Here is a 72089-nt window from a genome sequence, read left to right as displayed (position 1 = left end):
TATAGTATGATAAGACCTTAATATATGTTTATATATTTATATATATGGCTATATCTACATATCTATATCTATATTTCTATATCAATATGTACATATAAAACAATAATAATGTGAAATAGTTCTGACAATGCTAATTTGGTAGCTTTGGCTGCTCAGGGATGTAACACTAAATACCCTACAGAAGAGGACTGGCCATGACCTTAAAGTCAGTGGTCAACTTTGTGAGATTGTATACAATGGAAAAAGGAGGAAGGGAGGAAATTGGTGATTTTTACAGGGTTTGCTGATACTGTGATGCAGAGTGCTTTGTCTGTTGCTGTGAAAAATACTGTGATTTTGCCTGCAGGGTTTTTCATGTACCAGACTATCCACAAGCTGCCGGATTGGTTTCATGGGTGAAGGGGTTGTTAAAAGAGCAGTTGAAAAAATGAGGAGATGGGAACCACGGAGAACCCATCTGCCAGATGTGCTCCATGCCCTTCACAATGGCCCACGGGGGAAATGGAAACCCCCTGGCTGTGCACGGCTGCCCCCAATTTGCAAATCCAACCATTGGCAGTGAGACTTGGGCTGCCTGGGAAATTGTTCTGGCTGTGATGGCCCCTGGCAGGGCCAGCCCAGAGGCTGCAGGGCTGGGCCTTCATGCATTGGAATTAATGAGGATAAATTCAAAGCAAATGAGAGCTATCAGTACTGAAACAGGAATTCAGATTCCTCCAGGACACTTTGCTTTGGTAACTGCTCCCTTGGAGCTTGGCCTTGCAAAGTGTTCCTGTCATGGCAGGAGGAATTGATGCAGAATATCAAGGAGAAATTACAGTAATTGTGTTAAACAATAGTGACCAGGATTGGATTATTCAACCCCATGACAGGGTAGCACGATTATCGATATTGCAGTTTTAAGAACAATTGTGAAAAAAGGAGATCCAGCTCCAGTCACCACCATTTGTGGAGATAAAGGGTTTGGATCCAGCAGCCCTAATAATGGAGCCAGAGTGTGGGTCCAGAGGCCAAATGGCCCTCCCGAGGCAGCTGAAGGAGCAGCTCCTAGGAAAGACAACTCTGAGTCCTGAACCCTGGGCAGGAACAATGGGAATGTGTCCCTGCAGCCAAGGATTCTGTGTGAGAACAAGGACATCTGCCAGGATATTGTTTTACACATCCTGCCAAACCAGATCTCCCTGTTTGCCCCAAGGGACCCTTTGGGAAATGCTCTGATCCATGGGGCTCCCTGTGAAGGCTGCTGTGACACTGAGGGACTTGCACAGGAATTCCATCCAGGAGGCTGGGTGCCCCTCAGGGACTGGGACCCAGCCCCTTCCAGCCAGAGGGGAAAGGGCCCCCCAAGCCTTGTTAGACACAGACAGCATGGTAAAGCTGAACAGCAAAGGGCCTGGGGGCATTATTCTGGAATTAAAAAGGTGCCAGCTCCATGGGCAACAGAATTCTTGTTCCTAACTCGAATGAGATTGAGAAAAAAGAATGAAGAACGGTGTCACTAAAGTACTGCTGATGTCTGTAAGGTGTACCTTGATAGTCAGCCAGAATCTTTGTCTGCCACAAACACCTCTGGTGTTTCACCAATGGATTGGTCATCAAAATGTAATGATGGCTTATGATGGATTGCTGAGCTTCTTTTGTAATTCATTGCTAATGATGATGTGCTTTGTTGAGCTTATCCTTTTGTAAATCTTTGCATCTGTGGATGATATAAATGACACAATTCCTTCAGTTGGTGTCTGTGTCTTTGGTCGTGACCCTGCCCACTGGTGAAACAGGGCTCCCTCTTGCCTGTGTTCCCTGGAAAGGCAAAAGCCCTCACTCCCAAATTCCCCCCTTCCTCCCTGTTCCCCCCTTCATACCCTGAGCATGATGTGCTCTGGTCTGGGTACCCCGGGGTCAGTTGGGCTCCCCTGTCCTGGCTGTGTCCCTGCCCAGCTCCCCCGCAGCCCCAGCCCCTCCCCAGCGTGGCTGGACGAGGGGCAGGACAGGCCTTGGCTGTGCTGCAGCTCAGCAAGAACAAAACCATCTCTGCGTGCTCAGCGCTGTGCTCAGCACCCGGCCCAGCAGTGTCTCAGTGCCAGGGGCTGTGCCCTCAGTCCCTGCCAGGGGTTTCCATGGCAACTGCCAGGCCAGGTGACCCAGGTGTCCCCCCCAGTGCCAGTTGCCATGGCAACAGTGCCCAGCCCCGCCCCTTTCTGTCTGGCTGAGCTGGCCTTTGTCCCTGGCAGTGCGGTCGGCACAGGGCAGGTGGCCATGGCACAGCCCCCAGCAAGGGATCCCCTCTGGCTCTGGGCACTGACACCAGCCCTGAGCAAGGGGTCAGGGCAGCTTTCCATGGCCACCAACATCACAACGGCTCCAGGCATCGGCTGCTACGGCACCAAACCAAGGAACGGGTCCCCGTGGCCATTGCCATGGCACCTGGTGGCACCAATGAGCGTCACTGCAATTGTACCTGGAACAGCCCTGGCACCGCTTTGTCCCAGGGTTGCCATGGCAGCCGAGGACAGCAACAGCTCTGCAGGCAAGGGGCCATGGAACCTGGCTTCAAAAATGGCTCCTTGGGCTGGTTTCCAAGGAAACCTGAACTGATGGGGGTTGCCATGGCACCCAAACCCAGCAGTGGGGGTCATTGCAGTGTCCATGGCAACAGTCCCTTGCAATGGCACCACTGCATGTTGGGATGATGATCCACCCTCACAGCTGGCCCAGGGCAGGTCTGGAGTGCTCCTGGTGGCAGCTTGGGCTTGGCACACACTTTAGGAGGATGTCTGTTTGCAATGGGGAAACTCAGGAGTTTTAGATTGCTTCAAAAATCAAAGAAGGAAAATCCCTCTTTGGCTGTGTGCAGCCACTTCTCCAAGCAAAGCAGGTTCCAGGTGAGTGAGGAGAGACACGATGGGCTTGGGGAATGTGGAGCAAGGTTGTCTACACTGGCTCAGAGCTCAAGGCACAGCTTCTCTGAGCAGGCCAGGGCTCCTTAGGAGAGTCCCTGGATCAATATCAGTCACTGAATGCTGCAATCATCTCTTGTGTAATAGGAACAGCAATAAAAGACACCCTTTAAAATAGGACTACATATTTCCTGGAAGGTCTTGGAACTATTTCTCCATAACTGTCAAAGGAAAACCTCCTAATGAACTACACTGGAGCAGAGGGAAATCAAGGCAGAGCCAGGGTTTGTCAGGACTTGCTTGATCCTCATGAGCCTCACTGTGCATTTGGAGCTGAGCCCTTGAACCTCAGGGCCTGGGAGGAGATTGCACAAACCTTGCCAGGAGTCAAAGGCAGAGGAAACACCCCAAGTGTCTCCAGGCATTCATGGCTCCCACTGAGGTCCCTCTCCAACACAGGCTCCTCATGGACTCCTTGGAGGACAAAATTGGTGGCCAGGATGGCACAAAACCCTCTCAGACAGTGTGGAAAGGAAAACCCAAAGTACCTTCAACACCTTGAGTCTCAAAGCAATAATGAGCCCCTATTCGTGTCAGTACAAAGCTCTCCAGGGACTAATTAACACAGATAATTGGGGCCATGATTTCACAAACCTCTCCCAGAGTCTGTATCCAAAGGGAAACACCAAGTACCTTAAAAGAACTGAAGTACCTTGAAGCATTAATGTGCCCCACTGAGTGGTGTTACTGAGAAAGCCTCTGCAGGGACTAATTACAACACATAATTGGAGGCCATGACTGCACAAAGCTCTCAGAGACGCCAAGGCAAAAGCAAAACCCAAAGTCCTTTGAAACACCTGCAGTCCCTGCAGGGAGCATTCAGGAGCCCCCAGGGCCATTGCTGAGCAAGGCTCCCCAGGGACTCCTTCCAGCAGATCCTTGAGGCCACTGGGATGTGGGCTAGGGGGGGATGCTGAGGGCAGGACAAGGGGCTGACAGTGACCAGCCTGGCTGGGGCTGTGCCAGGAGGCCCCAAGGCCTCAGGACAAGGTGTCTCCTCACAGCCCTTGGTGGCACAGACCCTGCTGTGCTCCAGGGCACCAAGACTTGGCTTCTCTTTGTCCGCAGCTGCCATCAGTGCCTGCAGTTCTCTGCTCTGCCTGGGGCCTGGGGACACTTTCTCAGTCATGTCCCTCAGTGGGATCTCTTCAAAGTACAAGAAACTTCAGTGTTTCAATAGAACTGAGTTCTTAAGGGTTCTGTGACATCACAGAGCTGGCCGTGACATCACAGAGCAGGGTGTGAGGCCATAGAGCAGTGTCTGCCATCATAGAGGGTGGCTCTGAGGCATCAGAGAGTGGGTTGTGACATCACCTGGTGGCTGTGTAACATCATAGAGGAGGCTATGACATCACAGACCAGATTGTGACATCACAGGGTGACTTTGTGACATCAGTCTTCTGCGATGTCACAGCACTGCTCTATGAAATCACAGGTTGACATAGAGTTGGCTCTGTGACATCACAGGGTCAGTGTGATATCACAGGGTCAGTGTGACTTTAGAGGGGCTGAGTGACATCACAGGTGGCTGTGTGACATCACGGGGGCTGTGTGACATCACAGGGGCTGTGTGAGGTCACTGGGAAGGTCACTCTGCCCCGGCCCCCCTCACAGCTCCCCCCAGAGCAGTTCAACCCTGCTCATGCACAGCAGGGTCCCCTGTCCCCCCAGGTCCCCCCGCCCCCGGCCCTGCAGCCTCCCCCAGAGGATGTTCCACGAGATCGACCCCAGAGCCTGACACGGGGATGGGGGCCGGGGCCCTGGGGGTGGGACAGGGGGACAGGGACCCCCTGGCAGCATCCCCGTGTCCCCTAGGGCCAGAGCCTGGGCCAGGGCTCCTTCACCCTGTTACGAACGAGGGCTTGAGAGCACTGAAAAGTGCTCTCCAGTAAGGGATCGGCAAAAACCAGATTGAATATAAAGGGACAGCAGCACAAAGTTCCTTGGCAAGAGTCACTTTGCTCTTGACTGGGCACTTCAGGCACACCAAGGAAACAAAGCAACAACAAAACCAAACAGAATCCAGGCAATCAAACCAGAAATGAACCTAGAACTGTCCCTCTGTGTGTGTGTGTGACACAAGGACAGCAAGGGCAAGGATAAAAGGAACATGGCCTGAAAGCTTAACAGAGCTCAAACTTAACAGGACTTTACTAATACATTAACCTTAACTGATACTTTCAACCTCACAGTTTAGCAAAAGAGCAGAGTATAACAGCATGTAACCTAACTTAAACCTATGACTACGCAATTTAACAGAGGAATAACACTTAACAATACTGAACTTAACATATAACTTATACTAAAGGTAACCGCTTAGCAAAAGAAAACCTCTCAGCAGCATTTAACTTCATTTAGGCCTTGTGATTTAACCTTCCCTACAGGCCTGACTGACTCAGCTATCCAAGGCACAACAACCCCTCAGACAGCAGCATTTCTGCCACATTTCCCCAGCACAGGCACTCCTGTGTGCACACAGACACCAAGAGTCAGTGCAAGGCACCTGTGAGAAATTCCCCTGAGGGCAGGAAATGCTCACTGTGGATCCTTTGGCACCTCCCCAGTGGGTGAAGGGTTGAGCCTGGAGGAGTGGGGGGATCGGCCCAGGCTCCATTATTGTTTGAGATCCCCGAGTGCAGCAAACGGGAGAGTTCCCGGCTGGGAGAGGCCCCACTCAGAGGGAGTCGCTGGCTCAGGAGAGCTCCAAGGGCTCCTTTTGTAGCACTGTTTGTAGGGCCCCAAGAGAGGGGCTTCAGTCCCAGCAATGGTTCATCCTGGCCACACTTGGCATCAACAGCTTTCTTTGGCAGTGTGAGAACAGGGATGTTGTGTCGCTGAGGGAACAAAAACAGCTCCCAGGGCTGCTCCTACAGGAACCAGGAGCTGGTTGGGCAGCAGCAGTGCCTGGAGCAGACAGTGTTTGTGATGAGCTGCAGAGGAGCTGAGCCCAGGGGCTGTTGGCCAAGGCCCAGGCCCAAGGAGCATTTCTCAGCTGGCAGGGCGGCCTGAGAAGGGGAGGGGGGAATGCAGCAGTACAGGGCCCATGGAACCAAGGGACAACTGTGACACTGTGGGGCCTTGTGAGACCAAGGGACCACTGTGACACTGTGGGACCTCATGCAATCATGGAGACCACTGTGACATTGCTGAGCCTCATGGAACCAAGGGGACTGTCCTGACACTGTGTGGCTCCATGAAATGTAGGGATCATTGTGACACTGAGAGGCGCCATCAAACCAAGGGTGCATTGTGACACTGCCAGGAGTCCTCAAACTGTGGAGACCATTATGACACTTTGGGGAGTCATGGAACCAAGGGGCCATTGTGACACTGCAAGACTCCATGGAGCCAAGGGTCCAAACTGTGACATTGCAGGGCCTCATCGAACTGTGGAGAGACCATTAGGACACTTCACAGCCTCATGGAATGAAGGAGACCATTGTGACACTGAGGGGCACCATGGAATCATGGAGACCATTGTGACATTACGAGGCCCCATGGAATAACCAAAGCATTATGTCACTGTGAGGCCTCATGGAACCAGTGAGACCACTGGGACCCTGGAGGTCCCCACAGAAACCAAGAGGACCATTGTGATACTGTAAGGCCTCGTGAAACCAAGAGGCCTTTGTGACATTGCAGGGCTGCCTGGAACCAAAGGTCCAGTGTGACATTGCAGGCCCTCATGTCATCAATGGTCCATTGTGACACTGTGGAGCCAAAGGAGACCATTGTGGCACGGCAAACCCTCAGGGTCCTAAGGTCCATTGTGACATTGCAGACCTCGTGGAACAGAGGAGTCACGTGACATTGTGGGGCCTGGGGAACCATGGAGACCACTGTGACACTGCAAGGCCTCATGGAATCAGTGGGACCATTGTGAGACTTCAGGGCCTTGTGGAGCCGAGGGGACATTGTGACACTGCTGGACCCCATGGAAACAAGACACCAATATGTCACTGATATTTTTTCATAAAAATCCTTTCTTTGGGATTTTTCCTCTTCTGGGAAGCTGAGGCCCCAGAAGAAGAATGTAAACAATTGTTATCTGCTGCTGTGGAATGTAGCAGGTGCACCTATGATTGGCCCATTATCCATGTTTACAATTAAGGGCCAATCAGGACCAAGCTCTCTGGGACAGGTTCACAGAGAGCTCTCTTGTTTATTGCTATTCCTATTCTTTTCTTAGCTTAGCAGCTTCTGAAGTTTTCTCTCTATTCCTTTTAGTATAGTCATAATGTATTATATATAATGAATTAATAAATCCAGCCTTCTGATCATGAAGCCAAGATTCTCATCTATCTCTTTACCCCTGAGGAACCCTTGCAAAGCCATGTAACACCATTATGGCACTGTGGGGCCTTATGGATCCAAGGCACCATTGTGACACTATGGGGCCCCACAAAACCAAGGGAAGATGGAACAGGTCTTGCTGGTTTGGCCTCCCAGGGGCCACCTGACTGGTCCAGCTGACCTTGGAACATTAAGACTCTCTTGTCATCTGCTTCTGAAACACTGGTCCTCTGTGCTTTCCTTCCCAATGGAAAAGAACTGTTCTTTTCCGCCAGGCACCCATGGCCAGAATTGGGATTTCACCTCCAAATTTCCCTATATCCAGAGATTGTTCCAGTAGGAATATTGCCAGGACAAGTCTAGTTGCCAGTGGTTTCATGAGGGTCACTTCCCATCTGTCCCCAAAATACTGGGGAAGGCTCCATGCTTTCCTTCCTGTGGAAAGAACTGTCCTGCTTTTCCAGGTGCCCATGGCCAAGACTGGCCTTCCACCTCCAAAATTCCTTCAGTTCAAAAATGCTCCCAGACAAAATCTGCCCTTATTGACAAGTCTGCCAGGCCTTGGCCTTGTGAGGCTCTCAGCTGCCTTCCAAACACTGGAGCCCTGTGTTTTCCTTCCTGTGGAATAGAACTGTCCTTCTCCTCCAGGCACCCATGGACAGAATTGGGATTTCACCTCCAACATTCCCTGTTGTGAGAGACTGGAGGAGATTGTTGGCTCAAAACATTTTTGCACAGGGGAGGAAGGGGCAGGTCCAGCCTTGCCCTGCCCTGGAACTCCAATGCTGCTGTGCCCTGGAACCCCAATCCCCCCAGAGCCTCTCTCCCAGCCCAGCAGTGTCTGCCAGTCCCTGGCACAGCACAGGCAATGCTCCACAGCCACCTCCACAGCCCCCAGCCCAGCTCCTGAGGGACCAAATGAGCCCAAGTCCCACCTGGGGGAAGGGCCCAGGGAAACCAAGCTGACCACAAGGCAAGCACACATCTTGACCCTACCTCCACTTGGAATTTCCATCTGAACACTCCTGGAATCCAGGACTTGGTAGCTGTGTGGGTGCTTCTGTACATGTTTTTTGTTTTTCTCTTTCTGTGTATATTTCTTCCATTTCTCTTCTCTTGCAAATCTTGAGTAACTTAAAACTGCACAGGCTTAGAGTTTGTGAAGGTGAGTGGTCCAATTTAAAGCTTTGATAAGTGGGGTTTTTTATTTCATTGAATGTCATATTAAACCATTTGCCAAGTTTCCATAATTTTCTAATATAACTAGTAAAAGCTGTCTTGTTCTTTCGAGCTCCTGATGATCTCTTGTCAGAATTTCTGCACTGCGTCCAACTCAGAGGAAACAAACAATTGTAATTTCTTTTAAATCTCTCATTGAGAAAGTTTTTTAGTGGATGGGAGTCAGGGCTTGTCTGTCCTGCTGGGCACAGCCCAGGCAGGGCTTTCCCAGCCACATTCCACACTCCATTTCCCAGCTGGAGCCCCTGGTGCCTCTGAGTTGTGCTGCCCCAGCCCCAGGGACGCTCTCCTTGTCTGCCCATTCCCCCACGGTCTCTGGGCAGGGATGGCCTCAGTGGGGGCTGCTGACATCCTCAGCAACTTGGAGGCTGCTGCTGAATTTTCCTGTTCCAGAGGCTTGTTCAGCCTTGAGCTCTTCAGTGCAGGAATTCAGTGTCCCAGGGCTCATTGACATTGAGAACACCTTAACAAGCCAAGCCTCAGGGAATAATTTGATTTCAGTTTTCAAATCATCTGTGGTTAACTTGACCGATTTCAGTAGTGTGTTCAAACGGAATATATTCTATTTACAAAGATAATGAGAAAACTTTTTTTAGGTCCTTCTTCAGTTTTTTCCTGTTCATAAATCAGTCTGTGCAGTCTCCAATTGACATTGAATCCAAGTACCTCCTCATGCAATTTGAATAAAGATGAAAATCAAGACCCTTCATGGCTGACAATCAATCAGACTCTGTCACTACCCCCACCCCACCATTTCCCCCATCCAAGCCCTGGCACTCAGAGCAGCCTTGTGCAAATCTGAGCTCCCTCCAGCCCAGGCTGCACCTGCAGCTTTCAGCTCCTTGGCTCCAACTCCCACCTGCTTTTCTCGGAGAAGGAGCTGCCTGAGACACAGAGGGATGTTCATTTCTTGTCAGCCAACAAAGCCAAGGGAAGGCACAGCTCCATCAAATGCAAAAGTCATTCCTCTGCTGGATATTGAATCCACTTTCCACAGCAGACAGTCTCAGAGCAATGGAAAACACCTTCTGTGCACAGCACAGATCTCAACAGATCCTCCCGTGCAAACCCTCCATACTCTGATTCTGCCCAGATTTGCTCTTTGCACACAGCAGTCATACACTGAAGTCAGGAGCTCCCTCCATGACCAGAGGGAGGAACATAGGGAAAGGGGATGAAGAGCTCTCCTGTGCAGAGCCAAGGTCCAAGTGCAGCCCCTGCAGTGGGAACCACAACTCATCAGGTTTGTGTCCTTTGTGGTCAGGGACTGGTGGCATCCAGAGGCACAGAAAGGTTTCTTGCCAACAAACACAAGTTGAACATTTGAACAGGTTAAGAACCATCACAGCTCTTCCCTCAGCTCTCTGGGATGTCCCAGAAGCATCTGACATACCCCCAATCCCCAAGGGATTTCTGTACAGGAAGAATTCTAAAAAAAGGACATAAGAAAACACAATACTGTGATAAATATAAACAGAAATGAGATGATGTTTAATTATATATTTATTTGAACTTCAGAAATATTGGGCAAATTCTTGCAGATCAAAGTATGAAATCAGTCCTTTGAGAGGTACTTCAATGACCAGAGAGGACCTAGAGGAGTAAATCTGGGGGCAGCAGGAAGTACATAGATCCACCTGCTTTAAAAGAAGAGATGTCCTTAGACATGGCCATTTAACCAGGAGGGCTGGAAACACCTGATGGAAAAGAAAGATTAAATCATAGAATGAATATTGCGGACACAAGCAGAGGGGAAGATCAGTATTTTTTCTCCTTCTGCCATCAATATGCTTCCAGGAAATCCCTGTTTTTGATGGGAAAACTTTGCTATAACTTCAAAGTACTCAGATTACCCAGATAATAAAGATTTGTTTGTATATTAGAAACTAACAAGTATTTAAACCTGTGCCCCTATCCAGGCAGACATCAGTTGTGTGCCCATGAACAGGCAGTGCCACTTGTGCCCTGAGGTGCCCAGCTGGGATTGGATCTCTCTGAGAGCACCTGAGAGAGAGTAGGGCACCTTGCAAGCTGCAGGTCCCTGACAGCCCCACAGGGCTCCTGGCCCATCAACATCTGCTCTGCTCCAGTCTGAAACAGGGCCCAGCATGGTGCCAGGATCATCAGAGAGCTGAGGTGTGTGCTGGAATTCAATGCCCTCCCCATCCCTCAGCAGCCCTGCATTTCCCTCCTGCAGCCTTGGTCTCCAGCACAGCCATGGAGGCTCTTTGGGCTCTGCACTGTTCCTGCAGCCCCAAGGGCAGCTGAGCTCTGCCTTTGGCACAGTCAGGCCTGGCCAGCGCAGGCCATGCTCAGCAATTGCTTGTGTGTGCCTGGCCTTGCTGTCAGCCCTGGCAGCGGCTGCGTGGCCCCTTTGTGGCCCTGTGCCGGCCCAGCCATGGTGGCCCAGCCCCTGTGCAGGCCCAGCCCAGGCCAGGAGCATTGCGACTGGGAACGGCCCCTGTGCCGTGGTGCCCACAGCAGCCTTGGGGCTCTGTGCCCCATGGCCTCCCTGCTGGGCAGCCTCTGCCAGCTCCTGCAGAGCCCCTGGCACCTGTGAGGCTGCACAGAGAGCCCTGCCCCGGGCTCTGCCGGCCTCTGGGCCAGCAGAGAGGCAGCCAGGGCTGGCCATGGCTGTGAATAGGCCCTGAGCCCCGCAGGAGGATGGAGCTGGGCCACAGCCAAACTCAGCCCAGGCCAAAGCTGGCCTCAGCAGCCAGGGCTGCCAACACACGGGCACAGAGGCTGGCACTGACAAATGTCCTGGGCCCCCTCCCTGCTCTGTCCATGCCACCAAGGGCACAGAGCAGCCTCCTCTCTGGGCCACTTGCCTGTTTGCAATGCCTTGCACAGGCGCTGGCCCTTCCCCACAAGGCCTGGCCAGAGTCCTGTCCCTGCATGCTCAGCCAGGCTGAGGTGGACACTGATGGTTTCTGGGCCAGGCTGTCTGAGCCCAGCCCAGCTCCCTGCAAGCTCTGCCAGCTGCCCTGAGCTCTGGGCAGCACCAAGGGCCTCTCCCCAGCCCAGCCCAGCCGGCTCTGGCCCCACAGCTCTGCTCAAGCCAGGCTGCTCTGGGCACTGCCCCACGGCCTCAGCCCCTGGCAAGGGCACAGCAGCAGCTGCAGCTGCCACAGGACTCAGCCCCAGCCATGGGGGGAAGGTGCTTGGCCAAGGCCAAAGGAGGCTCCCTGGCTTCCCTGCTCCCCTTGGGCTGAGGTGCTGAGAGCTCTGCAGCCCCTGCTGCCATCCCATCTGCCCAGGGCAGCACAAGAGCCCCAGCCTTGGGGCCCTCAAGAGTTGCTCCTGCTCCAGGCCCAGGGCCCATGCCAAAGCTGGGGCAGCCACAAAGCTGTGCCCATTTCTGTTCATTGTTGCTCTGATGGGGATGGATCTGCTGGCACTTGGAGGTTGCTGATGAATTTTACTACTCCAGAGGCCTCTTCTTTCTTGAGCTCTTCAGTTCAGGAATTCACTGGAAAAGGCTGTTAAACATTTCTTCAAATCACCCAAACAAGACAAGCCCTTGGGAATAATATAAGTTTTCAGTTCTTCTGTGATTAATTACACACATTTCAGAAATGTATTCAAAGTGAATATACTGTACTGAAAAAAATGCAGAGAGAACTGTTTTGTCCTATTTTTTTCCTGTTTATAGATTGATATCAGCAATGCAGTGTCCAGTTGATATTGACCCCCAGCAGCTCCTAATGCAGCATGAATACGTATGAAAATCAAGACCCTTTATGGCTGACAATCAATCAATCAATCACAATTTCTCCCCACCATTTCCCTTATCCAACCCCTGGCACTCCTATGGATCAGGAATTGTGTGCCCAGCAGGAGCAGGGCAGTGATTCTTCCCCTGTGCTCAGTACTGGTTGGGCAGCACACTGTTAGGTCACAGGAACTGGCTGCCCAGGGCAGTGGGTGAGTCACTGTCCCTGGAAATGTTTATGGAAAGACTGGATGTGGCACTCAGTGCATGGTCTGGGTGACAAGGTGGTGTTGGGTTCCAGGTTGGACCTGATGCTCTCCAAGGTCTTTTCCAGCCTGGTTGATTCTCTGATGACTGTGACACTGCAGGGCCCTGGGGAAGCAAGGGGCCATTGTGACACTGCGGGGCCTGGTGACACTAAGAGAACCATGGTGACATTGTGTACGACATGGCAGCACAGAGCCAAGAGGCCATTGTGACACTGTGGGACTGAATGGAAGCAAGGGGTCCATTGTAACAGTCTGGGTCCTGGTGGAACCACAGAGGTCACTGTGACACTGCAGGACCTTGTGGAACCAAGGGGCCATTGTGCCATTGCAGAACCAAGGAGACCGTTGGGAGAGCATGGGCACAATGGAATCAAGGGGCCATTGCTCCATTGCAAGGACTCTGGGAACTGAGGGAACAATTGTGACCCTGTGGTGCCCCATGGAACCAAGGGTCCCTGGTGACACTGCAGGATCTTGTGTCACCAGGGCTCCATTGTGACACTGCAGCACCAAGGAATTCATGGTGGCCCTCTGAGGCCTCAGGGAACCAAGAGGCCACTGTGACCCTGCAGGGCCTTGTGGAACCATGCAGGGCATTGTGACAGAGCAGGACCTGGTGTCATGATGGGGCCATTGTGACACTGCAGGGCCCCATGGAACCAAGGGGACAGTGCTGCTCCTCAGTGTCACATATTTTATGTGGACATATTTTATGAAAAATCCTTTTGCTAGGTATTTTTCTCCTGAGAAGCAGAGACGCCTCAGAAATGAAATGTAAGCAATAATTATCTGCTGCTTTGGAATGCAAAGGGGGACCTTGATTGGTCTCATGTGGTGGTTTTTAATGTCCAATCACAGTTTGGCTTTCTCGGACTCTCTGGTCAGTCACAAGATTTTATTATCATTCCATTCTTTTCTATTGCTTGCTAGCCTTCTGATGAAATCCCTTCTTCTATTCTTTTACGATAGTTTTAGTATATAATTTTATTTTAATATATATAATATATATCATAAATTTATAAATCAGCTTTCTGAAACATGGATTCAAGTTTCTTGTCTCTTCCTTTGTTCTGTGACCCCTGTGAAAACCACCACACCTCAGGTACTCCTGGAATAAAGGAAACATGTTTGACAAGGTGGTGGCCCTTGGGACCAAGAGACCATTGTGACACTGTGGAACCAAGGAGAGCATTGCTGCACTGCCAGACCTCATGGAACCAAGAATACACTGTGACACGGAAGGCCTTGGGGGCCAAGGATCCATTGTGACACTGCAGGGCGCAAGGATCCAAGTGAATTTGTGACATCAAGGGGTCCCTTGAAACCAAAGGGACATTGTGACACTGGGTGGCCTCATGGAATCATGGAGAGCATTGGGACACTCGGGGGCCTCATGGAACTCTGGTGACACCAAGTTGTCTGGGAATGTTGATCTGCTGCAGGGTAGGAGGGCTCTGCACAGGGCCCTGGACAGGCTGGATCCAGGGCCCAGATCCAAGAAGGTGACGTTTCACAAGTCCAAGTACCGGGTCCTGCACTTTGGCCACAACAACCCCTGCAGCACTACAAGCTGGGGACAGAGTGGCTGGAGAGCAGCCAGGCAGAAAGGGACCTGCAGGGACTGATGGAGAGCTGGCTGGGCATGAGGCAGCAGTGTGCCCAAGTGGCCAAGAAGGCCAATGGCTCCTGGCCTGGCTCAGGAATGGTGTGGCCAGCAGGAGCAGGGCAGGGATTCTTCCCCTGTGCTCAGCACTGTTTGGGCAGAACCTCAAGTGCTGTTTGCAGTTCTGGGTCCCCCATATTTAGGAAGAACATGGAGGGGCTGGAGCATGTCCAGAGAAGGGTAGCAAGGCTGGGGAGGGAGCACAAGTCCTGTGAGGAGCAGCTGAGGTAGCTGGGGTTGTTTATCCTGGAGAAGTGGAGGCTCAGGGCAGACAAGGCGGTGTCAGGGCACAGGGTGGTTTTCATGTTCTCCATGGCCTGTTCCAGCCTTGCTGATTCTGGGATTCTCTGGAACCACCCTTGGAGCAGTTGCAGGATGAGCCCTGGGCCTCCTCTTCAGGAGCTCCAGCAGCCCAGGTCCTTCAGCTCCTCCTGCCAGCCCCCAAAGCCCATCCTGTCAGTCCTGCAGAGCCTCTGCAGCTCCTCCTCCACTGCCCAGAACAGGGAGCCCCAGAGCCAGACACAGCAGCCCAGATGTGCCTCTCTGGCCTGGGGTGCCTCTGGCAAGGGAGCAGCACCAGGCACTGCAGGAGCCTGCAGACAATTCCTGCAGCACTTGTAGGATGATCCTGCTCCCCAAGGGACGTTCCCATGGGGCCAAGTCAGGAACTGCAATGGGGAGTGGGGCCAGAGAGAAAAGGGGAAAAAGGGATGGGCTGTTTGCAGGGGAGGGAAGAGGGGTGGGCAATAGGAAGAAATTTGCAGCAGGAAGAGGAAAGAAAGCAAAGGTGAAGCCAAGGAAATGCTCAGGGCAGTTTGGGGGTGGCTGCCAGGCAGCCCTGGCTCTGAGCAACAGCGTCTGCACTGGGACAGGAAACTCCCAGCTGATGGGAACAAACTTTCTGGCTGACTGCAGAGGCCAGGACAAAGCTGAGTGGTTTCCCTGGTGTCCCCCAGCCCTTGCTGGCCCCAGGGGCTGATGGCATTTGTGCTCCCTCAGGGTCCTGTCCCCACAGCATCAGCATGGGGGTGCTCCCCCTGCTGTGTGCAATGCAAAGAGGGGCTGCTGAGCCAGTGCTGCCGTGTCTGTGCCTGCAAGGATGGGGCACCTGTGTGAGCTGGGGGAGAGGCCAGGGCTGCAGAGGGGGGATGTTGTTGGCAGCTGCATGAGGATGCTCTGGGACGCTGCCCTGGGCTGTGCAGCGCACTGGGGATGGATCAGCCCCTGCTCTGCTGCTCCTTCCCATCTGCCCCAGGGCCCTTGCAGAGCCCCAGCCATGCTGTTTGCCCCCAGCCTGCCCACGGCCAGCCGGGGGCTGCTCACGGGGGTTTCTGTGCAGAGCATTGGCCTGGCCGTGTTCTTGAGAGAGCCTGGGCAAGGAGCCTGGAGCCCCCAGGCCCTGGGCTGAGGCGTCAGCGCTGCCCCAGCAGTGCCCATGGCCTGTCCCTGCTGCAGCCCCGGCACTGCCACACCCAGGGCTGTGCCTGACCCCGAGAGCACTCAGGCCCTGCAGCAACATCAGGGCAACACCAAGTGCTGCTGCTGCTGGGCACAGCTGCTGGGCCAGCACTGATCTGCCCCCAGCTCTGCACACAGACATTGCTGCTGCACCTCCACACAAGGCAACAGAAGGGGAATCTGTAGTTAAAACTTTGCTGGGAGAGCCTTTAGTTCATTTACAGCCACTAAAAGCACAGCTCCTCCTTGACAAGTCTGGGGCCACAGGACAATTTAAGAGAAAGAAAATGAGAAATGGAATAAAGAAAAGCCTAGATTTCGAGACAATAATACAAACTAAAACAGAGGGGAAAAAACCCCAAATCAACAGAACTATCCAAGATGACTTTTATTATAGATTATTTGCAGAAACTGGCCAGCCGTTTAATGTTTCTGAAACCATCCAGTTGTCAGTCTCCACACTGTAGCCTTGAGCTCCTGGTTCCTCAGGCTGTAGATGAGGGGGTTCAAAACTGGAGGAACCACCAAGTACAGAACTGAAACCACCAGATCCAGGGATGGGGAGGACATGGAGGGGGGCTTCAAGTAGGCAAAAAAGCCAGTGCTGATGAACAGGGAGACCACAGCCAGGTGAGGGAGGCAGGTGGAAAAGGCTTTGTGCCGTCCCTGCTCAGAGGGGATCCTCAGCACAGCCCTGAAGATCTGCACATAGGAGAAAGCAATGAAAACAAAACAACCAAAAGCTATAGAGATAGAGAAAAGAGAAACCTCAATTTCCCTGAGGTAGGATTTGGAGAAGGAGAGCTTGAGGATCTGAGGCATTTCACAGAAGAACTGGCCCAGGGCACTGCCATGGCACAGGGGCAGGGAAAATGTATTGGCCGTGTGCATGACAGCACTGAGAAAGGCACTGGCCCAGGCAGCTGCTGCCATGTGGGCACAAGCTCTGCTGCCCAGGAGGGTCCTGTAGTGCAGGGGTTTGCAGATGGACACGTAGCGGTCGTAGCACCTGATGGTCAGGAGGAAATACTGTGCTGAGAGGAAGAACATTATGAAAAAGAGCTGTGCAGCACATCCTGAGTAGGAGATGGTGCTGGTGTTCCAGAGGGAATTGTGCATGGCTTTGGGGACAGTGGTGCAGATGGAGCCCAGGTCGCTGAGGGCCAGGTTGAGCAGGAAGAAGAACATGGGCGTGTGCAGGTGGTGGCTGCAGGCTACGGCGCTGATGATGAGGCCGTTGCCCAGGAGGGCAGCCAGGGAGATGCCCAGCAAGAGGCAGAAGTGCAGGAGCTGCAGCTGCCGCGTGTCTGCCAATGCCAGCAGGAGGAAGTGCCTGATGGAGCTGCTGTTGGACATTTTTTCACTCTGGCCATGGTGGACTGTTGAAAGAAGACATTGACAAGCGCTTTGAGTCAATCCTATGAGGTTATTTTAGGAATTCCCTCAAAACTACTTTTCTATCTGTGGGGGAATTTCACTAAGCTTTTTTTATTTTTGATTGGGTTTATGCTTTTGAGTCCCTTCCTCATCTTCAGCATTGCTCTCAGCCTGAACCCCAGGGAAGCCCAAAAGGGAAAACAGGGCTCCCTGTGCCCCAGAACAGTCAGACCTGCTGTTCCCACAAAGGTGCCCTATGCCTATTACATCTCCTCTTATTTCAGGGTGATGAAATTTTAAACATGTTTAAAAACAAAAGTGGAGTTTCTAAAGACTCCAGTTTAAAAGTCAATTTCTCTAAGCCCGTCTCTCTTACCCAGTGCACCTGAACAGAAAGGGATACCAAGGATGGGTCTGGCTCTCTGCTGCCTGTAACTTTGCCTACTAGGAACTGTTCCTCTCTATCCAAGCCTTGTCCCTGCCAGTGCTGCCAGAGCCCAGCCAAGCCCTGGGGGCTCAGCTGTGCCCTGCAGACACCTCCCAGCACAGGGCACTTCCCAGGGGCATCTCCATGGCAGCAGGGCCTTAAGGGCAGGCCAGACAGAGATGCTGCAATCCAAGGTGCTGCTGCTGCTCTCTGTAGGGAGAGGAGGCTAAGGAGGCTTTCTGAGGGAGATCTGGGGCCCATCTGCTGATGCCCAGGCTGACAGTGCAGGAGTCTCAGTGACACAGCCAAAGCTGACAGCCCCTTTCCCTTCCCTTCAGGAGAAAGCTGAGAGCAGCCCTGGCCATGCAGCACCATCTCCAGAGCAGGAGAAATCTGCTCTGATGGGGGTGGCTCCTTCCACCTCCAACTTCTCCCCAGCAGCATCCATGGGCAGCTGCCAGGCAGGCTGAGAGCTGCCCCTGGCAGGTGGCACATGCCCTGGGCTGGCCAAGAGCCCTGAGGGCTGCAGGAACTGCTCTGCAGGACAACCCTGGCTGCACATGCAGTGCATGTTCATGTCCCAGTCATGCTGTGCTATGGCTGCTTTTCAAGTCTGCTTTAAGCCAAATAAATAGGAGCGATAATATCAGGAAGGGGAAATTCTGAGCTGGCCCTGTTGTGCCTTCTCCTCCTGCTGCCTTTGCTGATCCAAGTCTTGGCCAGCCCCCTGGCCTGTTGGCTCAAGATGCTGATCCCCTGGAAAACCTTTTTGTTCCAATGGGCTTCCAACACAGCCAGAGCTCTGAGCCACGTCCTGGCAGGGCCATGTGCAGGCAGGACCTGGGGGCTGCAGCTGTTTGTTCCATCCCTTACCTGCTTGACTACCTGAGCAGAGTTAAGGACAGTGCAAATCTGGAGAAGATCTGGGTATTTCTGAGAGCTGAAAAGTTCTGGATGTGTCCCAGGCATGTCTGGAATCACTCTGTCTCCAGTGGTTTCCTCCTGTGTTAAACACTTGTCTACAGTCAAGGCCAAACTCCCTCTTCCAGACTGAGCTGTGCCAGGAGTTACTGACCTCCTGTGCCAGGCTCTGGAGCTGCTCTCATCATGCCCAGATTTCCCTCTGGGAATGTTTGCCTGGCTTGAAACCACTGGCCTGAGCCAGCCTGGCTGAAGAGACCTGGGAGGTGGCCACAGATCCATTTGGTGAGCAGCAGACCATTGCCTCTTCCCAGGCTCAGCATCCAGCAGAGGATCTGACACCAGCCCCAGGCACACATGCACAGAGCAGATCGTGTCCCTGCAGCCCAGCGAGCTGTGATACCTCTGGGAATTTACTGGAAATCCCTACCACCTCTCTAAGGCTCTCAGGAACAACCATGAGGGAAGGAAATAAAAAACAAGCCCTCAGAAAAAACACAAAATGCTGTGTGAAGTACCTGAAATGCCCCCAACAGTTTAACTAGAGCATGGAGTAAGCTGAGAAAATGTATGAACAAACGAATTAAACAAGTGAGCACACAGCAGACAAGTTGGCATGTAGGTGTCTACTGAGAAAGCTTAAGCACAGCAAGGGGAGAAAAAGCAAACTCAAACCAAGGCATAATATCCCTCACATTTTGGAGCAGAGCTCTCACACCATGTATCATCCAAACCACTCCAAATTACCATCTGCCAGAATGTCCTTCAAAGAAAAAAGGTCCACAAGTTTGCAAAGCAGCAGTTTAATGTTGTCCTATCAGATGAGAGGCTCTCTCCAAAGAAGATTTTTGCACTTGAGTAAGAAACACTACACAAAAGTGTGACTCTCGTGGCCACTGCTACACTGTCAGGTACCATGAGACAATGAATTTTTGGAGTCCTGGCCATGTCATGGCAGGTACATCTGGAAAGAAGCTCTTTAGCAGCCCCTGTCATTTCATAAGTTACCTGCAAATGTTTCCAGATCCTCTGCATGATCTTCTCTGTATGCAGAAAGAGTCTACATAAAGAACCTGAGCAAACCACTCTGGTATTGTTTCAGAGACAAAGATACACCAGAATATGAAGAGCAGGTTTTGTTTCTCATGTATCTTCCTGTCATCCCTAAATCAGGCTCTGTTTCAGACTAGAAGCTGGATCCTTCCCTGGTATAAACCTGGGTACCTGCTCCTGTCCATGAGGCCCATCACTCCACACACGCTGAGGGCCAACGGCATTGCGTATGAGATTGCCAAGTAAATGCAGGTCTGTGCATGCACCATGTGTTAGACTAGGCCATAAATAATTTATGATGCTGGAGAAGGTGGCTGTATTTTTAGGTGTAGAAATATGCAGATAAAACAGTCCTGACCTTCAATTTTCACTCTGCACTTCTGATCCTGAATTTGAGTCTATCCAATGCATTTCTAAAGCCTCTGCACCTCTGAATGAGCAACACATCCCCTGCAAAGCCCCAAAACCCATAAATCAAAAAAGGGGCACCAGGAAAACCCATGGAGCCCACAGGATACCTCCTGTAGCCAGCGCTACACAGGATGCCCCAGCATAAGGAAGAGCAGGCTCCTTCCCCTGAACCTCAAATATTCTGCAGGTCAGTCTCCTCTGGATTCTGGCTGCTGACCCTTATTCCTGACCCCACATCTAATCAACACGCCTTTGATGTCAGAGGCACGTGTTCATGGGGCCCAAATCTCTCTCTAAAGACCACGGGAGCTGCTCAAATCAGCACCTTGCCATCCTGAGGCAGCCCAGGAGCAAGGATGAGGAAGGACAAAGGTGCTCACTGGGGTGCTTGTAACTGTACCCTCTGTTACATCTTCCCCCAGAGAGAGCTGTCAGTGGGACAGAAGGAGAATTATTCCTTCCTTGGACTTTGTAGAAACAGGGAGCCCAGGGAAACCAAGAAACAATCATAGATTTGACACCACATTACTTCTGGATGTGTCCAATGAGCAAGATAAGGACACACTGAGGAGAAGGGGAAACAGATGTTGCAAGGGCAAGGAAGGGGACAAGACAGTTTTGTGGTGTGTCACAACACAGCTTTTGGTCTCTGCTATCAGAAATAAACCAAGGGAGGTGGAGAGAGGCACAGAGCCCAGGTGAGGGCAGGTCTCACCTTGACAGGGCAGCTCCCAGGACAAAGGCAGTGTGTTCCTTCAGCGAGGCCTCGCTGCTGTTCAGCCCCTTGATCACCAGCCGGAGCCCACCCATGGACAGGAAATCCTTGGCATTGTCCACCTGGGAGAGAGCAGCTTCCATCAGCACAAAGCCCCAGCCCCTGGAGAGCACCTCCCTTCACATCCACAGCATCCCTTCCCTCCTGCTTTGACCAGCAGGGAGTTTTATAAGGGATTAAAAATTCCGAGGGAATGGCTGTGGCTGAGCTTAGCACAGCCCTGCCCATGAGCAGAGATGTCACAGCTGCCCAGGCACAGTGTCCTTGTGTGAGGACATTGTCACACTCAGAAGGCATCACTGGAAACTCAAATACTTTGATTATAGCTATCAAAACTGCTCTTGACATGTACTTTGGCAATTCAGGTGGTGTCAAAAACTCAATATATCTGCTGATGTCAAAAAACTCCAGCTCTTTGCTCTCCCCTGAGCAAGCCTTTACTAGGGATCCAGGGAATTGCATGTTTTGCAAATGAAGTTAATTAATTGATGCTGTAATTGTAGCACCAGGAGTCAGAGATGTTTAGGAGCCTGTCAGCACCAACAGGGTGCAAAGGGGGCATGGGAGCGAGTAGCATGGGCAGTTCTGGGAGTTCTCCATGAGTTCCATCAACAACTTCCCATGGACAAGGAAGGAAAAAGCCAGTCCCAGCTTGGAGGGGTCATCCAGGAGCTTCCCCAGGGAGCAGCCCCACAATGACTTTTCTAAGAAAACAATAATGGATTAACTGCCAGTAGGGAAAACTTTGCACATTAGTGGGAATTCATCAGCCTCTGGCTCTAAGTGGATCAGGGGCTAGCCAGGCACAGTCCCAGCGGGCATCTGCTCTTGGAGAGGAGACCAGAAAAGGCTCTGGATGCTCATAGACAAAATTTAGAGAAACAGCACAAACTACTTCAAGTACAAAATTCAGTCCAAAGTCAAATTCAATGCATTTTGGTATTCAATGATTTTTTTTTCAGTTTAAAAGAGGATCTGATGAATGCTCAGAACTGCCTGCACAGAAAAATCAGTTTCTGCCTGCACAGAAAAATCAGGTTTAGAAATTCAACATATCTCTCTGAAAGACAGGGACACAACAGCAATCGTTGGCTGATGGAAACAGAATATAAAAATGAGTTATCAGCAGGGCAAGCCGACCCCCTGATGAGGAGGAACAGGACCACAAGCCATGCAGGGCATGTGGGACCCTCTTCTAGTCAATGACTTCATGCTCAGTGTTATATGTATCTCAACCATGTACCTTCATCAAAATTGGCCCTAAGTCAGATATTTCAGGTACCCAGGAGAAGAAGCTTTGTGTCCTACAGGTCTGTCGTTACCAACCAAAGCAGGACCTGGGGAGCTCCAGCTCATCTCTGCTCCCCAGTGGGACAATACCCACCTGTCCCTCTGCAAAGCTGCTCTCTGCAGGTCTGCTGGGGCTGATTCAGGATTTGCAGCAGCTTTTGTATCCTTTCAGATGCTGTTCTTTTAACTGTCCCTATAAACCAGGCCTGCCAGAGCTCTCACTTTTCTGCAGACCCATCTTTATCTACAAAGAAATCTATGCAGCAAGGCAATTTCAGCTGCTAGTGGGTCCTTTTATTACTCAGCCTCTGTAAAAACTGGTTTAGTGCTGGAATCAGACATTGACTTCTGCATGAGAGGGAATATATGGACAGGCAGGAATTTGCATCCAGCAGCTGGAGTGGTAAAACCATCCCCTGCTGTAACCTCAGCAGCACCAGAGTCCTTTGTGCTGCCCCAGCGTCAGTGAGACACCACAACAGCAGAATGTAAAGTGTGCTGTTGTGCTGTAAAGCTTATTCTGAAGATGTGTTTATCTTTTTTAACCAGAGTCTGTTGTGAGAGCTCCAGTTCTAAAACTAACAAAATCCCCAAACTTAACAACTTGAAGGTATTAACCTCTCTGGGGAGCAGTGGATGCTGCAAGGCAGCAGCTTCTACCTCACTTCAGTCCACTGAAATCAGCACAGAAGAAAAACCAAAGATCAAAAGAGCTCTTGAGTAAAGTGCACAGCCAAAGCAGGCGAGGGGAGGGATGGGAGAAGAGCAAATATGACAGCAGTTATTCAGGGAGCAGGTTTGAATTGGAGGAGAAAGAAAATAGGGAGGGAAGGTGAGAGAGAAAATGTTAGAAAAGAAGAGCGAGGGAAAGCAGCATGTCAACTGCACACGATGGAGAGGAAATTAGCAGAGAGAGATGGTGTAGCATGTCAGAGCAGAGGAGAGGGGAAGATAAGCAGAGTAAATAATTGAGAGGAAGAGCCTGCAATGCCTGAGAATGGGCCTTGGCTCCACACACTGCTGTGCAAGCACCGTGAATGCTGTTTATGAGTTACGCTCTTCCCTCTTCACATTTGCATTTGGGTTTTATGCGTTACAGATAACCCAGCAAGCCAAACCTTCCTACTCCTTCTCCAAGACGGGCTCCCGAACATGCCAAGCTGAATCATGGCTGAGGAGAAGCAAACTAGAGCTGGCAACCAAAAGCTGAGCAAAGGCAGAGCCCTTGGGCTGACTCTTCAAAGGCAGGAGAGAGCATCTCCCCGGGCTGGGCACCAGCCATGGCTCCCACGGCACGCTCCGAGGCACGAGCTGCCCCGCACCCACTGCTCCAGGGTGACCACGGCACAGAGCAGGGAGCAGCCTTTGCTTGCACGTCCTCCAGGGCATGGCATTTGCCACTCCACAGGGCATCCTGTGTCCCGGAGACAGCAGCAGGATGGCCGGGAGCTGAACAGTTCGGAAAAGCCACGGCACGGCATGGTACTGCTCAGATGGAGGCTGGGGAAGGTGGGACTTGCAAAGTGGCCCTACACAAGTCCTTGGCCACCCACATCTGCAAGGATCCCCTGCTCCCACAGCAGGGCTGTGACTCGCTGCAGAGGAGTCCTGGCAGTTCAGCCCTTCCAGAGTTATGCAGCACCAGCGTCCTTTGGCTGCTGTTCAGTAATTACATTAAGCCACTGCTGCTAAAGTCAGTCCCAAGCAGAGATAATGCTCTGGATGCATTCAACTGACTGGAAGAAGAAAGAGGAGGAAAAGCCATGCTGGCTTAGAGACAAGTCATATTTCTTCTCAGCTTCCTGCCTGACGAGAAGGTGCTGCCCAGCCATCTGCCCCGACAGCGCGGGCACAGAGCAGCGCTGTGATCGGCGCACAAAGGAGCCCCTGTGCTCCTGCCAGCCTCCTGCCATTCCCCCTCTCTGACCCCTTTGATGCTGCATGTGCTTCCCTTTGATGCTCCAGTCCCTGCTCCTCTGCCATTCTGAAATTGTTTGCCCCATCCTGTGCTGCAGGGATTTTCTGCTGGAATAGTCCAGATCGCTATGCTGGAATTCAAGGCATGCCAGGGCATTTGGGGGTTGCTTTTTAGCACAATGGCCTGATGCTCTGGCACCCTTAATCAGGCAAGATTAGCCCTGAGTACAAATATGAAGCTCTTTGGGTGCCCATTGTTCACAGTTATTCTCTGAGTCACACAGATGCTGTCAGTGACACAAAAGCAGGGAGAACAAACAGCAAGGAAGCCTCTGCATGCCCACAATGACAATTCAGAGTGGAAATTCAAGACAAAGAGCCCTGGAAATAACACTTGTATCAGCTGGCACATGGACTCTCTCTCTCACAGCAGCAACACTTCAGCTACCTGCCTCCAAATACCACATTTGGTTCAACAAGTGCTGTTCCAGTGAAAGGGCTTGCACTGGCACCTCCCAAGAGTTGTCCTATTCACCCTCTGAAATGACAAAGTGCCATTGGAAACTCTCCCAGTGCACTCCAGACTCTCCCCAGTCACTGGGGAGGGAGAAGCCAAGTCCCTTCCCACACGGCAGAGCAGAGGCTAGATGCCCAGACACCCTCCCAGGGGTGGCACCAAGGCAGGCACCAAGCCCAGGGCAGCAGAGCTCTGTGCCTGCAGCTGCATCCAAGGGGAGGTAGGAATGTGTGAGCTGAAAGCAGAGCAAGAGAGATCAGAGAGAGGGGGGAAAAGTGTGAGCACAAACCCCAGGAAGCGAGATGCCAGGAAATATGTTCACCCTCACACAGAGCTAATTAGCACAGCGAGGCTCTGCTTGCCACTGCTTACTCACACCAAGACAAAATAGGGGGTTTGGGGTGGCTGTCACCTTTCCTGGTACAAAGACGTTTTCTGTGAACTGATATAAAGGCACCTACCATCAACCACGGCAGCTTTCCATGGAAGCAGAGAGAAAATAATTATTTTCTGAGCAACCACCACTCTACTTACCCAAAAATGGCAGCTAAAACCCCATTTTGTAACATTAAGGAGATAAAAAAGGAAAAAGAGAGGATAAGAAAACCAGCCTGAGAACAGACAACAAATCAGGCAACCACCAGGATACTGCTGGCTCCTGGCACAAGCGATGATTAATTCCAACCTGGATATAAAATAAGCCTGCACTAGTCCTCTGCTGTCTGTTATTGTCCCAGGATTATGGTAATTAAGCAATTTGTATTACCTGATACTGATAAGAAAAATAAAGCCCCGTTTATGACACCGTATCCCCTGGATTTTACAAGGTAGTTACTGAGGCATTCTTGTTACCTGGTGAACATAATATTCGAGATCATAAAGCGCCGCGACTTTCTCATCCAGCGTGGAGGCAGAGCTGTTGAATTTGCTGATTAATTTAACCATAATTTCATAATCTGTTTCTATCTTCATGTTCAGCTTTTCAAACTCCTCCTTCAGCTGCTCTATGGGCCGGAACTTCTTCCTCACCTCTTCCTCTCGGGCCTTGGAAACAAAAGGAGGAAAAACCAGATGTGAGATAACAAGATAGGAGATGAAGAGAGACAAGACAGACACAGAAAGGAATGCCAGCCCCAACATTCACAAAGGGTACCTGGCTGTCTGTGCCAATGGATTTATTGCTCTACATCAGAGGTGCAGGGGCAGGGTCCTTCTGAGAAGCCCAGGAACCCAGTTAGCTGTGATATACCCACAATATGAGTGAACAGTAGAGCTCTGTGCACCACTTCTACATCTCTACAGCATTTGTGCACTATTTCTACATCCCATTTCCATCCAATTCAACATCAAGCCCACAGGCAGCAGTACTGCTGTTCTCTGCTTGCCTGCAAGTGGATCTTCTCAAAACCTGGCTGCAAAAAGCCCTGAGGCACCTCCCTGATCTTACAGCTGAACCTCTCTGGAACCGGACATGAGGCTGGAGAGCTCCAGAGGTCCCATCCAGCCCAAAGTGCCCAGTGACTCCAACGAGTTCTCAGACACAGACAAAGATGCTTTTGCCTTTCCAAGTGTTGAGCAAATTCCTGGAAGGGTCTATCTCCTAGGGAGAGGTGTGAGGACAGAAGCTGTCAGAAATGGAGGCAGAAGGAGCAGTGATAAGCTGGGGGCAGCTGACGTGCTGTGCCATGGGGCTTGGCCAGCACACAGCCTGTCCTGAGCTCATCTCCCTCGCAGTAACAGCACCCCAAGGGCTGCCCTGAACAGACATGCTGGAGCTGGGCTGCCCCAAGGACAGGAGAAAGGCAGAAAGCCCCTTTTGGAAGGCATTTGTCACAAATGCCAAGATGTGTTTGTATGCGGAGTGAGCCTCAGCTGGAGGGTTTGCACTGTCCTGCTCCCCATGAGGGATCAGAGAGGGCTGGAGGAAAAACAAGTGAGCAACGGAGGTGAAAGCTGTGTCAATGGAATGATAAATTACCAGAGGTACCACACCAAACCCATCCCTCCCCGAGCTGCCTCTGCCGGAGCACAGAGAGGCTCGGTGTAACTCCATTTCCTCTGACACTGAGCCTTCAGGGATGGATTTGCTCTCTGCAGGAGTGACTGCAAATGGAATACTTTAGGTCCATTAGATGTAGCTGCTTTTAGCCCAGTTGCTGGGACAAAAGCTATTCTAACAGGGGGTTTTAAAATATGGCTTATTTTCACCTAATAGAGTATCACTAATTTTTGCATTTCAATGATCCTCATTTCCAGCAGCCCTTTTCAGCAGTCCTGCAATCAATCAGCAATGCTGCTATGGAAATAATCTCCAGCAAATGAAATCATGCCGTGCTGCCACATAAGGGAAGAAAAAGCCTTTCTGTGACGCCAGAACTTTAGAGCCTTGACTCCTCTCAGTTTTTGTTTGAGTGAGCCAAGACCAAGGCAGCAGGAGGAGCGAGGGTTAAAGAAATACTGCTGAGGGGGAGAAGGGAAAGAGGCTCTGATGTACCTGATGAGTCACACATCTTCCCACCTATTTACTTCGGGTTGTGGGTTGTTTTGTAACTAAATGGACAACTTGGAGCTTGTGTAAGGAAATGTCAGCCCCTGCTTCCCCATGGCCACTTGGGTTTTGCTATCCAGAGCACAAGGTTGGAAAGCCAAAGCAAGGAGAGTAAAGGGAAATACCCTCTGTTAATACCGTCAGCTGCAATCCAGTTCCCTTTGGGGTCTGCAGACATTTTTGTGAATTGAGCTGCAGTGAAACAGATAAATTACATTGTTCAGAGCAGCTGTGGCTGCCCCTGGATCCCTGGAAATGTCAAAGGCCAGCTTGAATGGGGCTTGGAGCAACCTGAGATAGTGGAAGGTGTCCCTGCCCATGGCAGGGGTGGGACTGGATCAGCTTTAAGGTCATATCCAACCCAAACCACTCACAGAATCTTCGAGTCGTACAGAAAAGTCAGGGAACAATATCACTAACAGGTTAATAAAGGTATTTCAGGTCCATATTCACCACAAAATTAGTTTGCACAGTGTTTTCCAAGCAATCATTTTAACCATTGTGTTTCAGCAGAGTGTAACAGGGTGTTTTCAGATCCCTGCAATGTGCATTGCTTTAGAAATGGGAAACTCACCTTCCTTTCTGCCTTCTCACTTTCCTTCATTTTAGCCAAGGCCTTTTTAAGCTCCTCAGATGTGAATGAATTTGCATCGAGATCAACCTTGCCCAGCCTTGCAGAAGAAACAAAACAAACAAGAACATGTAATGAGTGAAAAATGGCCTCAATTCTATTTTCACTGTGACATTCTAGCAATGGCTAAGGGCAGGAGGAAAGGAATGAAAAAAGCTACCACACTCAAGAAAAGATTAGTCTGAGTGCTGGATTCTGTGTCAGGCTCACAGACAGCTCCCCCTGGCAATATAGGGCTCTGCTGACCAAAATTTTCAGATCCCACCACAATAAAAACAGCTGATGAATTGATACCTCAGAATTTCGTGTTGCAATTGAGGAACCACCCCAGTGCCACTATATAACTGCAGAGGGCCTACAAGCTTCAACTTGCAGATTTCATCTTATGAGCATTGTACAGAGAGTCATAGGAGACCTCAGCAACTTTCCAATGAGGGAAGGGACTACAGAGAAGTGGGAGAGGACTCTTGGTCAGGAACTTTAGTGACGGGACAATGAGGAATGGGATCAAACTGCAAGAGGTGGAAGAGATTTGATGATGGGAAGAAGTTCTTTACTCTCAGGGTGCTTGTCCCTGACACAGGGACCAGTGCAGAGAGGCTGTGGATGCCCCATCCCCAGCAACATCCAAGGCCAGGTGGGACAGGGGCCACAGCAACCTAGCGTGCTGGGAGCTTGCTCAGCTTGGAACCACATCATCTTGAGGGTCCCTTCCAAGCCAAACCATTCAAGGATTTGATCATTCTGCCATCCCCATCTCCCACTGCACAGCGCCCCTGAAACTTCAGTGACATCACAGCGCCCAGAGGGTTCCAGGTGGAACCTCCAGGACCTGGAAACGAGCACAGCAGACACTTCAGCGGCTGCCAAGGGTCAGTTGCTGCTCACCCTGCACTCTGACCCTCAGCACAGACCTGCTGCTGCTGCCTGGGCTTTTCCTGCCGCCAGCTCTGGAGCGCCAATCTCAGCACAATGTGCTCACCTGTGCCAATGGAGGTACAGTGCCATGCCAGGCAGGGGGCATCCGGCTTGGGCAGGGTGCAGCCATGTGGGAATGGATGGTGTGGGACAGGAAGCCCACTGGGAGATTGTGCTGCCCCTTGCAGACTGACAGAGACATTGAGGAGGCAATGGATGTGGACCTGGGCCTGGATGACGAAGAGATGATGGAGGTGGACTCCTCCTCTACTTCCATGTCCTCCCCTGTTGAGGACATGGAAGTAGAGGAGGAGGAGACCATCGAGGAGATGGAGGTGGTTGAGGAGGACAACATCGAGGACACGGAAGTGGGCGAGAAGGATGAGGAGGAGCCCATGGTCCTTGGATGAAGATGGAGCCCCACAGGTAAGACAGGCAGATGCTTCCCACGCCCTGCCCACACACACACTGGGTCCCCTGATGCCAGGCTGGGGCTGGGCTGGATGGCCCCGCTCAGGGACACGGTGCCCGCAGGGGGCCTGGATTGTGCTGCCACAAGCACCAGCCCCGGCCTGCCCTGCGCTTGCCTGGGGCCACGCCAGCCCTGCCAGCCCCGGCCCAGCCCCTGGGGCCCAGCTCCCAGCCCTGCTGGGCCCAGTGCTGCCAGCTGAGTCCAGCTCTGCTGCTTCCTTTCTTCCAGGACTCAGGCTCAAGATGGCACTGATGCCCACCTTTGTAAATACGTTTGAAGTTCAGAAGTTCCTTGTAAATATGTTTGCTACGTTGGAAGTTTTTTGTAAATACGTTTTGAAGATTGTTAGCCCATCGGATCCCATGTAAATATGTTCTGTACATTGTTGTTGTTGTTGTTATAACAATTGTTATAATGACATATGTTCTGTAAATCCTAGATTTGCCAATCTTCGGCAAAAAAATACTGTTTCTCTTTAAAACCTGACTTCTCCTGGCCATTCCTTTGGGAACAGGCAGCCTTTGCACACTTGTGGGTTCCACTTGTTCCGCGTTCCCTGGACTGGAGGTCCCTGGGGGTGCTGGCACGGCCACCCCGGGGCTGGGGGTTCCTGTGCACAGGGGCTCCCACTGAAACCACTCCTGGCACTGGGCACTGCTGCTCTTCCTGGCCTGGGGCACAGCGCTGTCCCCAAGAGCTCAGCTCTCACCACCTCTCACACAGGGGGCTCTCACAGCACTGGCCCTGCAGCCATGCCACCAAAGCAGCCAGCAAACCTTCAGCCACCCTTCCTGCTGCAGCCATAGGCACTCCTGGGCCCAGAGCCGCCAGCAGGCCAGTGCCATGCAAAATCCACCTGCACACTCTCACGGCCACCACAGCCTTGGCAACTGGGCCACCTGCATCTGGGCTACGGCAGGAGCTGATCTTTAAGCCTTGGCGCCTCCATAGGCCCTGGGCTCTGCTTCCCAGCCTGGTCTGCACTGCCCTGAGCCCGCATTGTTCCAGAGACAAAAGCCAAGCCAGGGCATCTCACCCTGCCCGCATTCCTGCTGCTGCCAGTGGCCACTGGGCCCTGGGCCCCACTCGGGTGACAGCTGCAGGGACAGGGCAGCCTGTGCTGGGCAGGGGGCACGGGGCTTTGGGCCCCGGGGCGGCTGCTGCTGCTGCTGCAGATGCTGCTGCTGCTGCTGCTGCTGGGGGCCATGGCCCCAACAGGGCCCCGAGCTCAGCCCCTGCCCGGGCAGTTGCCCACAAAGCCCCACACTCCCCGAGCATCCCCATCACACCTGCCAGGGCGAAATCCCACGGGATTCAGGAAAGAAATTCCCCATAGTGACTAAACCAAGGTGTCCAAGGGGAAAGTCAGCACCAGCTGACGTTTACAGCCACTTGACAAAGGTGGCTGCAGGGCAGGTGAGATCTCCAGGGCCTCTGGCAGTGCCTGCTCTTCACGTGAGCCTGTGCGGCTGCTCCCAGTGGGACACAGCACCGGGCTCAGGCCAGCCCTCAGCCCCTTACAGCTGATCCCAACCAGCAGGCTCAGAAAGCATTTCCAGACCACTTCCTGTAGATATTTCGAAAGATTGAATGTCATTCAAAGAAGCCACTTTGCACATTTAGTTTTGGTGTCGCGGCATGAGAAGCCCTGAAGGTGCCTCTGAATGTGCACTCAGGGCGCTTCCACTGCCATCCCAAAGGGAACACAAAGGACAGGCCTCCGCTTTCAGCACTGCTGAGCTCCTCACTAGCAATGATATCTCAGGAGGACGCAGGGTTGTGCAGACCCAGGGGCCTAGTAGTGGAACTATAATACCTCACAACAAAAATGACAAATTAAAGTAAAGTGTGGCAGCCCTCTAAATGCAATGTTTTATCAGTTTTATCAGGGCTTGCTGAATGCCGCGCCAGCACCCAGCAGCAGCATGAGGGATGAGGGCTGGCTCAGCGGGTGAAGCTCAGGGGATATTTTTAAACCTCTGCATCCAGAGCCACCAGAGCAATGAATGGGGAGACAGCCACCTGTCGGATTTTGGGTGCTGTTTAGATGGTCTGGGAAAAGCCCAAAGATGGCCTTGGGCCCCCGGGTTCGAAAGGACGAGAGGAAGCTTCAGATTTGTTCTCGGTCTCGGTGTTTATTAATTGCTTATCTAAAAGATTTTCTCTTGGCCTGACAGAGTTCTGCTCAGCAGTCAGCCATGGGCACACACTGAGAGCCCCTGGGGCGGCCACCTATCTTTATACCCGGAGTTACGTATACAATATTTATCATTTTTCTCCAATACCTTCTACCCTTATTAACCAGTGTTCCCCTAGTAAGGTCCAATCCTGGAGTGCCAACATCACCACAGAAGATGGAGGCCTAGAGGAAGAAGAAGAAGGAGAAGGGCACGCTCCAATTCCTCCATCTTACCTCTCTAGACCCCCCTGTACAGGGATCTTAAACCCTGTATCTCACACTCCAATTAACTTGTCCCTTCACCATTCACCCCAGTGAAATCCTCCCGTCCTCATACTGATGTCATCTCCCATGTGGGATCAAAGTCCAGCCACCAGACATTTCTGGCAACATTCCAGGACTCCCGAGCCCCCCAGGGGCGGTCTCGTTCACCCTGCACCCCAGTTCTGAGAGACTGAGATCCCACAGCCACCTGCAGTGCAGGATCCTTGGGTGATATTTTAGTCCTGTGGGTGGGCCACCCTTTACATCAGGGGCAGCTCTGGGTAGCAAATTATCCAGAGTTGTTAGGGACATATATGTTCCTACTAGGGAGGTTCTCCTTTCATGGGGGAAGACTTGTATTAAGGGAGGCTGGAAGTCATTTGTTCATTGGCTTTTAAAGGAGTTCCCAGATATTTCTGTTGATTCAATTTGTCATGTAGCATTTTGGGACTCAGTTCGGGAAAGATTCTTTCTTTTGAAAACTCAGAGAGGGATAAGAGTCGCAAAATTTTACCCAATTTTTCATATGATTTATGGAGTTTTCTCAAGGGTTCAATGCTCTAATACTCAAATAATTTTTTGAGTTCTGCCCCTGGCATTCCTGAACCCACTGATACCAAGATAAGGGTGAGAGACAGGAACTGCTGTAAAGCACAAACAAGCCACCTGCTGTCTGACATCTTCCCTCCTTCTCCACCCCCTGCCCAGGTAACACCGGCCTGGATTCTACCCTAACCCATTCTCCAGTACCTCTCCTCCCTGGATCCCCCTCAGATAGCTCACAAAATGGAGTCCCTCCTCTGGAGGGGGTTGTCAATGTCAAACTCCCTCCCACCCCCAGCTCTCTCATCGGGTCCTCCCCCTGTGTTGGGTCCCAGCTCTGTGTCAGGTACCACCCCTGCATTGGGATCCAGCGCTTCCTTGCCTACTCCCGCTGCCCTAGCCCCTCCAACTCAGCCCCTTGTGGACCCCACACTGTCAGAGCCGGAAGTGTGAGGGGCGGTAACCGGAAGGCCGCCATCTTGGCTACCAAAGGCCCACAACACCGGGCCTGGCCAGTCACACCAAGGCCCCGCTCCTCTGCCAAAGAACAAGTTCCCTCTTCTGGCGAGGAGAGGGAAGGTTCATCCCATCTTCAGCATGAGCCTGAGGATTCTTGGACAAGGATGTGGAAGCTGGTGGCAGAAGAGGGGGATTGGGAATTGGTGGCTAAAATACAAGCAGCACTGGTGCAGTACCAGTGTGGGGCTAACCCCTGATGAGAAGCTGTCACACACGGGAGATGAAAGACCTTTGTAAAGCAGTGAAAGACCATGGGAGGAGGTCACCATATTTTAATAATTTGTTAAATGCCACCTTCACTGCACATGTTATGGTGCCTCACGATCTGCTCCATTTTATGCACATCCTACTTTCTCCCACTGAAATTATTCTGTGGGAAGGAATGGAGAAAAATCTAATAAAACAATTATTAGAAGACTATACTAGGGAAGACAGGTGGGCACACCTACCACTAGTCCATCTAGCCCGTGAGGAAGATTTCACAAAACCTCATTCAATAGACCTTCCCAGAGCTCTGTTAGAAGAGATAAAAGTGCTGCAAAGACAGCTCTCAAGCAGACACCCAATGGAACAACACCTACTCTAGATTTCCCAGACATTCTGCAGGGACCTGGGCAATCCTTTCTAAAATTTATTGACCACCTTCCACAAGCAATAGAGAAGCAAGGTGAACATCCAAAAGCCAGGAAGGAACTTCTTAATAAACTTGCTGAAACAAATGCTAACAACACCTTTAAAGACATTTTTCCTTCGCTACCAGTCAACACAAAGCCTAGCATTGCACAAATGGTCGAGGCATGCACACTTAGGGCATCCCAACACTGTCACGCCAGCCAAGCTAAGGCTACCAGTAAGGGTGTGGTAGAGGTGCTAGTAGCCTCCCAAGTTATTCCCTGACATACACATGAAAAAGGACCTGGCTTTAAGTGTAGGGAGATGGGGCATTTTCAACAGAATTGTAAAAATAAAGGCTATTACCAGGGACCTTCTAGCTGTCACAGCCACTGTCCTCACTTCCCCCCTCATCCACACGCTTTCCAACACCAGCAAAACTGGTGGCCTGCGGGAAACCCCATAAAGACACAGAAAGGCCCTGCGTGATGACACCAAACGCGAGGCCGTTCCGCCCCACTCTCCCCAACATCGTGGAGAAACAGCACAGAGACTTTCTCAATTCAATTCAATTCAATTCAATTCAATACTTTTTTGATGCCCTCATGCATCCAAATGACACCCCCCCGGTTTGCCTTTTCCGCCCCTAAACTGAAAAACACCTTCACAGAGGTACCAGGGGACTGCATTGCCTCAAAACGAGAAGACTAGCTCAACTATTTGTCAATGGCTTTGAGCCCAAAATCTCTCGCCCAGACAGAAAAGACATCCTAATGCTATCATTTTTCATTACATGGACGATACAGTAATTTGTGCAGAAGGCCAAATCATTTTGGACGTTGCAGTACAAGATGACATCACTGTGGTACAACAGAAAGGTTTTTGAGATTGCAGCAGATAAAGTTCAAAAGACAGTCGCTTGGAAGTACCTTGGGCTAAAGAGCGCAGATAAAACCATCACACCCCAAACACTGCACATCAAGGACAAACCAAAGACTCGGTCAGAACTGCAAACGCTCTGTGGAATGATCAGTGGGGTACGTTCATTGCTGGGAATCACCACAGAAGATCTCACGCCACTGTTTCCGCTCCTTAAAGGCAGAGAAGTACTCGATTCCCGTGATCACTGACACCGGAGGCTGAAGCAGCCGTACAAAAGGTCTCCTGGGGGATTCAAACTAAACAGGCACACAGATACCACACTACTTTTCCTTTCTCCCTGGCAATGCTTGGTGTAAGTCCAATATTCCATACATTATTTTTTCGGGGGCACTCAACTATTGCAGGTCCCCTCAAAGACATTGAATGCGTTTTCAGAGCACACCAACCTACTAAAATGATAACAACCCAACAGAAAGTTATTACACAACTAATCAGGAAAGCTAGAGAGCGTCTGTGCTCCCTTGCAGGAACAGACCTTGTGAATATATACTTACTTCTCACTCCAGAGCACCTCAATTGCCTACTTCAAACATCTGAAACACTGCAATACGCCTTAGACAGTCTTTATACAGGCAAATATCGGCCACCTATTCTAACACCAAAACATTCCTGTGCTGCTCAGGATGTTCAAAATTACACCAGACCAGGAAGATCCATTGTAGCCACCTGCCCAAATTGTCAGGAACATGGCCTTGCTTCTCTCAGAGCTGCAGTCAGTCCAAGAGGACTAGAGAGTCTCCACGTCTGGCAATCAGACATCACACACTAAGCTCCTTTGGACAGACTAAAATACATCCATGTCTCAATCGACGCCTTTACAAGTGTGTTTTTTGGCTCTGTCCATGCTGGTGAAAAATCAGAAGATGCTATAAAACATTACGTTTTCGTTTTTTCCACCTTAGCAATTCCACCGGAAATTAAAACTGATAATGCTCTTGCTTATATCTTGCACTGATTCCAACAAGTTTCCGACCATTGGGGTATAAAACATGTCACAGGCATACCACACTCCACGACAGGACAGTCCATAGCCGAGAGGCCCAATTGAGCCATCAAAAGGATCCTTGATCAACTGAGAGGGGGAAACCAGATATTATCTTCCATTGAGAGACTGGACAAGGCCTTTAATGTATTCAACTTTTTGAACAATTCATTTATGGAGGCAACTCCCCCAGTCATCAGGCATTTTACTAATTCAACTGCAGCCCAATTAAAAGAACAGCCACCTGTGTTGCTCAAAGAACCTGAATCTAAACAATTTATGGGCACCTACCCATTAATTACTTGGAAAGCGAAGATGCCCATGTCTCTTGAGCAACACTCCTAAGATTGATCCCAGCAAAATACATTAAAACTCTTTCTGGGAACGGTGAGGCAAACACCAGAGCTACCACCAGAAGAACAGAATGGAAGCCTAAGAGGGACAGCAGCAGCCTGGAAAAGAAGAAGGAGAAGGACAGAAGAAGATCTCCTAAGCAGCGTTGACCACACACACCAAGACCAAGATAGCTCAGACACCACTAACCAGGATCTATGTCTTAACATTTGTAAAAATTATATTTTAGCATTGATATATGATTCTTCTAATAAGCTGTGTTCACACCCTTGGCTTACAGAAGAGAAAGTTTAGTGGGAACACAACTTAAGTTTCATCTTCTAATCTCTTTATGTGTTTGCTTTTAGGCAACCCAAGCCTCAAGATACTAAATTAGCTAAAGTCACAGGATGTTGCCATTGGTTGCTACTGAACAGGAATCTGGATGCTCCTCACTGAGCCACATGCCTTCAGCTGGGCGCTTCCACAGACAAGCCACAATTTCTTGTCCATGGCCATGCCTGTCAGGCATTTGAAGGCAGGTGTTTTTTCTACCTGTTGTCACATAGAGAGTCAGTATACCAGGGCATCCAGCTGCTGAAAGATCAAGGAAACAAGATCCAGATGGAAGGCAACAACGACTGGTTCACTGGACTTTTCAAACATGGCGGGATGAAAGGCTGGTTTACATCTTTAGTTAAGACTGTTGTGTGGACAATGTTGATTGTATTCATTGTGTTGTTTATTTTATCCTATTTTACTAAATGCCTGCAAAAATCTAGGGCAGAAGCCTTCTTTAAAGGCAACAAAAAGGGGGAAGTTCTTGGGGCCCAGGGGCCGACCACTGGAACTGTAATACCTCAGGGCAAAGTGACCAAGGGAAAAAAAAGTCACCGCTCTGAATGCAATGGTGTCGCCCAAGGGCATTTGCAGGCTCATGGTGATGCAGCACGTTTTGCTGGCATCACCCAGTTCAACTGCTGTATTTTCCTATATGTACACCCCCTAGAAGGTTCTCCCCTCTGTTTTACCTTTTTGGTCCTGGCTCACTGCAATGCTACCCTGATTTTTCCCACCATTTTCCATCTGTGTGCCCAGCCCCATTTTGTCTCCCTTCCTGGACCCTCTTCAGTGCAATCCATAGTGTTTGGAGCTCCACACAAAGATCCCTCACTCGCCTCATTCACCAGCAGTTAAAGCAAGTGTGCTCCCAGCTCTGGGAGTACAGGTCCCTCAAAGAGGCTGGCTGTGGGCAGGCTGCAACACAGGAACTGAGTGCAACAGGGAACCTAACCTCTAAGAAAACGCATGAATCCGGTTGCCCACCCAAACCAATGCCTTGCATGTCCTTGCATTTTCCTTATTCTCTCAGTTCTCATGCCACATTCTGCATTGTCTGTGACTGGATACTTGGCTTCTCTATCTCCTGTCTGAAGGTCAGGCCACATATGAGACCCTGCAGGAACAGCCTGACCCACAGGAAAGTGCGAGAGGGCTCTTGGTCAGGAACTGTAGTGACAAGACAAGGAGGAATGGGATCAAACTGCAAGAGTTGGAAGAGATTTGATGATGGGAAGAAGTTCTTTACTCGCAGGGTGCTTGTCCCTGACACAGGGATCAGTGCAGAGAGGCTGTGGATGCCCCATCCCCAGCAACATCCAAGGCCAGGTGGGACAGGGGCCGCAGCAACCTGCTCTGCTAAGAGGTCGCTCAGCTTGGAACCAGATCATCTTTAGGAACTCTTCCAAGCCAAACCATTCAAGGATTTGATCATTCTGCCATCCCCATCTCCCACTGCACAGCGCCCCTGAAACTTCAGTGACATCACAGCGCCCAGAGGGTTCCAGGTGGAACCTCCAGGACCTGGAAACGAGCACAGCAGACACTTCGCCGGCTGCCGAGGGTCAGTTGCTGCTCACCCTGCACTCTGACCCTCAGCGCTGAGGTGCTGCTGCTGCCTGGGCTTTTCCTGCCGCCTGCTCTGGAGTGCCAATCCCAGCAGGATGTGCTCTGCTGTGCCAATGGAGGTACAGTGCCATGCCAGGCAGGGGGCACCCGGCCTGGGCAGGCTGCAGCCATGTGGGAATGGATGGTGTGGGACAGGAAGCCCACTGGGAGATTGTGCTGCCCCTTGCAGACTGACAGAGACACTGTGGAGGACATGGAAGTGGACCTGGGCCTGGATGACGAAGAGATGATGGAGGTGGACTCCTCCTCTACTTCCATGTCCTCCCCTGTTGAGGACATGGAAGTAGATGAGGAGGACAACATCGAGGAGATGGAGGTGGATGCAGAGGATGACATCGAGGACATGGAGGTGGATGAGAATGAGGAGGAGCCCATGGTCCTTGGATGAAGATGGAGCCCCACAGGTAAGACAGGCAGATGCTTCCCACGCCCTGCCCACACACACACTGGGTCCCCTGATGCCAGGCTGGGGCTGGGCTGGATGGCCCCGCTCAGGGACACGGTGCCCGCAGGGGGCCTGGATTGTGCTGCCACAAGCACCAGCCCCGGCCTGCCCTGTGCTTGCCTGGGGCCACGCCAGCCCTGCCAGCCCCGGCCCAGCCCCTGGGGCCCAGCATCCAGCCCTGCTGGGCCCAGTGCTGCCAGCTGAGTCCAGCTCTGCTGCTTTCTTTTCTTCCAGGACTCATGCACATGATGGCACTGATGCCCACCTTTGTAAATACGTTTGAAGTTCAGAAGTTCCTTGTAAATATGTTTGCTACGTTGGAAGTTTTTTGTAAATACGTTTTGAAGATTGTTAGCCCATCAGATCCCATTTAAATATGTTCTGTACATCGTTGTTCTTGTTGTTATACCAATTGTTATGACAAATGTCCTGTAAATCCTAGATTTGCCAATCTTCGGCAAATAAATACTGTTTCTCTTTAAAACCTGACTTCTCTTGGCCATTCCTTTGGGAACAGGCAGCCTTTGCACATTTGTGGGTTCCACTTTTGCCACGTTCCCGGGGCTGGGGGTCCCTGGGGGTGCTGGCACGGCGACCCCGGGGCTGGGGGTCCCTGTGCACAGGGGCTCCCACTGACACCACTCCTGCCACTGGGCACTGCTGCTCTTCCTGGCCTGGGGCACAGCGCTGTCCCCAAGAGCTCAGCTCTCACCAGCTCTCACACAGGGGGCTCTCACAGCACTGGCCCCTGCAGCCATGCCACCAAAGCAGGCAGCAAACCTTCAGCCACCCTTCCTGCTGCAGCCACAGGCACTCCTGGGCCCAGAGCCGCCAGCAGGTCACAGCCATTCAAAATCAACCTGCACACTCTCAAGGCCACCACAGCCTTGGCAACTGGGCCACCTGCATCTGGGCTGCTGCAGGGGCTGATCTTTAGGCATTGATGCCTCCATAGGCCTTGGGCTCTGCTTCCCAGCCTGCTCTGAACTGCCCTGAGCCCACTTTGTTCCAGAGACAAAAGCCAAGCCAGGGCATCCTCACCCTGCCCGCATTCCTGCTGCTGCCAGCGGCCACTGGCCCCTGGGCCCCACTCGGGTGACAGCTGCAGGGACAGGGCAGCCTGTGCTGGGCAGGGGGCACAGGGCTTTCGGCCCTGGGGCTGCTGCTGCTGCTGCTGCTGCTGCTGCTGCTGCTGCTGCTGGGGGCCATGGGCCCAACAGGGGCCCCAGCTCAGTCCCTGCCCGGGCAGCTGCCCCCAAAGCCCCACACTCCCCCAGCATCCCCATCACACCTGCCAGGGGGAAATACCACAGGATTCAGGAAAGAAATTCCCCATAGTGACTAAACCAAGGGGTCCAAGGGGAAAGTCAGCACCAGCTGAGGTTTACAGCACCTTGACAGTGGTGGCTGCAGGGCAGGTGAGATCTCCAGGGCCTCTGGCAGTGCCTGCTCTTCACGAGAGGCTGTCGGGCTGCTCCCAGTGGGACACAGCACCGGGCTCAGGCCAGCCCTCAGGCCCTCACAGCTGATCCCAAGGAGCAGGCTCAGAAAGCAGTTTTAGACCACTGCCTGCAGATATTTCAAAGGACTAAATGGCATTCAAAGAAGCCACCTTGCACATTTAGTTTTGGTGTCGTGGCATGAGGAGCCATGAAGGTCCGTCTCAATGTGCACTCAGGGCACTTCCCCTGCCATCCCAAAGGGATCACAAAGGACAGGCCTCAGCTTTCAGCACTGCTCAACTCCTCACCCAGCAATGAAATCTCAGGAAGATGTAGGAATTACGTGCACCAGGGCACTTGGCCTCAAATAACAGTCATAAATCCCTCAGACCACTAAACCCAATGACTTGCATGTCTGTACTATTTTTGTCCTTCTCTCATCCTTCATGTCACTTTTACCAAAACCTGCCCTTTCACAAATGGTCAAGGCATGCACCATTAGGTCATCTGTACACCATGATGCCAGCCTAGATAAGGCTACCAGTCAGGGTGTAGTAGAAGTGCTAATACCCTTTAAGTTTCTCACCCACAAACATATGAAAAAGGACCTTCCTTTTTATGTGGAGAGATGGGGCATTTTTAACAGAATTGCAAAACTAAAGGCTATTACTGGAGAGCTTCTAGGCGTCACAACCACTGTCCTCACTGCCCCCCTCGTCCACATGCTTTCCAACACCAGCAAAACCGGTGGCCTGCGGGAAACCCCACACAGACACAGAAAGGCCACGCACGATGACACAAAATGCGAGGCTGTTCCGCCATACTCTCCCCAACATCATGGAGAACCAGCACAGCGACCTTCTCAGATCTATCAGGACAGCTCGATCGCTGCAGAAAATAGAAGACAGCTCTGCCCTGGAACCTAAAGGCAGCTAGTAGGGGCCTTTTCAATTCCAATCCATTAAATTTATGTTCACCATATTCCAACAGGCAAATACGGGCCTGAAGAATGGCCTAGAGGCATTTTGATTTTAACCAACACCAGGGAAGAGATGGAGACACTCACTACATTACCTGAGGTGCTCGCCTTGACATCTTTGCAGGAGATAACTGTCCAGGCTCTATGCTTAGACCCTCCCCTTTTCATTCTAAAAGGAACAGTTAGAGCCAGAGCCATCCTCCTACTGGACATGATCACCACACCAGTTGATCCAATGGTGATGTGGGCACAGACAACAGGCAGAAATAGACCCATTCTAAAGTGCGCTTTGTCATGTAAAGGGAGAAGGAGATGTCATTCAGGACTATTAGATACAAGACCTGATGTCACTATAATTTACTGCTCTGATTGGCTAAAGAATGGCCCCTGGTTCCAACTGCTCTGGTAAGTATTAGCTACCAGGGGAGCCACTACCAGCTTCTGGAGTCACAGTAACATCTGCAGGGAAGGTCCTGAGGGCACAGTTTCGACAGTAAGATCCTTTGTCACCCAGGCACCAATAACAATTTGAGGAAAACGACCTCTTGTCCCAAAGGGGGACAGGGCCAGAGACCCTATCAACACCTCAGGATTTCTAGATGGGGCCACAGAGCAGCGCGCCACACTTCAGTCAACCTGGAAGACCAACAACCCCGTATGGGTGGATCAGTGGCCCCTCCCAGGCAGAAAGTTAAAGGCCCTGCAGTCCCTCCTGCAGAGGCAGCTGACTGTGGGCCACATTGTACCATCTACTAGCCCCTGCAATGCACCTGTCATTATCATATGAAAGCCTGGCAAGGACAAGAGGCGGCTCCTGCAGGACCTCAGGAAAATCAATGAGGTCATCGACGACATGGGTGCCTTCCAGTCCAGACTGCCCTCAGCCTCCATGGTACCTCGAGATTGCCGATGGTGCACCATGCCGTAGTTGTGGGTAGCAGTTTTTGTAGTCCTCCTATTTTTCGGATATCTTGTTCGATATTTAGGCTGTGATTGATGGAGCCTGAGCATAGGAAGAGCATTGCTTTGAACATTGCATGGGTTGAGAATTGAAGGAAGGCTAGTTCAGGGAGGTTTAGTCCAATTGTACCTATGATTACACTGTTATTGGCAGATGGTTGATATATATCTTAATGAATACTTTTTGACACCCAAATGCAGCCAAATGACACCCTCCAGGGTTGCCTTTTCCGTCACTAAATCGACAAGCACCTTTAAAGAGGTACCAGTGGACTGTATTGCCTCAACGACTGAAGAGTAGACAAAATATTTGTCAATGGCTTGATGTTCAAATTCTCAAGCCCTAATGCTAATCGCTTTTCGTTATATGGACCAGTAAATGAACATCCTAATACTATCATTTTTCATTACATGGACGACACAGTCGTTTGTGGAGGGGCTCAAATCATTTTGGATGTTGCAGTACAAGATGTCATCGCTGTGGTACAGGAGAAAGGTTTTAAGATTGCAGCAGATAAAAGTTCAAAGGACAGCCCCTTGGAAGTGTCTCGGCCTAAAAACTGCAGAGAGAACCATCACACCACAAACACTGCACATCAAGGACAACCCAAAGACTCTGCCAGAACCCCAAATTCTCTGTGGAAGCATCAGCTGGGTACATCCACTGCTGGGAATCACCACAGAAGATCTCACGCCACTGTTCCTGCTGCTCCTTAAAGGCAGTGAAGGACTCGATTCCCGTCATCACTGACACCGGAGGCTTAAGCAACTGTACAAAAGGCATCCTGGGTGATTCAAACTAAACAGGCACACAGATACCACACTACTTTTCCTTTCTCCCTGGCAATCCTTGGTGTAAGTCCAATATTCCATGCATTATTCTTTCAGGGGGACTCAACTATCTCAGATCCCCTCATAGAAATTGAATGCGTTTTCAGAGCACACCAACCTACTAAAATGATAACAACCCAACAGAAAGTTATTACACAACTTATCAGGAAAGCTAGAGAGCATCTGTGCTCCCTTGCAGGAACAGACCGTGTCAATATATACTTACTTCTCACTCAAGAGCCCCTCAATTGCCTACTTCAAACATCTGAACCACTGCAATATGCCTTAGATCGGTTTTACACAGGCTAGGATCAGCCACCAATTCTACCATCAAAACATTCCTGCGATGCTCAGGATGTTCAAAAACACCCGAGACCCTGCAAGATCCCTTGTAGCCACCTGCCCAAATTGTCAGGAACATGGCCTTGCTTCTGCCAGAGCTGCAGTCCATCCAAGAGGAATAGAGAGTCTCCACATCTGGCAATCAGACATCCCACACTAAGTCCCTTTCAGCAGACTAAAATACATCCAGGTCTCAATCGATGCCTTTTCCACTGTGGTTTTCACCTCTGCCCATGCTGGTGAAAAATCAGAAGATGCTATAAAACATTACGTTTTCGTTTTTTCCACCTTAGCAGTTCTACAGGAAATTAAATTTAATAATGCTCTTGCTTATACCTTGCACTGATTCCAACAAGTTTCTGTCCACTGGTGTATAAAACATGTCACAGGCATACGACACTTCACCACAGGACAGTCCATAGCTGAGAGGGCCCACTGATCCACCAAAAGGATCCTTGATCAACTGAGAGGGGTAATCCAGATATTATCTTCCACTGACAGACTGGCCAAGGCCTTTAATGTATTCAACTTTTTGAACAATTCATTTATGGAGGCAACTCCCCCAGTCATCAGGCATTTTACTAATTCAACTGCAGCCCAATTAAAAAAACAGCCACCTGTGTTGACCAAAGACCCTGAATCTAAACAAATTATGGGCCCTTTTCCATTAAATACTTGGGGAAGAGAAGATGCCCTTGTCTTTACAGCAACACTCCTAAGATCGATCCCAGCAAAATACATAAAAACTCTTTCTGGGAATGGTGAGGCAAACACCAGAGCCACCATAGGAAGAACAGAATGAAAGCCTAAGAGGGGCAGCAACAGCCTGGAAAAGAAGAAGGAGAAGGACAGAAGAAGATCTCCTACGCAGCGTTGACCACACACACCAAGACCAAGGTAGCTCAGACACCACTAACCAGGATCTATGTCTTAACATTTGTAAAAATTATATTTTAGCATTGATACATGATTCTTCTAATAAGCTGTGTTCACACCCTGGCCTTACAGAAGAGAAAGTTTAGTGGGAACACAACTTAAGTTTCATCTTCTAATCTCTTTATGTGTTTACTTTTAGGACACCCAAGCCTCCAGATAATAAATTAGCCTACGTCAGAGGATTCTGACATTTGTAGCCGCTGCAGCAGACAACTGGATGTTCCTCACTGAGCCGCATGCCTCCAGCTGGGCGCTTCCACAGACAAGCCACAATTTCTTGTCCATGGCCATGCCTGTCAGGCACTACAAGGCATGTGTTTTTTCTACCTGCTGTCACATAGGGAGTCAGTATACCAGGGCATCCAGCTGCTAAAAGATCAAGGAAACAAGATCCAGATGGAAGGCAACAACAACTGGTTCACTGGACTTTCCAAACACAGGGGTTTGCGAGGCTGGCTTTCATCTTTAGTTAAGACTGTTGTGTGGGTTTTGTTTTTTGTATTCATTGTGTTGGTTATTTTATCCTTTTTTGCTAAATACCTCCAAAAGTCTATGGCAGAAACCTTCTTGATAGATAACAAAAAGGGGGAGATGTGAGGGCCCAGGGGCCGACCACTGGAACTGTAATACCTCAGGGCAAAGCGACCAAGGTAAAAAAAGTCACCGCTCTGAATGCAATGGTGTCACCCATGGGCATTTGCAGGCTCATGGTGATGCAGCACGTTTTGCTGGCATCACCCAGTTCAACTGCTGCACTTTCCTTATATGTACTCCCCCGGAATGTTCCAACTCTCTTGTATCAATTTGGTCCTGGCTTACTGTAATGATCCTGCGCTGTTCACCCCCATATTGTGTGCCCAGCCCCATTTTGTCTCCATTTCTGGACCCTCTTCAGCGCAATCCACATTATTTGGATTCCCACACAACGATCCCTCTCTTGCCTCATCCATCAGCCATCCAAGCAAGCCGGCTCCCACCTCTGCGAGTGCAGGTCCATCGCAGAGGTTGCTGTGGGCAGGCTGCAACACAAGAACTGAGTGCACCAGGGACTGGACCTCTAATAAAAGGCATGAATCCCACAGCCCACGCAACCCAAAGACTTCCTTGTCTTTTCTTTTTCCTTATTCTCTCAGTTCTCAAGCCACATTCCGCATTTTTTCTGACTGGGAACTTGGCTTGTCTCTCTCCTGTCTGCAGGTTAAGTCACACGTGTAACCCTGTAGGAACAGTCTGAAACACAGGGAAGTGGGAGAACACATTTTCTCAGGAACTGTAGTGACAGGACACGGAGGAATGGGATCAGACTGCAAGAGGTGGAAGAGATTTGATGATGGGAAGAAGTTCTTTACTCTCAGGGTGCTTGTCCCTGACACAGGGACCAGTGCAGAGAGGCTGTGGATGCCCCATCCCCAGAAACATCCAAGGCCAGGTGGGACAGGGGCAACATCCACCTGGTGTGCTGGGAGCTTGCTCAGCTTGGAACCACATCATCTTTAGTGTCCCTTCCAAGCCAAACCATTCAAGGATTTGATCATTCTGCCATCCCCATCTCCCACTGCACAGCGCCCCTGAAACTTCAGTGACATCACAGCGCCCAGAGGGTTCCAGGTGGAACCTCCAGGACCTGGAAACGAGCACAGCAGACACTTCGCCGGCTGCCGAGGGTCAGTTGCTGCTCACCCAGCACTCTGACCCTCAGCACAGACCTGCTGCTGCTGCTGCCTGGGCTTTTCCTGCCGCCTGCTCTGGAGTGCCAATCCCAGCACAATGTGCTCTGCTGTGCCAATGGAGGTACAGTGCCATGCCAGGCAGGGGGCACCCGGCCTGGGCAGGCTGCAGCCATGTGGGAATGGATGTTGTGGGACAGGAAGCCCACTGGGAGATTGTGCTGCCCCTTGCAGACTGACAGAGACACTGTGGAGGACATGGAAGTGGACCTGGGCCTGGATGACGAAGAGATGATGGAGGTGGACTCCTCCTCTACTTCCATGTCCTCCCCTGTTGAGAACATGGAAGTAGATGAGGAGGACAACTACGAAGAGATGGAGGTGGATGAGGAGGATAACATGGAAGATATGGAAGTGGACGAGAAGGATGAGGAGGAGCCCATGGTCCTTGGATGAAGATGCAGCCCCACAGGTAAGACAGGCAGATGCTTCCCACACCCTGCCCACACACACACTGGGTCCCCTGACGCCAGGCTGGGGCTGGGCTGGATGGCCCCGCTCAGGGACACGGTGCCCGCAGGGGCCCTGGATTGTGCTGCCACAAGCACCAGCCCCGGCCTGCCCTGCGCTTGCCTGGGGCCACGCCAGCCCTGCCAGCCCCGGCCCAGCCCCTGGGGCCCAGCTCCCAGCCCTGCTGGGCCCAGTGCTGCCAGCTGAGTCCAGCTCTGCTGCTTCCTTTCTTCCAGGACTCATGCACATCATGGCGCAGATGCCACGCCTTTGTAAATACGTTTGAGAGTTTAGAAGTTCCTGTAAATACGTTGACTACGTTAGAAGTTTTCTGTAAATACGTTTTGAAGATTGTTAGCCCATCGGATCCCATGTCAATATGTTCTGTACATTGTTGTTGTTGTTGTTATAACAATTGTTATAATGACACATGTTCTGTAAATCCTAGATTTGCCAATCTTCGGCAAATAAATACTGTTTCTCTTTAAAACCTGACTTCTCCTGGCCATTCCTTTGGGAACAGGCAGCCTTTGCACACTTGTGGGTTCCACTTGTTCCACGTTCCCTGGGCTGGAGGTCCCTGGGGGTGCTGGCACGGCCACCCCGGGGCTGGGGGTCCCTGTGCACAGGGGCTCCCACTGACACCACTCCTGGCACTGGGCACTGCTGCTCTTCCTGGCCTGGGGCACAGCGCTGTCCCCAAGAGCTCAGCTCTCACCAGCTCTCACACAGGAGGCTCTCACAGCACTGGCCCCGGCAGCCAGGCCACCAAAGCAGGCAGCAAACCTTCAGCCACCCCTCCTGCTGCAGCCACAGGCACTCCTGGGCCTAGAGCCGCCAGCAGGCCACAGCCATGCAAAATCCACCTGCACGCTCTCAAGGTCACCACAGCCTTGGCAACTGGGCCACCTGCATCTGGGCTGCTGCAGGGGCTGATCTTTAAGCCTTGCAGCCTCCAAAGGCCCTGGGCTCTGCTTCCCAGCCTGCTCTGCACTGCCCTGAGCCCGCTTTGTTCCAGAGACAAAAGTCAAGCCAGGGTATCCTCACCCTGCCCGAATTCCTGCTGCTGCCAGCGGCCACTGGCCCTTGGGCCCCACTCGGGTGACAGCTGCAGGGACAGGGCAGCCTGTGCTGGGCAGGGGGCACGGGGCTTTTGGCCGGGGGCTGGTGCTGCTGCTGCTGCTGCTGCTGCTGCTGCTGCTGCTGCTGCTGCTGGGGGCCATGGGCCCAACAGGGGCCCCAGCTCAGTCCCTGCCTGGGCAGGTGCCCCCAAAGCCCCACACTCCCCGAGCATCCCCATCACACCTGCCAGGGGGAAATCCCACGGGATTCAGGAAAGAAATTCCCCATAGTGACTAAACCAAGGGGTCCAAGGGGATAGTCAGCACCAGCTGATGTCTACAGCACCTTGACAGTGGTGGCTGCAGGGCAGGTGAGATCTCCAGGGCCTCTGGCAGTGCCTGCTCTGCACGTGAGCCTGTGCGGCTGCTCCCAGTGGGACACAGCACCGGGCTCAGGCCAGCCCTCAGGCCCTCACAGCTGATCCCAAGGAGCAGGCTCAGAAAGCAGTTTCAGACCACTGCCTGCAGATATTTCAGAGGACTACATGTCATTCTAGGAAGCCACTTTGCACATTTGCTTTTGGTGTCATGGCATGAGAAGCCATGAAGGTGCCTCTGATTGTGCACTAAGGGCACTTCCACTGCCATCCCAAAGGGATCACAAAGGACAGGCCTCTGCTTTCAGCACTGCTGAGCTCCTCACCCAGCAATGAAATTTTAGGAAGAGGCAGGAATTATGTGCTCCAGAGATTCTGGACTCCAATCAATGGCATAAATTCCACAGGCTATTTAACCCAATGACCTGCATGTCTCTTTTTCCTCTTTCTCTCATCCCTCATGTCACTTTCCCCAAAACCTACCATTGCACAAATGGCCGAAGCATCAACCATTAGGATATCCTTACACCATGATGCCAGCCTAGCTAAGGCAACATTAGTTTGAGCAGAAGCTCAAATCATTTTGGATGTTGCAGTACATGATGTCATCACTGCGGTACAGGAGAAAAGTTTTAAGATTGCAGCAGATAAAGTTCAAAGGACAGCCCCTTGCAAGTGTCTCGGCCTAAAAACTGCAGAGAGAACCATCACGCCACAAACACTGCACGTCAAGGAAAACCCAAAGACTCTGCCAGAACCCCAAATTCTCTGTGGAAGCATCAGTTGGGTACATCCACTGCTGGGAATCACCACAGAAGATCTCACGCCACTGTTCCTGCTGCTCCTTAAAGGCAGTGAAGGACTCAATTCCCGTCATCACTGACACCGGAGGCTTAAGCAACTGTACAAAAGGCATCCTGGGTGATTCAAACTAAACAGGCACACAGATACCACACTACATTTCCTTTCTCCCTGGCAATCCTTGGTGTAAGTCCAATATTCCATGCATTATTCTTTCAGGGGGACTCAACTATCTCAGATCCCCTCATAGAAATTGAATGTGTTTTCAGAGCACACCAACCTACTAAAATGATAACAACCCAACAGAAAGTTATTGCACAACTTATCAGGAAAGCTAGAGAGCATCTGTGCTCCCTTGCAGGAACAGACCGTGTCAATATATACTTACTTCTCACTCAAGAGCCGCTCAATTGCATACTTCAAACATCTGAACCACTGCAATATGCCTTAGATCGGTTTTACACAGGCTAGGATCAGCCACCAATTCTACCATCAAAACATTCCTGCGATGCTCAGGATGTTCAAAAACACCCGAGACCCGGCAAGATCCCTTGTAGCCACCTGCCCAAATTGTCAGGAACATGGCCTTGCTTCTGCCAGAGCTGCAGTCCATCCAAGAGGAATAGAGAGTCTCCACATCTGGCAATCAGACATCCCACACTAAGTCCTTTTCAGCAGACTAAAATACATCCAGGTCTCAATCGATGCCTTTTCCACTGCGGTTTTCACCTCTGCCCATGCTGGTGAAAAATCAGAAGATGCTATAAAACATTACGTTTTCGTTTTTTCCACCTTAGCAGTTCTACAGGAAATTAAATTTAATAATGCTCTTGCTTATACCTTGCACTGATTCCAACAAGTTTCTGTCCACTGGTGTATAAAACATGTCACAGGCATACGACACTTCACCACAGGACAGTCCATAGCTGAGAGGGCCCACTGATCCACCAAAAGGATCCTTGATCAACTGAGAGGGGTAATCCAGATATTATCTTCCACTGACAGACTGGCCAAGGCCTTTAATGTATTCAACTTTTTGAACAATTCATTTATGGAGGCAACTCCCCCAGTCATCAGGCATTTTACTAATTCAACTGCAGCCCAATTAAAAAAACAGCCACCTGTGTTGACCAAAGACCCTGAATCTAAACAAATTATGGGCCCTTTTCCATTAAATACTTGGGGAAGAGAAGATGCTCTTGTCTTTACAGCAACACTCCTAAGATCGATCCCAGCAAAATACATAAAAACTCTTTCTGGGAATGGTGAGGCAAACACCAGAGCCACCATAGGAAGAACAGAATGAAAGCCTAAGAGGGGCAGCAACAGCCTGGAAAAGAAGAAGGAGAAGGACAGAAGAAGATCTCCTACGCAGCGTTGACCACACACACCAAGACCAAGATAGCTCAGACACCACTAACCAGGATCTATGTCTTAACATTTGTAAAAATTATATTTTAGCATTGATACATGATTCTTCTAATAAGCTGTGTTCACACGCTTGCCTTACAGAAGAGAAAGTTTAGTGGGAACACAACTTAAGTTTCATCTTCTAATCTCTTTATGTGTTTACTTTTAGGACACCCAAGCCTCCAGATAATAAATTAGCCTACGTCAGAGGATGCTGCCGTTTGTAGCCACTGCAGCACAGAACTGGATGTTCCTCACTGAGCCGCATGCCTTCAGCTGGGCGCTTCCACAGACAAGCCACAATTTCTTGTCCATGGCCATGCCTGTCAGGCACTACAAGGCATGTGTTTTTTCTACCTGCTGTCACATAGGGAGTCAGTATACCAGGGCATCCAGCTGCTAAAAGATCAAGGAAACAAGATCCAGATGGAAGGCAACAACAACTGGTTCACTGGACTTTCCAAACACAGGGGTTTGCGAGGCTGGCTTTCATCTTTAGTTAAGACTGTTGTGTGGGTGTTGTTTTTTGTATTCAATGTGTTGGTTATTTTATCCTTATTTGCTAAATACCTCCAAAAGTCTATGGCAGAAACCTTCTTTATAGATAACAAAAAGGGGGAGATGTGAGGGCCCAGGGGCCTACCACTGGAACTGTAATACCTCAGGGCAAAGCGACCAAGGTAAAAAAAGTCACCGCTCTGAATGCAATGGTGTCGCCCATGGGCATTTGCAGGCTCATGGTGATGCAGCACGTTTTGCTGGCATCACCCAGTTCAACTGCTGCATTTTCCTTATATGTACTCCCCCGGAATGTTCCAACTCTCTTGTATCAATTTGGTCCTGGCTTACTGTAACGATCCTGCGCTGTTCACCCCCATATTGTGTGCCCAGCCCCATTTTGTCTCCATTTCTGGACCCTCTTCAGTGCAATCCACACTATTTGGATTCCCACACAACGATCCCTCTCTTGCCTCATCCATCAGCCATCCAAGCAAGCCGGCTCCCACCACTGCGAGTGCAGGTCCATCGTAGAGGTTGCTGTGGGCAGGCTGCAACACAAGAACTGAGTGCACCAGGGACTGGACCTCTAATAAAAGGCATGAATCCCACAGCCCACGCAACCCAAAGACTTCCATGTCTTTTCTTTTTCCTTATTCTCTCAGTTCTCAAGCCACATTCCGGATTTTTTCTGACTGGGAACTTGGCTTGTCTCTCTCCTGTCTGCAGGTTAAGTCACACGTGTAACCCTGTAGGAACAGCCTGAAACACAGGGAAGTGGGAGAGCACACTTTCTCAGGAACTGTAGTGACAGGACACGGAGGAATGGGATCAAACTGCAAGAGGTGGAAGAGATTTGATGATGGGAAGAAGTTCTTTACTCTCAGGGGGCTTGTCCCTGACACAGGGACCAGTGCAGAGAGGCTGTGGATGCCCCATCCCCAGAAACATCCAAGGCCAGGTGGGACAGGGACCACATCCACCTGGTGTGCTGGGAGGTTGTTCAGCTTGGAACCACATCATCTTTAGTGTCCCTTCCAAGCCAAACCATTCAAGGATTTGATCATTCTGCCATCCCCATCTCCCACTGCACAGCGCCCCTGAAACTTCAGTGACATCACAGCGCCCAGAGGGTTCCAGGTGGAACCTCCAGGACCTGGAAACGAGCACAGCAGACACTTCGCCGGCTGCCGAGGGTCAGTTGCTGCTCACCCTGCACTCTGACCCTCAGCACAGACCTGCTGCTGCTGCTGCCTGGGCTTTTCCTGCCGCCTGCTCTGGAGTGCCAATCCCAGCACAATGTGCTCTGCTGTGCCAATGGAGGTACAGTGCCATGCCAGGCAGGGGGCACCCGGCCTGGGCAGGCTGCAGCCATGTGGGAATGGATGTTGTGGGACAGGAAGCCCACTGGGAGATTGTGCTGCCCCTTGCAGACTGACAGAGACACTGTGGAGGACATGGAAGTGGACCTGGGCCTGGATGACGAAGAGATGATGGAGGTGGACTCCTCCTCTACTTCCATGTCCTCCCCTGTTGAGGACATGGAAGTAGATGAGGAGGACAACTACGAAGAGATGGAGGTGGATGAGGAGGATAACATGGAAGATATGGAAGTGGACGAGAAGGATGAGGAGGAGCCCATGGTCCTTGGATGAAGATGCAGCCCCACAGGTAAGACAGGCAGATGCTTCCCACGCCCTGCCCACACACACGCTGGGTCCCCTGATGCCAGGGTGGGGCTGGACTGGATGGCCCCGCTCAGGGACACGGTGCCCGCAGGGGGCCTGGATTGTGCTGCCACAAGCACCAGCCCCGGCCTGCCCTGCGCTTGCCTGGGGCCACGCCAGCCCTGCCAGCCCCGGCCCAGCCCCTGGGGCCCAGCTCCCAGCCCTGCTGGGCCCAGTGCTGCCAGCTGAGTCCAGCTCTGCTGCTTCCTTTCTTCCAGGACTCATGATCAAGATGGCACAGATCCGATACTTTTGTAAATACGTTTGAAAGTTTAGAAGTTCCTGTAAATACGTTGACTACGTTAGAAGTTTTCTGTAAATACGTTTTGAAGATTGTTAGCCCATCGGATCCCATGTCAATATGTTCTGTACATTGTTGTTGTTGTTGTTATAACAATTGTTATAATGACACATATTCTGTAAATCCTAGATTTGCCAATCTTCGGCAAATAAATACTGTTTCTCTTTAAAACCTGACTTCTCCTGGCCATTCCTTTGGGAACAGGCAGCCTTTGCACACTTGTGGGTTCCACTTGTTCCATGTTCCCTGGGCTGGAGGTCCCTGGGGGTGCTGGCACGGCCACCCCGGGGCTGGGGGTCCCTGCGCACAGGGGCTCCCACTGACACCACTCCTGCCACTGGGCACTGCTGCTCTTCCTGGCCTGGGGCACAGCGCTGTCCCCAAGAGCTCAGCTCTCACCACCTCTCACACAGGGGGCTCTCACAGCACTGGCCCCTGCAGCCATGCCACCAAAGCAGCCAGCAAACCTTCAGCCACCCTTCCTGCTGCAGCCACAGGCACTCCTGGGCCCAGAGCCGCCAGCAGGCCACAGCCATGCAAAATCCACCTGCACGCTCTCAAGGCCACCACAGCCTTAGCAACTGGGCCACCTGCATCTGGGCTGCTGCAGGGACTGATCTTTAAGCCTTGCAGCCTCCAAAGGCCCTGGGCTCTGCTTCCCAGCCTGCTCTGCACTGCCCTGAGCCCGCTTTGTTCCAGAGACAAAAGCCAGGCCAGGGCATCCTCACCCTGCCCGCATTCCTGCTGCTGCCAGCGGCCACTGGCCCTTGGGCCCCACTCGGGTGACAGCTGCAGGGACAGGGCAGCCTGTGCTGGGCAGGGGGCACGGGGCTTTTGGCCGGGGGCTGCTGCTGCTGCTGCTGCTGCTGCTGCTGCTGCTGGGGGCCATGGGCCCAACAGGGGCCCAAGCTCTGTCCCTGCCTGGGCAGGTGCCCCCAAAGCCCCACACTCCCCGAGCATCCCCATCACACCTGCCAGGGGGAAATACCACGGGATTCAGGAAAGAAATTCCCATAGTGACTAAACCAAGGGGTCCAGGAGGATAGTCAGCACCAGCTGATGTTTACAGCACCTTGACAGTGGTGGCTGCAGGGCAGGTGAGATCTCCAGGGCCTCTGGCTGGGCCTGCTCTGCACGTGAGCCTGTGCGGCTGCTCCCAGTGGGACACAGCACCGGGCTCAGGCCAGCCCTCAGGCCCTTACAGCTGATCCCAAGGAGCAGGCTCAGAAAGCAGTTTCAGACCACTGCCTGCAGATATTTCAGAGGACTACATGTCATTCAAGGAAGCCACCTTGCACATTTGCTTTTGGTGTCATGGCATGAGAAGCCATGAAGGTGCCTCTGATTGTGCACTAAGGGCACTTCCACTGCCATCCCAAAGGGATCACAAAGGACAGGCCTCAGCTTTTAGCACTGCTGAGCTCCTCACCCAGCAATGAAATTTTAGGAAGAGGCAGGAATTATGTGCTCCAGAGATTCTGGACTCCAATCAATGGCATAAATTCCACAGGCTATTTAACCCAATGACCTGCATGTCTCTTTTTCCTCTTTCTCTCATCCCTCATGTCACTTTCCCCAAAACCTACCATTGCACAAATGGCCGAAGCATCAACCATTAGGATATCCTTACACCATGATGCCAGCCTAGCTAAGGCAACATTAGTTTGAGCAGAAGCTCAAATCATTTTGGATGTTGCAGTACATGAGGTCATCACTGTGGTACAGGAGAAAAGTTTTAAGATTGCAGCAGATAAAGTTAAAAGGACAGCCCCTTGCAAGTGTCTCGGCCTAAAAACTGCAGAGAGAACCATCACACCACAAACACTACACATCAAGGACAACCCAAAGACTCTGCCAGAACCCCAAATTCTCTGTGGAAGCATCAGTTGGGTACATCCACTGCTGGGAATCACCACAGAAGATCTCACGTCACTGTTCCTGCTGCTCCTTAAAGGCAGTGAAGGACTCGATTCCCGTCATCACTGACACCGGAGGCTTAAGCAACTGTACAAAAGGCATCCTGGGTGATTCAAACTAAACAGGCACACAGAGACCACACTACTTTTCCTTTCTCCCCTGCAATCCTTGGTGAAAGTCCAATATTCCATGCATTATTCTTTCAGGGGGACTCAACTATCTCAGATCCCCTCATAGAAATTGAATGTGTTTTCAGAGCACACCAACCTACTAAAATGATAACAACCCAACAGAAAGTTATTGCACAACTTATCAGGAAAGCTAGAGAGCATCTGTGCTCCCTTGCAGGAACAGACCGTGTCAATATATACTTACTTCTCACTCAAGAGCCCCTCAATTGCCTACTTCAAACATCTGAACCACTGCAATATGCCTTAGATCGGTTTTACACAGGCTAGGATCAGCCACCAATTCTACCATCAAAACATTCCTGCGATGCGCAGGATGTTCAAAAACACCCGAGACCCTGCAAGATCCCTTGTAGCCACCTGCCCAAATTGTCAGGAACATGGCCTTGCTTCTGTCAGAGCTGCAGTCCATCCAAGAGGAATAGAGAGTCTCCACATCTGGCAATCAGACATCCCACACTAAGTCCCTTTCAGCAGACTAAAATACATCCAGGTCTCAATCGATGCCTTTTCCACTGCGGTTTTCACCTCTGCCCATGCTGGTGAAAAATCAGAAGATGCTATAAAACATTACGTTTTCGTTTTTTCCACCTTAGCAGTTCTACAGGAAATTAAATTTAATAATGCTCTTGCTTATACCTTGCACTGATTCCAACAAGTTTCTGTCCACTGGTGTATAAAACATGTCACAGGCATACGACACTTCACCACAGGACAGTCCATAGCTGAGAGGGCCCACTGATCCACCAAAAGGATCCTTGATCAACTGAGAGGGGTAATCCAGATATTATCTTCCACTGACAGACTGGCCAAGGCCTTTAATGTATTCAACTTTTTGAACAATTCATTTATGGAGGCAACTCCCCCAGTCATCAGGCATTTTACTAATTCAACTGCAGCCCAATTAAAAAAACAGCCACCTGTGTTGACCAAAGACCCTGAATCTAAACAAATTATGGGCCCTTTTCCATTAAATACTTGGGGAAGAGAAGATGCCCTTGTCTTTACAGCAACACTCCTAAGATCGATCCCAGCAAAATACATAAAAACTCTTTCTGGGAATGGTGAGGCAAACACCAGAGCCACCATAGGAAGAACAGAATGAAAGCCTAAGAGGGGCAGCAACAGCCTGGAAAAGAAGAAGGAGAAGGACAGAAGAAGATCTCCTACGCAGCGTTGACCACACACACCAAGACCAAGGTAGCTCAGACACCACTAACCAGGATCTATGTCTTAACATTTGTAAAAATTATATTTTAGCATTGATACATGATTCTTCTAATAAGCTGTGTTCACACCCTGGCCTTACAGAAGAGAAAGTTTAGTGGGAACACAACTTAAGTTTCATCTTCTAATCTCTTTATGTGTTTACTTTTAGGACACCCAAGCCTCCAGATAATAAATTAGCCTACGTCAGAGGATTCTGACATTTGTAGCCGCTGCAGCAGACAACTGGATGTTCCTCACTGAGCCGCATGCCTCCAGCTGGGCGCTTCCACAGACAAGCCACAATTTCTTGTCCATGGCCATGCCTGTCAGGCACTACAAGGCATGTGTTTTTTCTACCTGCTGTCACATAGGGAGTCAGTATACCAGGGCATCCAGCTGCTAAAAGATCAAGGAAACAAGATCCAGATGGAAGGCAACAACAACTGGTTCACTGGACTTTCCAAACACAGGGGTTTGCGAGGCTGGCTTTCATCTTTAGTTAAGACTGTTGTGTGGGTTTTGTTTTTTGTATTCATTGTGTTGGTTATTTTATCCTTTTTTGCTAAATACCTCCAAAAGTCTATGGCAGAAACCTTCTTGATAGATAACAAAAAGGGGGAGATGTGAGGGCCCAGGGGCCGACCACTGGAACTGTAATACCTCAGGGCAAAGCGACCAAGGTAAAAAAAGTCACCGCTCTGAATGCAATGGTGTCGCCCATGGGCATTTGCAGGCTCATGGTGATGCAGCACGTTTTGCTGGCATCACCCAGTTCAACTGCTGCACTTTCCTTATATGTACTCCCCCGGAATGTTCCAACTCTCTTGTATCAATTTGGTCCTGGCTTACTGTAATGATCCTGCGCTGTTCACCCCCATATTGTGTGCCCAGCCCCATTTTGTCTCCATTTCTGGACCCTCTTCAGCGCAATCCACATTATTTGGATTCCCACACAACGATCCCTCTCTTGCCTCATCCATCAGCCATCCAAGCAAGCCGGCTCCCACCTCTGCGAGTGCAGGTCCATCGCAGAGGTTGCTGTGGGCAGGCTGCAACACAGGAACTGAGTGCACCAGGGACCGGGCCTCTAATAAAAGGCATGAATCCCACAGCCCACGCAACCCAAAGACTTCCTTGTCTTTTCTTTTTCCTTATTCTCTCAGTTCTCAAGCCACATTCCGCATTTTTTCTGACTGGGAACTTGGCTTGTCTCTCTCCTGTCTGCAGGTTAAGTCACACGTGTAACCCTGTAGGAACAGTCTGAAACACAGGGAAGTGGGAGAACACATTTTCTCAGGAACTGTAGTGACAGGACACGGAGGAATGGGATCAGACTGCAAGAGGTGGAAGAGATTTGATGATGGGAAGAAGTTCTTTACTCTCAGGGTGCTTGTCCCTGACACAGGGACCAGTGCAGAGAGGCTGTGGATGCCCCATCCCCAGAAACATCCAAGGCCAGGTGGGACAGGGGCAACATCCACCTGGTGTGCTGGGAGCTTGCTCAGCTTGGAACCACATCATCTTTAGTGTCCCTTCCAAGCCAAACCATTCAAGGATTTGATCATTCTGCCATCCCCATCTCCCACTGCACAGCGCCCCTGAAACTTCAGTGACATCACAGCGCCCAGAGGGTTCCAGGTGGAACCTCCAGGACCTGGAAACGAGCACAGCAGACACTTCGCCGGCTGCCGAGGGTCAGTTGCTGCTCACCCAGCACTCTGACCCTCAGCACAGACCTGCTGCTGCTGCTGCCTGGGCTTTTCCTGCCGCCTGCTCTGGAGTGCCAATCCCAGCACAATGTGCTCTGCTGTGCCAATGGAGGTACAGTGCCATGCCAGGCAGGGGGCACCCGGCCTGGGCAGGCTGCAGCCATGTGGGAATGGATGTTGTGGGACAGGAAGCCCACTGGGAGATTGTGCTGCCCCTTGCAGACTGACAGAGACACTGTGGAGGACATGGAAGTGGACCTGGGCCTGGATGACGAAGAGATGATGGAGGTGGACTCCTCCTCTACTTCCATGTCCTCCCCTGTTGAGAACATGGAAGTAGATGAGGAGGACAACTACGAAGAGATGGAGGTGGATGAGGAGGATAACATGGAAGATATGGAAGTGGACGAGAAGGATGAGGAGGAGCCCATGGTCCTTGGATGAAGATGCAGCCCCACAGGTAAGACAGGCAGATGCTTCCCACACCCTGCCCACACACACACTGGGTCCCCTGACGCCAGGCTGGGGCTGGGCTGGATGGCCCCGCTCAGGGACACGGTGCCCGCAGGGGGCCTGGATTGTGCTGCCACAAGCACCAGCCCCGGCCTGCCCTGCGCTTGCCTGGGGCCACGCCAGCCCTGCCAGCCCCGGCCCAGCCCCTGGGGCCCAGCTCCCAGCCCTGCTGGGCCCAGTGCTGCCAGCTGAGTCCAGCTCTGCTGCTTCCTTTCTTCCAGGACTCATGCACATCATGGCGCAGATGCCACGTCTTTGTAAATACGTTTGAGAGTTTAGAAGTTCCTGTAAATACGTTGACTACGTTAGAAGTTTTCTGTAAATACGTTTTGAAGATTGTTAGCCCATCGGATCCCATGTCAATATGTTCTGTACATTGTTGTTGTTGTTGTTATAACAATTGTTATAATGACACATGTTCTGTAAATCCTAGATTTGCCAATCTTCGGCAAATAAATACTGTTTCTCTTTAAAACCTGACTTCTCCTGGCCATTCCTTTGGGAACAGGCAGCCTTTGCACACTTGTGGGTTCCACTTGTTCCACGTTCCCTGGGCTGGAGGTCCCTGGGGGTGCTGGCACGGCCACCCCGGGGCTGGGGGTCCCTGTGCACAGGGGCTCCCACTGACACCACTCCTGGCACTGGGCACTGCTGCTCTTCCTGGCCTGGGGCACAGCGCTGTCCCCAAGAGCTCAGCTCTCACCAGCTCTCACACAGGAGGCTCTCACAGCACTGGCCCCGGCAGCCATGCCACCAAAGCAGGCAGCAAACCTTCAGCCACCCCTCCTGCTGCAGCCACAGGCACTCCTGGGCCTAGAGCCGCCAGCAGGCCACAGCCATGCAAAATCCACCTGCACGCTCTCAAGGTCACCACAGCCTTGGCAACTGGGCCACCTGCATCTGGGCTGCTGCAGGGGCTGATCTTTAAGCCTTGCAGCCTCCAAAGGCCCTGGGCTCTGCTTCCCAGCCTGCTCAGCACTGCCCTGAGCCCGCTTTGTTCCAGAGACAAAAGTCAAGCCAGGGTATCCTCACCCTGCCCGAATTCCTGCTGCTGCCAGCGGCCACTGGCCCTTGGGCCCCACTCGGGTGACAGCTGCAGGGACAGGGCAGCCTGTGCTGGGCAGGGGCCACGGGGCTTTTGGCCGGGGGCTGGTGCTGCTGCTGCTGCTGCTGCTGCTGCTGCTGCTGCTGCTGCTGGGGGCCATGGGCCCAACAGGGGCCCAAGCTCAGTCCCTGCCTGGGCAGGTGCCCCCAAAGCCCCACACTCCCCGAGCATCCCCATCACACCTGCCAGGGGGAAATCCCACGGGATTCAGGAAAGAAATTCCCCATAGTGACTAAACCAAGGGGTCCAAGGGGATAGTCAGCACCAGCTGATGTCTACAGCACCTTGACAGTGGTGGCTGCAGGGCAGGTGAGATCTCCAGGGCCTCTGGCAGTGCCTGCTCTGCACGTGAGCCTGTGCGGCTGCTCCCAGTGGGACACAGCACCGGGCTCAGGCCAGCCCTCAGGCCCTCACAGCTGATCCCAAGGAGCAGGCTCAGAAAGCAGTTTCAGACCACTGCCTGCAGATATTTCAAAGGACTACACGTCATTCTAGGAAGCCACCTTGCACATTTGCTTTTGGTGTCATGGCATGAGAAGCCATGAAGGTGCCTCTGATTGTGCACTAAGGGCACTTCCACTGCCATCCCAAAGGGATCACAAAGGACAGGCCTCTGCTTTCAGCACTGCTGAGCTCCTCACCCAGCAATGAAATTTTAGGAAGAGGCAGGAATTATGTGCTCCAGAGATTCTGGACTCCAATCAATGGCATAAATTCCACAGGCTATTTAACCCAATGACCTGCATGTCTCTTTTTCCTCTTTCTCTCATCCCTCATGTCACTTTCCCCAAAACCTACCATTGCACAAATGGCCGAAGCATCAACCATTAGGATATCCTTACACCATGATGCCAGCCTAGCTAAGGCAACATTAGTTTGAGCAGAAGCTCAAATCATTTTGGATGTTGCAGTACATGATGTCATCACTGCGGTACAGGAGAAAAGTTTTAAGATTGCAGCAGATAAAGTTCAAAGGACAGCCCCTTGCAAGTGTCTCGGCCTAAAAACTGCAGAGAGAACCATCACGCCACAAACACTGCACATCAAGGACAACCCAAAGACTCTGCCAGAACCCCAAATTCTCTGTGGAAGCATCAGTTGGGTACATCCACTGCTGGGAATCACCACAGAAGATCTCACGCCACTGTTCCTGCTGCTCCTTAAAGGCAGTGAAGGACTCAATTCCCGTCATCACTGACACCGGAGGCTTAAGCAACTGTACAAAAGGCATCCTGGGTGATTCAAACTAAACAGGCACACAGATACCACACTACATTTCCTTTCTCCCTGGCAATCCTTGGTGTAAGTCCAATATTCCATGCATTATTCTTTCAGGGGGACTCAACTATCTCAGATCCCCTCATAGAAATTGAATGTGTTTTCAGAGCACACCAACCTACTAAAATGATAACAACCCAACAGAAAGTTATTGCACAACTTATCAGGAAAGCTAGAGAGCATCTGTGCTCCCTTGCAGGAACAGACTGTGTCAATATATACTTACTTCTCACTCAAGAGCCGCTCAATTGCATACTTCAAACATCTGAACCACTGCAATATGCCTTAGATCGGTTTTACACAGGCTAGGATCAGCCACCAATTCTACCATCAAAACATTCCTGCGATGCTCAGGATGTTCAAAAACACCCGAGACCCGGCAAGATCCCTTGTAGCCACCTGCCCAAATTGTCAGGAACATGGCCTTGCTTCTGCCAGAGCTGCAGTCCATCCAAGAGGAATAGAGAGTCTCCACATCTGGCAATCAGACATCCCACACTAAGTCCTTTTCAGCAGACTAAAATACATCCAGGTCTCAATCGATGCCTTTTCCACTGCGGTTTTCACCTCTGCCCATGCTGGTGAAAAATCAGAAGATGCTATAAAACATTACGTTTTCGTTTTTTCCACCTTAGCAGTTCTACAGGAAATTAAATTTAATAATGCTCTTGCTTATACCTTGCACTGATTCCAACAAGTTTCTGTCCACTGGTGTATAAAACATGTCACAGGCATACGACACTTCACCACAGGACAGTCCATAGCTGAGAGGGCCCACTGATCCACCAAAAGGATCCTTGATCAACTGAGAGGGGTAATCCAGATATTATCTTCCACTGACAGACTGGCCAAGGCCTTTAATGTATTCAACTTTTTGAACAATTCATTTATGGAGGCAACTCCCCCAGTCATCAGGCATTTTACTAATTCAACTGCAGCCCAATTAAAAAAACAGCCACCTGTGTTGACCAAAGACCCTGAATCTAAACAAATTATGGGCCCTTTTCCATTAAATACTTGGGGAAGAGAAGATGCTCTTGTCTTTACAGCAACACTCCTAAGATCGATCCCAGCAAAATACATAAAAACTCTTTCTGGGAATGGTGAGGCAAACACCAGAGCCACCATAGGAAGAACAGAATGAAAGCCTAAGAGGGGCAGCAACAGCCTGGAAAAGAAGAAGGAGAAGGACAGAAGAAGATCTCCTACGCAGCGCTGACCACACACACCAAGACCAAGATAGCTCAGACACCACTAACCAGGATCTATGTCTTAACATTTGTAAAAATTATATTTTAGCATTGATACATGATTCTTCTAATAAGCTGTGTTCACACCCTGGCCTTACAGAAGAGAAAGTTTAGTGGGAACACAACTTAAGTTTCATCTTCTAATCTCTTTATGTGTTTACTTTTAGGACACCCAAGCCTCCAGATAATAAATTAGCCTACGTCAGAGGATGCTGCCGTTTGTAGCCACTGCAGCACAGAACTGGATGTTCCTCACTGAGCCGCATGCCTTCAGCTGGGCGCTTCCACAGACAAGCCACAATTTCTTGTCCATGGCCATGCCTGTCAGGCACTACAAGGCATGTGTTTTTTCTACCTGCTGTCACATAGGGAGTCAGTATACCAGGGCATCCAGCTGCTAAAAGATCAAGGAAACAAGATCCAGATGGAAGGCAACAACAACTGGTTCACTGGACTTTCCAAACACAGGGGTTTGCGAGGCTGGCTTTCATCTTTAGTTAAGACTGTTGTGTGGGTGTTGTTTTTTGTATTCAATGTGTTGGTTATTTTATCCTTATTTGCTAAATACCTCCAAAAGTCTATGGCAGAAACCTTCTTTATAGATAACAAAAAGGGGGAGATGTGAGGGCCCAGGGGCCTACCACTGGAACTGTAATACCTCAGGGCAAAGCGACCAAGGTAAAAAAAGTCACCGCTCTGAATGCAATGGTGTCGCCCATGGGCATTTGCAGGCTCATGGTGATGCAGCACGTTTTGCTGGCATCACCCAGTTCAACTGCTGCATTTTCCTTATATGTACTCCCCCGGAATGTTCCAACTCTCTTGTATCAATTTGGTCCTGGCTTACTGTAACGATCCTGCGCTGTTCACCCCCATATTGTGTGCCCAGCCCCATTTTGTCTCCATTTCTGGACCCTCTTCAGTGCAATCCACACTATTTGGATTCCCACACAACGATCCCTCTCTTGCCTCATCCATCAGCCATCCAAGCAAGCAGGCTCCCACCACTGCGAGTGCAGGTCCATCGTAGAGGTTGCTGTGGGCAGGCTGCAACACAAGAACTGAGTGCACCAGGGACTGGACCTCTAATAAAAGGCATGAATCCCACAGCCCACGCAACCCAAAGACTTCCATGTCTTTTCTTTTTCCTTATTCTCTCAGTTCTCAAGCCACATTCCGCATTTTTTCTGACTGGGAACTTGGCTTGTCTCTCTCCTGTCTGCAGGTTAAGTCATACGTGTAACCCTGTAGGAACAGCCTGAAACACAGGGAAGTGGGAGAGCACACTTTCTCAGGAACTGTAGTGACAGGACACGGAGGAATGGGATCAAACTGCAAGAGGTGGAAGAGATTTGATGATGGGAAGAAGTTCTTTACTCTCAGGGGGCTTGTCCCTGACACAGGGACCAGTGCAGAGAGGCTGTGGATGCCCCATCCCCAGAAACATCCAAGGCCAGGTGGGACAGGGACCACATCCACCTGGTGTGCTGGGAGGTTGTTCAGCTTGGAACCACATCATCTTTAGTGTCCCTTCCAAGCCAAACCATTCAAGGATTTGATCATTCTGCCATCCCCATCTCCCACTGCACAGCGCCCCTGAAACTTCAGTGACATCACAGCGCCCAGAGGGTTCCAGGTGGAACCTCCAGGACCTGGAAACGAGCACAGCAGACACTTCGCCGGCTGCCGAGGGTCAGTTGCTGCTCACCCTGCACTCTGACCCTCAGCACAGACCTGCTGCTGCTGCTGCCTGGGCTTTTCCTGCCGCCTGCTCTGGAGTGCCAATCCCAGCACAATGTGCTCTGCTGTGCCAATGGAGGTACAGTGCCATGCCAGGCAGGGGGCACCCGGCCTGGGCAGGCTGCAGCCATGTGGGAATGGATGGTGTGTGACAGGAAGCCCACTGGGAGATTGTGCTGCCCCTTGCAGACTGACAGAGACACTGTGGAGGACATGGAAGTGGACCTGGGCCTGGATGACGAAGAGATGATGGAGGTGGACTCCTCCTCTACTTCCATGTCCTCCCCTGTTGAGGACATGGAAGTAGACGAGGAGGACAACTACGAAGAGATGGAGGTGGATGAGGAGGATAACATGGAAGATATGGAAGTGGACGAGAAGGATGAGGAGGAGCCCATGGTCCTTGGATGAAGATGCAGCCCCACAGGTAAGACAGGCAGATGCTTCCCACGCCCTGCCCACACACACACTGGGTCCCCTGATGCCAGGCTGGGGCTGGGCTGGATGGCCCCGCTCAGGGACACGGTGCCCGCAGGGGGCCTGGATTGTGCTGCCACAAGCACCAGCCCCGGCCTGCCCTGCGCTTGCCTGGGGCCACGCCAGCCCTGCCAGCCCCGGCCCAGCCCCTGGGGCCCAGCTCCCAGCCCTGCTGGGCCCAGTGCTGCCAGCTGAGTCCAGCTCTGCTGCTTCCTTTCTTCCAGGACTCATGCTCAAGATGGCACAGATCCGATACTTTTGTAAATACGTTTGAAAGTTTAGAAGTTCCTGTAAATACGTTGACTACGTTAGAAGTTTTCTGTAAATACGTTTTGAAGATTGTTAGCCCATCGGATCCCATGTCAATATGTTCTGTACATTGTTGTTGTTGTTGTTATAACAATTGTTATAATGACACATGTTCTGTAAATCCTAGATTTGCCAATCTTCGGCAAATAAATACTGTTTCTCTTTAAAACCTGACTTCTCCTGGCCATTCCTTTGGGAACAGGCAGCCTTTGCACACTTGTGGGTTCCACTTGTTCCATGTTCCCTGGGCTGGAGGTCCCTGGGGGTGCTGGCACGGCCACCCCGGGGCTGGGGGTCCCTGTGCACAGGGGCTCCCACTGACACCACTCCTGCCACTGGGCACTGCTGCTCTTCCTGGCCTGGGGCACAGCGCTGTCCCCCAGAGCTCAGCTCTCACCACCTCTCACACAGGGGGCTCTCACAGCACTGGCCCCTGCAGCCATGCCACCAAAGCAGCCAGCAAACCTTCAGCCACCCTTCCTGCTGCAGCCACAGGCACTCCTGGGCCCAGAGCCGCCAGCAGGCCACAGCCATGCAAAATCCACCTGCACGCTCTCAAGGCCACCACAGCCTTAGCAACTGGGCCACCTGCATCTGGGCTGCTGCAGGGACTGATCTTTAAGCCTTGCAGCCTCCAAAGGCCCTGGGCTCTGCTTCCCAGCCTGCTCTGCACTGCCCTGAGCCCGCTTTGTTCCAGAGACAAAAGCCAGGCCAGGGCATCCTCACCCTGCCCGCATTCCTGCTGCTGCCAGCGGCCACTGGCCCTTGGGCCCCACTCGGGTGACAGCTGCAGGGACAGGGCAGCCTGTGCTGGGCAGGGGGCACGGGGCTTTTGGCCGGGGGCTGCTGCTGCTGCTGCTGCTGCTGCTGCTGCTGGGGGCCATGGGCCCAACAGGGGCCCAAGCTCTGTCCCTGCCTGGGCAGGTGCCCCCAAAGCCCCACACTCCCCGAGCATCCCCATCACACCTGCCAGGGGGAAATACCACAGGATTCAGGAAAGAAATTCCCATAGTGACTAAACCAAGGGGTCCAGGAGGATAGTCAGCACCAGCTGATGTTTACAGCACCTTGACAGTGGTGGCTGCAGGGCAGGTGAGATCTCCAGAGCCTCTGGCTGGGCCTGCTCTGCACGTGAGCCTGTGCGGCTGCTCCCAGTGGGACACAGCACCGGGCTCAGGCCAGCCCTCAGGCCCTCACAGCTGATCCCAAGGAGCAGGCTCAGAAAGCAGTTTCAGACCACTGCCTGCAGATATTTCAGAGGACTACATGTCATTCAAGGAAGCCACCTTGCACATTTGCTTTTGGTGTCATGGCATGAGAAGCCATGAAGGTGCCTCTGATTGTGCACTAAGGGCACTTCCACTGCCATCCCAAAGGGATCACAAAGGACAGGCCTCAGCTTTTAGCACTGCTGAGCTCCTCACCCAGCAATGAAATTTTAGGAAGAGGCAGGAATTATGTGCTCCAGAGATTCTGGACTCCAATCAATGGCATAAATTCCACAGGCTATTTAACCCAATGACCTGCATGTCTCTTTTTCCTCTTTCTCTCATCCCTCATGTCACTTTCCCCAAAACCTACCATTGCACAAATGGCCGAAGCATCAACCATTAGGATATCCTTACACCATGATGCCAGCCTAGCTAAGGCAACATTAGTTTGAGCAGAAGCTCAAATCATTTTGGATGTTGCAGTACATGAGGTCATCACTGTGGTACAGGAGAAAAGTTTTAAGATTGCAGCAGATAAAGTTCAAAGGACAGCCCCTTCGAAGTGTCCTGGCCTAAAAACTGCAGGGAGAACCATCACACCACAAACACTACACATCAAGGACAACCCAAAGACTCTGCCAGAACCCCAAATTCTCTGTGGAAGCATGAGTTGGGTACATCCACTGCTGGGAATCACCACAGAAGATCTCACGTCACTGTTCCTGCTGCTCCTTAAAGGCAGTGAAGGACTCGATTCCCGTCATCACTGACACCGGAGGCTTAAGCAACTGTACAAAAGGCATCCTGGGTGATTCAAACTAAACAGGCACACAGAGACCACCCTGATTTTCCTTTCTCCCTGGCAATCCTTGGTGTAAGTCCAATATTCCATGCATTATTCTTTCAGGGGGACTCAACTATCTCAGATCCCCTCATAGAAATTGAATGCGTTTTCAGAGCACACCAACCTACTAGAATGATAACAACCCAACAGAAACTTATTGCACAACATATCAGGAAAGCTAGAGAGCCTCTGTGCTCCCTTGCAGGAACAGGCCTTGAGAATATATACTTACTTCTCACTCAAGAGCCCCTCAATTGCCTACTTCAAACATCTGAACCACTGCAATATGCCTTAGATCGGTTTTACACAGGCTAGGATCAGCCACCAATTCTACCATCAAAACATTCTTGCGATGCTCAGGATGTTCAAAAACACCCGAGACCCTGCAAGATCCCTTGTAGCCACCTGCCCAAATTGTCAGGAACGTGGCCTTGCTTCTGCCAGAGCTGCAGCCAACCCAAGAGGAATAGAGAGTCTCCACATCTGGCAATCAGACATCCCACACTAAGTCCCTTTCAGCAGACTAAAATACATCCAGGTCTCAATCGATGCCTTTTCCACTGCGGTTTTCACCTCTGCCCATGCTGGTGAAAAATCAGAAGATGCTATAAAACATTACGTTTTCGTTTTTTCCACCTTAGCAGTTCTACAGGAAATTAAATTTAATAATGCTCTTGCTTATACCTTGCACTGATTCCAACAAGTTTCTGTCCACTGGGGTATAAAACATGTCACAAGCATACCACACTCCGCCATTGGAAAGTCCATAGCTCAGAGGGCCCACTGATCCACCAAAAGGATCCTTGATCAGCTGAGAGGGGTAATCCAGATATTATCTTCCACTGACAGACTGGCCAAGGCCTTTAATGTATTCAACTTTTTGAACAATTCATTTATGGAGACAACTCCCCCAGTCATCAGGCATTTTACTAATTCAACTGCAGCCCAATTAAAAAAACAGCCACCTGTGTTGACCAAAGACCCTGAATCTAAACAAATTATGGGCCCTTTTCCATTAATTACATGGGAAAGAAAAGATGCCCTTGTCTCTACAGACACATTCCTAAGATGAATCCCAGCAAAATACATAAAAACTCTTTCTGGAAACGGTGAGGCAAACACCAGAGCCACCATCAGAAGAACAGAATGAAAGCCTAAGAGAGACAGTAGCAGCCTGGAAAAGAAGAAGGAGAAGGACAGAAGAAGATCTCCTACGCAGCGTTGACCACACACACCAAGACCAAGATAGCTCAGACACCACTAACCAGGATCTATGTCTTAACATTTGTAAAAATTATATTTTAGCATTGATACATGATTCTTCTAATAAGCTGTGTTCACACCCTGGCCTTACAGAAGAGAAAGTTTAGTGGGAACACAACTTAAGTTTCATCTTCTAATCTCTTTATCTGTTTACTTTAAGGACACCCAAGCCTCCAGATAATAAATTAGCCTACGTCAGAGGATGCTGCCGTTTGTAGCCACTGCAGCACAGAACTGGATGTTCCTCACTGAGCCGCATGCCTTCAGCTGGGCGCTTCCACAGACAAGCCACAATTTCTTGTCCATGGCCATGCCTGTCAGGCACTACAAGGCATGTGTTTTTTCTACCTGCTGTCACATAGGGAGTCAGAGTACCAGGGCATCCAGCTGCTAAAAGATCAAGGAAACAAGATCCAGATGGAAGGCAACAACAACTGGTTCACTGGACTTTCCAAACACAGGGGTTTGCGAGGCTGGCTTTCATCTTTAGTTAAGACTGTTGTGTGGGTTTTGTTTTTAGTATTCATTGTGTTGGTTATTTTATCCTTTTTTGCTAAATACCTCACAAAAGTCTATGGCAGAAGCCTTCTTTATAGACAGCAAAAAGCGGGAGATGTGAGTTCCCAGGGGCCTACCACTGGAACTGTAATACCTCAGGGCAAAGCGACCAAGGTAAAAAAAGTCACCGCTCTGAATGCAATGGTGTCGCCCATGGGCATTTGCAGGCTCATGGTGATGCAGCACGTTTTGCTGGCATCACCCAGTTCAACTGCTGCAATTCCTTTTATTTACTCCCTCGGATTGTTCCAACTCTCTTGCATCAATTTGGTCCTGGCTTACTGTAATGATCCTGCGCTGTTCACCCCCATATTGTGTGCCCAGCCCCATTTTGTCTCCATTTCTGGACCCTCTTCAGCGCAATCCACACTATTTGGATTCCCACACAACGATCCCTCTCTTGCCTCATCCATCAGCCATCCAAGCAAGCCGGCTCCCACCACTGCGAGTGCAGGTCCCTCACAGAGGTTGCTGTGGGCAGGCTGCAACACAGGAACTGAGTGCACCAGGGACCGGGCCTCTAATAAAAGGCATGAATCCCACAGCCCACGCAACCCAAAGACTTCCATGTCTTTTCTTTTTCCTTATTCTCTCAGTTCTCAAGCCACATTCCGCATTTTTTCTGACTGGGAACTTGGCTTGTCTCTCTCCTGTCTGCAGGATAAGTCACACGTATAACCCTGTAGGAACAGCCTGAAACACAGGGAAGTGGGAGAGCACACTTTCTCAGGGACTGTAGTGACAGGACACGGAGGAATGGGATCAAACTGCAAGAGGTGGAAGAGATTTGATGATGGGAAGAAGTTCTTTACTCTCAGGGTGCTTGTCCCTGACACAGGGACCAGTGCAGAGAGGCTGTGGATGCCCCATCCCCAGCAACATCCAAGGCCAGGTGAGACAGGGGCCACATCCACCTGGTGTGCTGGGAGCTTGCTCAGCTTGGAACCACATCATCTTTAGTGTCCCTTCCAAGCCAAACCATTCAAGGATTTGATCATTCTGCCATCCCCATCTCCCACTGCACAGCGCCCCTGAAACTTCAGTGACATCACAGCGCCCAGAGGGTTCCAGGTGGAACCTCCAGGACCTGGAAACGAGCACAGCAGACACTTCGCCAGCTGCCGAGGGTCAGTTGCTGCTCACCCAGCACTCTGACCCTCAGCACAGACCTGCTGCTGCTGCTGCCTGGGATTTTCCCACTGCCGGCTCTGGAGCGCCAATCCCAGCAGGATGTGCACTGCTGTGCCAATGGAGGTACAGTGCCATGCCAGGCAGGGGGCACCTGGCTTGGGCAGGCTGCAGCCATGTGGGAATGGATGTTGTGGGACAGGAAGCCCACTGGGAGATTGTGCTGCCCCTTGCAGACTGACAGAGACACTGTGGAGGACATGGAAGTGGACCTGGGCATGGATGAGGAAGAGATGATGGAGGTGGACTCCTCCTCTACTTCCATGTCCTCCCCTGTTGAGGACATGGAAGTAGACGAGGAGGACAACTACGAAGAGATGGAGGTGGATGAGGAGGATAACATGGAAATATGGAAGTTGATGAGGAGGATGAGGTGGAGCACATGGTCCTTGGATGAAGATGGAGCCCCACAGGTAAGACAGGCAGATGCTTCCCACGCCCTGCCCACACACACACTGGGTCCCCTGATGCCAGGCTGGGGCTGGGCTGGATGGCCCCGCTCAGGGACACGGTGCCCGCAGGGGGCCTGGATTGTGCTGCCACAAGCACCAGCCCCGGCCTGCCCTGCGCTTCCCTGGGGCCACACCAGCCCTGCCAGCCCCGGCCCAGCCCCTGGGGCCCAGCTCCCAGCCCTGCTGGGCCCAGTGCTGCCAGCTGAGTCCAGCTCTGCTGCTTCCTTTCTTCCAGGACTCAGGCTCAAGATGGCACAGATACCATGCATTTGTAAATACGTTCAATGTTTAGAAGTTCCTTGTAAATATGTTTACAACGTTCGAAGTTTTTTGTAAATACGTTTTGAAGATTGTTAGCCCATCGGATCCCATGTCAATATCTTCTGTACATTGTTGTTGTTATAACAATTGTTATAATGACACATGTTCTGTAAATCCTAGATTTGCCAATCTTCGGCAAATAAATGCTGTTTCTTTTTAAAACCTGACTTCTCTTGGTCATTCCTTTGGGAACAGGCAGCCTATGCACACTTGTGGGTTCCACTTGTTCCACGTTCCCGGGATGGAGGTCCCTGGGGGTGCTGGCACGGCCACCCCAGGGCTGGGGGTCCCTGTGCACAGGGGTTCCCACTGACACCACTCCTGCCACTGGGCACTGCTGCTCTTCCTGGCCTGGGGCACAGCGCTGTCCCCAAGAGCTCAGCTCTCACCACCTCTCACACAGGGGGCTCTCCCAGCACTGGCCCCTGCAGCCATGCCACCAAAGCAGCCAGCAAACCTTCAGCCACCCTTCCTGCTGCAGCCACAGGCACTCCTGGGCCCAGAGCCACCAGCAGGCCACAGCCATGCAAAATCCACCTGCACGCTCTCAAGGCCACCACAGCCTTGGCAACTGGGCCACCTGCATCTGGGCAGCTGCAGGGGCTTATCTTTAAGCCTTGCAGCCTCCAAAGGCCCTGGGCTCTGCTTCCCAGCCTGCTCTGCACTGCCCTGAGCCCGCTTTGTTCCAGAGACAAAAGCCAGGCTAGGGCATCCTCACCCTGCCCGCATTCCTGCTGCTGCCAGCGGCCACTGGCCCTTGGGCCCCACTCGGGTGACGGCTGCAGGGACAGGGCAGCCTGTGCTGGGCAGGGGCCACGGGGCTTTGGGCCCTGGGGCGGCTGCTGCTGCTGCTGCTGCTGCTGCTGCTGGGGGCCATGGGCCCAACAGGGGCCCAAGTTAACACCCTGCCCGGCCAGCTGCCCCCAAAGCCCCACACTCCCCGAGCATCCCCATCACACCTGCCAGGGGGAAATCCCACGGGATTCAGGAAAGAAATTCCCCATAGTGACTAAACCAAGGGGTCCAAGGGGAAAGTCAGCACCAGCTGATGTTTACAGCACCTTGACAAAGGTGGATGCAGGGCAGGTGAGATCTCCAGAGCCTCTGGCAGTGCCTGCTCTGCACGTGAGCCTGTGCGGCTGCTCCCAGTGGGACACAGCACCGGGCTCAGGCCAGCCCTCAGGCCCTCACAGCTGATCTCAAGGAGCAGGCTCAGAAAGCAGTTTCAGACCACTGCCTGCAGATATTTCAGAGGACTACATGTCATTCTAGGAAGCCACTTTGCACATTTGCTTTTGGTGTCATGGCATGAGAAGCCATGAAGGTGCCTCTGATTGTGCACTAAGGGCACTTCCACTGCCATCCCAAAGGGATCACAAAGGACAGGCCTCTGCTTTCAGCACTGCTGAGCTCCTCACCCAGCAATGAAATTTTAGGAAGAGGCAGGAATTATGTGCTCCAGAGATTCTGGACTCCAATCAATGGCATAAATTCCACAGGCTATTTAACCCAATGACCTGCATGTCTCTTTTCCCTCTTTCTCTCATCCCTCATGTCACTTTCCCCAAAACCTACCATTGCACAAATGGCCAAAGCATCAACTATTAGGATATCCTTAAACCATGATGCCAGCCTAGCTAAAGCAACATTAGTTTGAGCAGAAGCTCAAATCATTTTGCATGTTGCAGTACAAGATGTCATCACCGCAGTACTGGAGAAAGGTTTTTAGATTGCAGCACATAAATTCCAAAATACAGACTCCTGGAAGCGTCTCGGCCTAAAAAGCGCAGAGGGAAGCATCACACTCCAAACACAGCAAATCAAGGACAACCCAAAGACTTTGCCAGAACTCCACAGGCTTTGTGGAAGCTGTTTTGATGTCGTGGCATGAGAAGCCTCTGAAAGTGTACTCAGGGCACTTCCACTGCCATCCCAAATGGAACACAAAGGACAGGCCTCTGCTTTCAGCACTGCTGAGCTCCTCACCCAGCAATGAAGTCTCTGGAAGATGCAGGAATTGAGTGTACCAGGGAACCTGGCCTCTAATAAAAGGCATGAATCCCATAGCCCACCCAACCCAAAGCCTTGTATATCTGTACCTTTTTCTTCTCTCTTCTCTCGTGTCACCTTCCCCATATTCTCTGTCCAGGAGTATGGCTTCTCTCTCTCCTGTCTGCAGGTTCAGCCGTACATGTGACCCTGCAGGAACAGCCTGACCTGCAAGCAAAGGTCACATTATTTCAGAGCACTGCACGGCTCCAGCTTGGGGAGGAACTGGGAACTGAAGACATGTGCTCCTCCTTGGGAGCAGCTCCTCCCCATCCCATACAGTGAGGAGTGGGATATCTACCATCGACCCCCCTCCCATCCAGCAGCACCCCTGAAGTGCTGCTTTTCCCTCCCAGAATTGCCACCCTGAGCCACCCAAGGTGTCCCTCCGCTGCCAGGCTGGCTCTGATCCACAGTGGAGGTGGAACCCTGAGCCCAGCAGACACTGATTCCTTCCCTTCTAGCCCAGGTCCTAGCAGAGCACTGAAACTCCACACCAGGAGTGGATTTGGAGGCTACATGGAGAAAGGGGAATTGCTGTTGATTGGGGCAGACAGAACAAAATGCAGCTGCCAAAGGGAAATCAAAGTATCCCACAGGGTACAGCCAGGTACACTGCACATCAAGGCTGTGCTGGTGTAGAAATACTGTATTAAAAGGATTTTATGATCACTACTATCTGCCAACAAAAATACACAGAATACATTAAGCTTCAGTTTTAAATGCAGAAAAGATAGGAAATTCAGAGTGATTTTCACCACAAACACATCTCAATGGCCAGCCCAGCACTGGGGTCAAGGGGAGGCAATATTTTGTTGCTACCTCTTGATGGCATTTCTTCTTCTCCTAATGCAGGAATTCTGCCTGCCCAGGACAGCAAGGATGCAGGTGAACAGCCACAGAGCTGCTCACAGATGGACAGACAGACCAAAGCTGCTCATCTTCCCCCTTCTGAGGAGGATTTCTTATTCAACCTTTCCTTTCTCTCTTCCTTTTACCCAAAAAGATACCTGGGATAGAGTGACAGC

The sequence above is a fragment of the Melozone crissalis genome, unplaced genomic scaffold, assembly GCF_028551555.1.
Source record: "Melozone crissalis strain CALT ecotype California unplaced genomic scaffold, PUWL_Pcris_2 ptg000165l_1, whole genome shotgun sequence".
Lineage (NCBI taxonomy): Eukaryota > Metazoa > Chordata > Aves > Passeriformes > Passerellidae > Melozone > Melozone crissalis.
This window is presented reverse-complemented; position numbering follows the sequence as displayed.